The sequence below is a fragment of the Lactuca serriola genome, chromosome 4, assembly GCF_051521515.1.
Source record: "Lactuca serriola cultivar US96UC23 chromosome 4, Lser_US96UC23_V15, whole genome shotgun sequence".
Classification (NCBI taxonomy): Eukaryota; Viridiplantae; Streptophyta; class Magnoliopsida; order Asterales; family Asteraceae; genus Lactuca; species Lactuca serriola.
The window spans coordinates 238,133,355-238,205,443 of NC_136411.1; the positions used below are offsets into that span (position 1 = coordinate 238,133,355).

General features: G+C 38.7%; 2 protein-coding genes across 2 annotated transcripts; one reads left to right on the plus strand and one right to left on the minus strand.

Annotated features, from left to right (window-relative positions):
* Positions 1-11,615: 11,615 nt before the first annotated feature.
* Positions 11,616-17,759, minus strand: LOC145099249 (uncharacterized). The gene is made up of 4 exons (XM_079036839.1): positions 17,687-17,759; positions 15,441-16,626; positions 13,521-15,376; positions 11,616-11,699 (listed from the first exon to the last, which is right to left on the minus strand). The coding sequence occupies exons 2-4, from the start codon at positions 16,615-16,617 to the stop codon at positions 11,616-11,618; spliced, it is 3,117 nt and encodes a 1,038-aa protein (XP_078892965.1). The 5' UTR covers positions 16,618-16,626; positions 17,687-17,759.
* A 10,133-nt stretch (positions 17,760-27,892) lies between these two features.
* On the plus strand, positions 27,893-34,634 carry LOC145096859 (nucleobase-ascorbate transporter 3-like). Its single transcript, XM_079034219.1, has 14 exons — positions 27,893-28,291; positions 28,882-28,979; positions 29,091-29,267; positions 29,605-29,705; positions 29,809-29,884; positions 30,326-30,385; positions 30,725-30,909; positions 31,727-31,823; positions 32,124-32,210; positions 32,312-32,370; positions 32,852-32,943; positions 33,028-33,105; positions 33,194-33,357; positions 34,289-34,634. The coding sequence occupies exons 1-14, from the start codon at positions 28,141-28,143 to the stop codon at positions 34,505-34,507; spliced, it is 1,644 nt and encodes a 547-aa protein (XP_078890345.1). The 5' UTR covers positions 27,893-28,140; the 3' UTR covers positions 34,508-34,634.
* Positions 34,635-72,089: the final 37,455 nt, after the last annotated feature.

Here is a 72,089-nt window from a genome sequence, read left to right on the forward strand (position 1 = left end):
TTGTTATGAATATGTAAATAAAGATTTATCAGTAATTTCAGTCATAATACTGACTAATCTACTTATGGTAGAGGTGTCTAGAATGGTCATGTTTGGTTGGTTATTGGATTTTAGAAAAAGCTATATGCCGAAATGATCATGCCTCCCAACTGCCCTGCCTGGCTGATCCTTATTTGATAGAGCTATCGATATTTATTGGTATTAATGATAGGTTTCACCTGGATTACTAGATTTCCCCTAGGGACTAATAAAATCTAATATCATATGTCCATACTTGTTAGGCGCAAACTCGCAAGTTGGATTTCCCAGTTAGCTATTAATCATATGAGAACTGTCAAGGTAAGTTCACTCACTTTATTTTATACTCTAGTATGTATCATCTATATGTTAGGATATAGTTACCATATAGTGTTCGCTTAGGTAATTAGACTAGGATAGTTGCATGTTATGTGGACTGTTGTTATATGGATGTTGATATATATGGAGTTGAGGGCAGACCAACCTTGTGATGAAACCCAATAGACTTGGGCGGACTAGCTTTATGTTAAAGGCCAAGGACAAGTGGACTAGCCATGTGTTGAAGGCTATGTAGGGCGCACCAGCTATATGTTGAAGGCCAAGGTGCGGACCAACTGTAAGCTAAAGGTTATTATGTGTATGCAATGTATATATGTTGTGGGTATGTGGTATCTTGAAGAAATTCATTAATACTTGGCTTAAACTTGTCGAATAACTACTTTTTAGGTTGTCCATCGGATCGGGGAAAGGCTCATGCATGATGGATTTACATCGGTGACATCAATAAATGTTTTTATGACTTCTGCTTAAAACTCTATTTGATTAATAATGGTTTTTGTAATATAAATGGTTGTATGACTTATGTTTTGGTATAAAATAAAAATGAAAAATTTCCTTAAAAGTCGAGACGTTATAAGAGAGGAGGAGAGAGATAACAAAACTCAAATTTTGAGAATGCTAGGAGAAAGGAACAAAAATTATGAAGGCTTAAAGGGTCTATTAATAGCTAAAAAACATGTAGAGAAAGCATAATAAAATTAATTAAATAATTAGATTTAATCATAATTCAAATTCATGCCTTATCAGTAGCTACGGACGATAATCATTTAAGGATATTCCTTAGATTTGTCCGTCCTCCCTAATGTTCCAGAATATTCTAGTTGCTCAACTATTAAAAAATTAATATTCATGCCTTGTACCTTTAAATAATTTCCTAACTAAATCTAATTAATTCCAGTTAATTCCAAATTAATTCAAATTAATTCTAAATTAATTTAACAATTTTATAATTAATTTATCAAGCTATGATAAATTAATAAACTATTTATTCCACTCTCTTGAATCTTTTTCTAGCTATTTTAGCTCTTAAGGGCAACACAAAAAGGAATTTGTTATTATTTCAAATTTATATCAATTAGTTATGACATTAGACACCCATTTCCAACAATTGTCTTAACTCATGTGTTGATCAACTATTAGATGATCTAACCATATTTAAGTTTTTTTTCAACAAATCCAAGTCTTCTAGGATTATTTAAACCATTCACATTATGTGAGCTGAGTTAAGTAGTTATGTGTCTATGTGATATCATGTGTATGATCAACGGGGTTCAAATGCAAGAAACTATAAAAATGTCATTAACCTAATCATTCTTTTTTGCTCCCTCAACTAATCAAAATTACACCAGTTCTCTTTGTCCTTTTATAAATCCAACACATGAGATACATAAAGCATAAGAATGAAATAATGGAAGTGAATTAAAGGACTTACATACTACCATCCTCCCTCCCAAGAGCTTTAACATGAGTTCTAGATCAAGGAGACATGGAAGAAGAAACAGACAACTCGTCGGGGTCCATGATTCTTACCCGGTCACCACAACCCGTTTCGCCTCTAAACACCCAAAAGATTATCCTAGCACCGTAATCAAACATGCCCATTTCTTCATCAGAGCTCTGAATATCTTCCTTCCCTCTAAAAAAACATTTCCTTCCATTTTCTATACAAAATGTGTCACACCCCAAAACCAAGAACGACGGAAACGTTTTGGGGCGGAGGACGTCATGTACAGTATCACAACAATGAAAAGTAGTAAACAAGCAACAACATCATCCATTGCATTAATAATATAATTATTATACAAGTGTTCTGTCAAACTTTGATAAACACTAAAGCATAAATCAAAATGAAAGATGAGTCTTGAACAAGCTCCATCTTCCTTTCTCCTTGCATCGGTACCTGTCTATGATAACCTGAGGATACAAGTAATTTTGAAAGCGAGTATCAGCTTTGAAGCTGGTGAGATCATAAGTATTTTAGTGTCTTAATTTGTATGTAAGTATTTGTATGTATATGAATTGTAAGTATTGAGAATGTATATGAACTGTAAGTATAAAAATGTATATGAACTGTAAGTATAAAAATGTTTTGTATGATCCTAGGAAGCCCTATGTTTCCTACTAATCGTATCCTTCTACCAAGGCATCTAGTGTCTGCGTGTATGGCTCATGTAAGAGAGTGTATTTTCCCAAATTTCACTATCATTAATCAAAATATAGTTTCTACATTACCGTGCGTCGTGTGATAATTCACGAAGTGAATGTAATGGGAAAAGAAATAGTACTATGGTGTAGTGTCGAACTACAACCGTACCTATTACCTTAAATCTAGGGTAATACTTCCAGCTACTGTAGTATTTGATATAAATAACTACATCGGTACTCAACTGCCTTATTTGAGGGATAAGGTGTAATGTGATGTCTAGATCCCAGACTATACGCTCCCCTATCAAAGGGATTTTGGGACCTACCCACGACCACTGCATGTATGCAAGCCGTGAGCATCCACATTACAATGATCATGTATACTTGATATAACTATCACAATTGCGTTGTGATTCATCAGTATAGTTAGATCCTGAACTGGCTCCGTGCTATAGCACCTAGTGACGTCTGTTCTATGTATATGTAAGTGTACTCATGTAAGTGTGATCATGTAATTGTACTTATGTAAGTGTGATCATGTAATAGTATAGTAGTGTACTGTAATGTTCTACATGTGCTAGCTGTAATGTGTGTTCTCCCTCTATCTAGCATGTATAGTAATGTACTATAATGTTCTAGCTGTAATGTATGCTCTCTCTATCTAGCAAGTATAGTAATGTACAGTAATGATCTAGAAAGTATTAACTCATGAATGAACTGACTCATTGTATGATATTGCGTTCTAGTAATAGTTCTAGTATCTTCCTAAACTACTCATATGGTAGTTTACTAGTAATCTAACTTGTACGTATGGACAGGGATGTATACCCTTGCTACCCAAGGGCATGGGATGAACTGGAAGGACCTTTTATGACTATATATGTACATATGTTATATAACTAATATTTAAACGACCTTCGGACGAGTACCCGATATCCCACCAGATCACATCTCAAGCGCGAAAAGGAAATAGGGTGGATAGCCTTCCTAAGTCTTTTAAACATTTCTTATGTAACTATACATATAGAGGCATGCAATTTATAATATAAACGCATAAATAAGTTTTATAAAACATTTGAACATAATTATTATCTTCCGAAAAGATCGACTTGATGTCAACCTATAAAACAGTTTGAAGGCACAGGTTTGATAAAACAATTTAAGTATAAGGAAACATTTGTTTGAAACACAATTGTAAATAAGTTTGAAATGTGATATACAGAGTAAAATGTACAGTGTAATAAGGAGTTTAAAACATATAAAATGTTTATAAAAATCATTTGAAGGAAACTGTTTGGTAAAACGGCTAATGTGTAGTAAATCATTTGAATGCTGCATATTAATCACATGTGATTGAAATAATAACTAGCATAATTCTACTTATTAATCACATGTGATTGATATAATAACTAGAATAATTCTACTTGTATCCCCCCCCCATAAAACATTTAAAAATAGTTTAAAACATTATTTAAGGGGTATGAACTCACCTACAGTAAGTGACTGGAATTGAACGGACTGTTATCGTAAGGAAGGATCGGGCAAGTGCTTGGTGTCAAGTGAAGACTTTAGACACACACAATGATCCTAATTACATATGAAGACATATGTATATAAATAATTAGTGATTAAAACACTAATTATACAAGTATAAACATTTAAACGCGAGGAAAACACTTTTGGTCAAGTGCTAGGAGGCTAATGGGTTGCGAAGGAGTGCAATGCCCCTAATGGGAGTTTATGGTCTAATGGCCATATGTTTTGGAGTTTACGGCCCAGGGGAGTAAACTCCTGGCCGTAAACTCTCAACCAAGTCTCTAAATGAAGCTTAGAATTATTACAACTCTAGTAGTGAATTGTTTCAAGGCTAAATCAAGTGTTTGGGCTTCCTATTAACTCCTTTGAGGAGTTTACGTCCCTGGGGCCATGTTCCCTTGGAGTTTACGGCCGTAAACTCCCTTGGGAGGGTGGTTATGGTGTTTTCAAGTCTCAAACATTTCAAGGTAATGATCTATGTTGGGTTCTAGGCATAAGGAAGGAGTTAGGGTGTCATTTGACCCCTTTATAGGTGTTTACGGCCCAAGAACTTGTCTTTGCCGTAAACTCCTTAATACATGTGATTCCTTATGTTTTCTAGGCGATAAACACTTTAGAGTACTTGTCCTAATTTAAGCCTAAGCCTTAGGAAGTGTTTCAAAGCATTTTGGCACCTAAACATGGAGTTCACGGCCCAAGAAGCTCCTTGGCCGTGAACTCACTTTCATCATTGTTTCTAATTGATTTTGGTGTCCTAAATATGAAATGAAGGCTTCTATTTCGAGTTCTAAAGCTTTGAGGGTCATTGGAAACCTTTAGGACCTTAAAATGGAGTTTACTCCCCAAGAACGTTCTTGGGCGGTAAACTCCCGAGTCTAGTTGTTTTGTTATGAAATTGATGTTTCTAAACACAATCTAAGCTATATAACATAACTAGATCGAAGTACTCACAATTTGGGATAAAAACCCAAAGATCCGTGAGAGAGAATTTTGACTTTTCTCTAATTGGAATTCAACTAATGAACTATCTGGTTCAGTTTTCTATATATAGTCCTGAGATTTTTGGCAGAAAATATTTCTATTCCTGGAACGAACTCTAATGTCCTAGAGTATTGGAATAACAGTGTTGCACAAAACCCTAGTGCACCCACTCTCCTAATATCTCCTTAAGTGTAATATCCTGAAAACTGCCAATCTTATACTCGAAATCTGAGTTTTCACTGTAACTATTCTACATCTATTGGCTTGATATGGTTTGTTCAGAATAGAAATTTCGGGTTGTCATATCATCCCCCTGTTGAAGGGAATTTCGTCCCGAAATTAGAATTTAGGCAAGGAAGTATGCACGAATGATCGAGTCGTGAGGAGGAAACTTCCTAATCGATTGGTTCTAGCGCACCTAAGTGAAATCGGGTTCTCGGTTGGCATTCCAACGAACCTTCACTAACTGGCGACGGCGTTGCTTCGTCTGCTTGCCCTCTCGGTCGAGGGTCACTACGGTTCTAATACGAAGGCGAGGATCTCGACGAGTGGACTTACAAGAGTCCTGACGGAAAGGTATGGTTTCACGATCGAGACGCGAAGAGTAGGATGTACGTTACTGAGTTCGCGGAGTAGGTCTTGTTTGTGCGAGGCACAGGACCGATTCTGATAAGAAGCTCGGAGGTCCTGTCTATCTTGGATTTAGCTTTCCACGCTCTACGAGGCGTATTAAGCCGTTCCGAGTGAGACTTCCTAAAGAATTTGGTCACTCACTGGGAATCTCCAAGGTTTCTTTTTCTTGTTTAACTTCCCAGACAAAGGCCACCCCTTGCTGGGTCAAAGTCGTACGGGTTTCTGTAGTTTGCGAGGAGTTCTGAATGAACTATGATAGTAGGTCGGTAAGACCTAGAATTTGGCGAAAGACTGTCGGCGTCTCTAGTATCGACAAATGCTCAACAGTTTTGACAAATTGAAAAAGTACTTAAAACTTCCCACATTACTAACAGTGTGTCATAGAAATTCGACTCTTCAATTTCAAAACTCATGCCTAGAGAACTTCGCTAAAAGTTCCTCTGTAGGGAATGTTTCCATGGGTTTTCTTCTTACTACGAGGGTAGATAAGTAAGTCATTACATGGAGAAATGACGAACTGATCCAAGTAAGAAAGATGTACCCTACTCGTTTAGCTCATGAAAGCTATGGGCGTATTGGTCCTATCCGAAGGGTATCACTACGGACTCGAAGTGTCCACATCAAGTTCAAGAGATAGTCTTCCGTACATCTCTCCCTAACACTCGAACTGGTGATATTCAGATCTCAGATCCATTTCTGAAAGTAATTCTTTCCTTGCGTTTGCTCAACCATTTCATCTATACGAGTCAGAGGTAACGATTTCTAATGAAAAATCTTGACGGAGTCCTCGATATTCGAGGTACATACGATGCAATCTGTCGATCTCTGGAAGAATAAGACCGGAGTTCTCCAGGGTGAGAAACCTAGTCTTCTAATTCTATTTTTGTGTAGTTCGTTAAGTTGTCCGGGTTGTTCTTGTATCTACGTAGGTGTTTAGACTATAGGGCGATCTGTTTACAAGGGTCGTACTGGGTTCTAAGTTTGTTCACATGACGATGCGATTACTCGTAGGCTTAGGCAGTTCTTCGTCCTGAAGTTCATATTAGGATTCATACCTGGTTTCACAATCACAATTTCGTGTATACGAGTCGTATATAATTAAGATTGAAAAGGTAGTCGAATAACTGATTCTTCTTTAAGCTCACATCCCATCGGGGAAAAAGAAGTTAAAGTGGAATCATCAATTCTAAACCTGTAGAACCTTGATTATATATCACTCTTGTGCATACATTCCTCAGTGGTAGATCAATCGTATGAATCCTTGGATTGAACTTGACGTACTGCACGAGTGGTACTTCGGGGGTTTCTTCGGAAAAGAAAAGAACTATGAGGTACTCCATGCGTGAGTACTTCGACGTTCTGATATTACGGCTTCGCTGGAAAAGCGATCTAGAAGAAAGAGATGTACGTATGAAGCTGTTTTTGTGAGGATCAAATTGAATCAAGTCTCATGATAATGACGGAATCATACTGAAACATAAAGACATTAGATTTGAACATAAGACGTTTTACAGACAAAACACAACCGTGCAACCATCAACAGAGTTCCTACAAGACTATTGCTGCTAAAAAGGTATACTATAAAAGACAAGTATATGCAGCACGAGCATCCCTAAACCTACGGAATCTCACAAAAGATAGGACTCTAGTTGCACTAGTTCGGGATAGTTTATAAGTCTGTTACACCGAAACGCCTAAATTACATTAACGTGGTTCCGGAGCAGGCTCTCCTGCAGCTGTGATCCTGAGAATTTTCCCGTCTTCGCCAGAGTTCTGCGTTATCGGGCAATCCTTCTTGAGGCATCCAATTTCACCGCATTGGTGACATATCTGGACAGCACCCACATCAGTGGAGGAAGTGAAGTGTCGAGTAGGAGTTATGGGGACACGGTTGCTTTCGTTGATCTTCCCTCCTGGGCAATTTCTGTAATAGTGCCCTGCCTCACCACAACTATAGCAAACTAGGCTTGCTCCAGTGGTGGAGGTAGTTCTACAGAAACGAGCAATGTGTCCCATCTTGTTTCAATTATTGCATTGCCAGGCTCGGCAAATTCCCTTGTGGTGGTGGTTGCACCGGTTACACTTCGGGAGTGTTCCTTTATATGGTCTGCTTGGTACTGGGATGGCAGAGGTTTCTACTTGTGGTTGTTGCCTGGCAATTCTCTGAAATCGTTTGCGTTCCACTTTGGCTTGACGTTTTCTTTTCTTTAACTCTGAGTTGTTGTTTTAGGTGGTGGCGACTGTTACTATTTGTTGATTCCTCAGATCATTAACGCGATCGGGATTGTCAACTCCTTTTTCACCCTTGTTTGCGTTGGCAGTGCTGCGATTTGCCAAGACTGCTGTCACGGCAGCCATCACGGCAGCTGTAACGGTGGCTTGAAAAGTAGCGGCGTCCATAGGAAAAGTAGAGGTCTCGTTGCTGGGCTGGTTGTTTCCGGATGACGACATGATCCCGTTACACGAAAGATAAGGATTTTGTGAGCGATTCTGGTTGAACCTAGATCTACTTAGATTGTTCAAGTAAGGAGTAAGAGTATGTTCTCGAAAGGTTGACCTACATCCCTACGATGCAGTCCTAGTACATAATGGAAGTGAGTTTGTAGAATGGTCTCAAGACGTTTGTCGTTCAAGCCGAGGGATCGATGGTTGGTGAATAACAGGATCCGACCACTGACAGAGACTTGGAATGTCTCCGGAGTTAAAATTACTATAGTCCAATGACTTGACTAAAGCAGGTTTCAGATAGACTCCAATGAAAGTATGATAAGAGTACTTGAATAAAGAATGACACAGAATCTAGCCGGCTGTCAATATCTTTGATATTCACGACGTAAAGATTCGGGAAAATGACCTTGTAAAGGTCTTACATAATATCCACAGAAGATAGTTCCTGACAGCATAAGGACCTAACTAAAATTACTTACAGTACAAGATAATTTCATAGAAAATGCCACATCAGGCAAAGACAGAAAACGATTACTTTCTAACAAGGGAAGCAAAGTAAAGAGTCTACTACTGACGACGGTCACCCCTCTGGTGAACTCTCAGTTCAGCCAGTTGACGTTCCATGTCAAGTAGGTGTCTTTCGTACACCCTTTGGCGTACTCGGAGCTCTATGACTTCGGCTCGAGTTTCAGCTAGTGTTTGCAGCAGGGTTTCATGGTTTCTCTCTGATCTCTCATGAGCATCTTCTAGACGAATGGTGCGGAGGGTATGCATTCTCGCATCGGCGACAACTTCGTTAATCTGATGTAGGGCTGTCCTGCCTTGAATCTCATTTTGGGCCACTCTGCGGACCAAGATTGGCAAGATTTTATCTGCTGAGCCCCCATTGCTCAGGTCGTAAAAGCTTCGGTCGCCATTAAATGGCATGGCTGATCTTGTCCTTGGCTCCATGTTTCCAAGCATTCCACTCACTCAGGGGGTCGGGCCATGAAAAGCCGAACGAGGGTTAGGAATTGGAAAAGGAGCTGCTCGGGGTAGGTTCTCAACCTCTGGTTCGGAGTTAGCATCATACGAAAGGTCTTCATCATGGTGATTATTCAAGGGGATAGGATGATCATTCTCTTGTTCTTCTCCAAACCAACCAACTATGACTTCATTCGGAAGATACTGGTTGCCGTGGGGATGGAGTCCAGCTATGTTTTCTATGCGAGAATTTAGGGTAAGAGAATAATTATTAGACGAACTATCTAGATAATTATTTAGAAAACCTTCATTAGTTACATCGCTTTTTGTGAAGTGCATACCAGCTATGTGTAATCTAAACAGGATAGACCTTCGAATAAGTGACCTTAACTTCGTATTCACACAGAATAGGGGTGAAGTAAAATTTCCACAGATTCTAAGTCTATAACATCCTAATTACATATAGCCTTAGTGTATCCACTTAGCAACTATCAACTTAGTAATGAAGATCCCGTTTTAGTTCTCAAGTATAAAGTACTTATAGTAACACCAAATACTCCTATAGTATTTTAATTTTAATGTTATGTTCTATTGTTCTCATTGTGGTAGGGTTGGTAAGATTTTAGCATTGTTGCAACCACATAATTAAACTTAGGCACATGCTAGTCAACCCTCGGATAATATAGGTGACCAGGCTATATCTTCCCAGTTTTGACCATATGTCTCTAAGCCCACCTGTGTTGCCCAACAATCGTAATTCTTTTGTACTGTCCTAATGACACTGATTTTAGTATGAATGCAGGCACATATACTTACTTAAATATTTTATTATTTAAAGTATAAACTCTTGGTCAAAGTATTTTTAATCCCTTATGTATTTATAGTTAGTATATCTTTTACGGGTTGATATACTTACTTCACTATAAACAATGCTCTGATACCAATCTGTCACACCCCAAAACCAAGAACGGCGGAAACGTTCTGGGGCGGAGGACGTCATGTACAGTATCACAACAATGAAAAGTAGTAAACAAGCAACAACATCATCCATTGCATTAATAATATAATTATTATACAAGTGTTCTGTCAAATTTTGATAAACACTAAAGCATAAATCAAAATGAAAGATGAGTCTTGAACAAGCTCCATCTTCCTTTCTCCTTGCATCGGTACCTGTCTATGATGACCTGAGGATACAAGTAATTTTGAAAGCGAGTATCAGCTTTGAAGCTGGTGAGATCATAAGTATTTTAGTGTGTAACACCGAAAATTTTAAAAAATTTATTTTTCACAATTCATAAAAACATTTCTCTTTTAATTTAATAAAACATCAATTTCAAATTCCAATATGTATCATACAAATCCCAAGATCACATAATTATATCAAATTCCTCCACGTGTGTACAGATCAAGCCGGCGCCTTCCCACGGTCATCGCCAGTACCTGAAACAACAACACTAACACTGTAAGCACGAAGCTTAGTGAGTTCCCCAAATTACCACACATAAAACACATATTAGCCACTCGAGGCCATAACTCTATGGGTCCGTGCACCCAACTCTGTGAACCCTCAGGTTCTAACTCTATGAACCTTCCGGTTCCAACTCTATAAACATGCACAGCATAGATCACATAGAAATAATGCAGTACAACACATAACAAGCACATAGCATACATACACTAACACATAACTCTGATTACCGACTCAAGGTAAAGTATAGTGAGAAGACTCACCTCGTGTGTCTCGGTATCTCACAATCCCTGGAAATCCCTCGTGCTCGATCCTCCGAGCTCAAATCCTCCTATAACATCACAAGGCTCTAATTAACACTTTTATCTATAAGGTTGACTACCCCTAAAAAGTCAACACAGGTCAACGGTCAACTTTGACCGGACTCGGCGAGTGCATACGGCAACTCGGCGAGTCTAGACGTTCTCACCAATTCTCTAGGATTCCCTTTCTACACGTCGAGTACTCCCCCCTGACTCGACGAGTTACACCTGGAAGAATCGCGGGGCCACCCCGACTCAACTCGCCGAGTCTCAAGAACGACTCGGCGAGTCCCAGCTCGACTCAGACCTCATGACAATCCTTTCTAACTCGCCCTGACTCACTGGGTCAACTCCTGACTCGTCTGGACCACTCACTGGCCGGTCCAAGGCAATCTTCAAACTACTCGCCGAGTCTGCTCATCGGACTCGGCGAGTCCATTCCATGCAATCACTCAAACTTGCTTCTAAGGTCAGATCTACTCCAACAATTCATAGATCTGGCCCTCCTAGACTGATTCATCACGTAAAGTCCCAGTCTTGATGCATGAACAACCTTTATATGACTAATTATGAAGAATCTTCAACAAATCTCACTATACAAGGTCATGACCTCCATTGCTCTCTAAAAAGCTTGAAGGATGAGGCTCTCTGGACCTCTATGGATCCAGATCCGAAGTCTCATCACAAGCATGGGACTATTTGGCCATCAAATCAACTCAACAAAGCCACAAGAAACCCTAAAATCGATTATACTTCACAAAACAGGAGATGGGTCGAAATTATACCTTTAGATTGAAGGGTCGAGCTTCCAATCCACCAAATAGCAGTCCCCTTTGCCTCTTCTTGGCTAGAGCCTCTTTCTCCTTTGCTAAACAACACACAAATGTCAAGAAATGCCTCCTTTCACTCTCAAATCGCTAAAGCACTTTTAGGGTATCTCTCTATGAAATGATGGATGCAAAAGACGGCCATAAGGCCCTTTAAATAGGTCCCAAACCCGAAAAATTAGGGTTTCATTAAACAGCGTGGACTCGCCGAGTCCATATCCTGGACTCGCCGAGTCCGAACGAATCCCGCGTCCAGAATCGCGACCCTACTCGGCGAGTCTGAGCTCCGACTCGCCGAGTCCCTTCTCAAAACTCAAAATTTTAAAACAATAAAGTACCTGGAGATCCGGGCTGTTACAATTCTCCCCCACTAGGATTAGACTTCGCCCTCGAAGTCTCGCTCTAAAATAACTCCGGATGCTGAGCCCGCATCTCGCGCTCCGGCTCCCAGGTCATCTCTGATCCCTTCCGGTGTTGCCACTGAACCAACACCAAAGGTACCTCCTTGTTCCTCAGAACCTTGATCTTCCGATCTCTGATGGCTACTGGTCTCTCGGCATAATTCAGGCTCGCATCCACCTGAATATCCCCCAATGGAACTACTGCCGACTCATCGGCAATACATTTCCTCAACTGCGACACATGAAAAGTGTCGTGGATTTGTCCCAACTCCGCTGGCAACTCCAAACGATAGGCCACCCGGCCTACCCTCGCAATCACGCGAAATGGCCCAATATACCGGCGCCCCAACTTGCCCCTCTTCCTGAATCGTATCACTCCTTTCCAAGGAGAGACCTTCAGGAGAACGAAGTCGCCGACCTGAAACTTAAGCTCGGACCGGCGTCTGTCTGCATAACTCTTCTGTCGACTCTGGGCGGTCAATAACCTCTGTCTGACCTGCTGAATCTGCTCTGTCGTACGAAGCACAATCTCGGTACTGCCCATCACTCTCTGCCCAACTTCTCCCCAGCAAATGGGGGTCCGACACCTCCTACCATACAACAGCTCAAAGGGAGGCATACCAATGCTCGAATGATGGCTGTTGTTGTAGGAAAACTCTGCCAAGGGTAGATACGCATCCCAGCTACCCCCAAAATCCAACACACATGCTCGAAGCATGTCCTCAAGCGTCTGAATCGTCCGCTCACTCTGGCCGTCTGTCTGGGGATGATATGCGGTACTAAAATGCAATCTAGTACCCAACTCCTCATGAAATTTCTTCCAGAATCTGGAAGTAAAGCGCACATCACGGTCTGAAACAATCGAGATCGGCACCCCATGCCGAGATACCACTTCTCTCACATATAACTCTGCCAACTTCTCTGCTGAAGAACTCTCACTGATGGCAAGGAAGTGAGCGCTCTTCGTCAGCCTATCCACAATCACCCAAATTGCATCGACTCCTCTGGCAGTTCTCGGCAATTTGGTGATGAAATCCATAGTGATCTGTTCCCATTTCCATTCGGGAACCTCCAATGGCTGCAACTTGCCATGCGGTCTCTGGTGCTCGGCCTTAACCCTACGGCAGGTCAAGCACCTCTCAACAAACCATGCGACGTCCCTCTTCATACAGGGCCACCAATACTCTCTCCTCAAATCCAAATACATCTTCGTAGCCCCCGGATGGATCGAAAATTTCGACCGATGTGCCTCCTCCATCAAGGAAGTGCGCGAACCACCCACAAACGGTACCCAAATCCGACCCTGAAAAGTCATAAGCCCTCGCCCATCCGTAACGAATCTCGAAACCAAACCAACGACCCGTTCTCTCTTCTGCATCTCCGGCTGCACAGCCTCGGCCTGTGCCCCACGGATGGCATCCAATACCGGAGCTACCAGGGTCAACCTCAAACATACATCTCGTAATGGAGTGCTCTCCGCCCTGCGGCTCAACGCATCGGCCACCACGTTGGCCTTGCCCGGGTGGTACAGGATCTCACAATCATAATCCTTGACCACATCTAACCACCTCCTTTGACGCATGTTTAGATTGTGCTGATCCATCAAGTACTTCAGGCTCTTATGGTCCGTGTATATCGTACACCGAACCCCATATAAGTAGTGGCGCCAAATCTTGAGGGCGAACACTACTGCCCCCAACTCTAGATCATGCGTGGGATATCTTGTCTCATGAGGCTTCAGCTGCCTCGATGCATATGCTATCACATGACCCCTCTGCATCAACACCGCACCCAACCCTAAAATCGATGCATCACAATATGCTACAAAATCCTCCATCCCTTCCGGGAGAGCTAATACTGGGGCTTCGCACAACCTCTGGCGAAGTGTCTCAAAGGAGGTCTGCTGCTCGGGACCCCAAGAGAATGCAACACCCTTCCGGGTCAACCTGGTGAGTGGCACTGCGATCTTGGAGAAATCCTTGATAAATCTCCGATAATACCCTGCTAATCCAAGGAAGCTCCTGATCTCAGAGGGTGATTTTGGCACCTCCCAACCCATCACCGCCTCAACCTTGGCCGGGTCGACCAGAATCCCTTCCTGGTTAACGAGATGTCCTAGGAACTGGACCTCCCGTAACCAGAAATCACACTTGGAGAACTTTGCATAAAGCTCCTCCGATCTCAGTACCCCAAGGACCTCCCTCAAATGTTCCTCATGCTGCTCCCTAGATCTCGAATACACCAGAATATCATCGATAAATACAATCACCGACCGATCCAACATCGGCCTACATACCCTGTTCATGAGATCCATGAACACTGCCGGGGCATTGGTGAGCCCAAAAGGCATCACCACAAACTCATAATGCCCATAACGCGTCCTGAACGCTGTCTTCTGAACGTCCTCATCTCGCACCCTCACCTGATGATATCCCGACCTCAAATCGATCTTGGAAAACCAAGATGCTCCCTGCAACTGATCAAATAAATCGTCGATCCTCGGCAACGGGTAACGGTTCTTGACCGTCAGCTTGTTCAACTCCCGGTAATCAATACACATCCGGTGTGAACCATCCTTCTTCTTGACAAACAGAATAGGCGCCCCCCACGGCGAGCTGCTTGGCCGAATAAATCCCTTCCCCAGCAACTCCTGAAGCTGCGAGGATAACTCTTGCATCTCTGGAGGTGCAAGACGATAAGGCACCTTAGCTATAGGCGCAGCCCCCGGAACTAAATCAATACCAAACTCTACCTGCCTCACAGGAGGTAATCCCGGCAGCTCCTCGGGAAAGACATCTGGAAACTCACATACCACCGGTACTTCCCCAACTGAACTCGGTCTCTCGGAAGTCGCTCGCGTATCCATCACATACGCCACAAAACCCTTACAGCCCTGCTGAAGACACTGTCTCGCCCTGGCGGCCGAACAAAAGGCTGATCCCGAACGGGTACCCTCACCGTACACCGAAAGAACTCCCCCACAAGGGTCTCGTATAGTCACCAGCTGACGCTCACAGTCGATAATCGCGCCGAATCGGCTCAACCAGTCCATGCCCACAATGACACAAACATCGCCCATCGCAATAGGAATCAGATCAATCGGAAACTCAACCCCGAAAATCTCTAGCACACATCCCCGGAAAACCTCTGTGGCACAAATCACTCTATCATCAGCTATGGAGACTCTCAGAGGCCGACTCAGTGCCTCACGACTAGCACTGATATACTGGCTAAAGGCCAAAGATACAAAAGACCGACTCGCACCCGAGTCAAATAACACTAAAGCAGGTACGGAATTCACAAGAAAAGTACCTACACATAACATAATATAAGCATAACATCATATATCAAAATAAATACACGAAAGGAAACATACCAGCCACAACATCGGGCGCGGCGCGGACCTCCTCCGCAGTCAACTGGAAAGCTCTCCCTCGAGCTCTCGGCGTCTCGGCCTTCACAGGCCGACTCTCTGTAACTCTGGTGGCGGCAGGAGCAGACCCCTGAGATGCTCCGCGCAACTGCGGACACTCGGCCTTCCGGTGTCCAGTCTGGTTGCAGTGAAAGCACACTGCAAACCCCTTGGGGCAGTCCTTGGCCATGTGCCCCTCCTTGCCACATTTGTAGCAAGACCCAGCTCGGCAGACTCCGTCATGACCCTTGCCGCACTTTCCGCAAGTGCGACCCTTCAGGCTCCCTGGTCGGGGATCAGCAGGCTTGGCCCGCTTGGCGGCCGGCTGCGACAATGCCGGTCGCCGATCCCTCCCCTGAGACTCCGCCTCCTCCCTGGCCTGAGTCTCAAGCTCAATCTCCCTCTTCCGGGCATTTGCCTGAAGCTCGGCAAATGTTCGGTACGAGGAGTTCGCAGCGAACTCCCGAATATCCCTCCTCAAGATGCTCAAGTAGCGGCTCATACGTGCCTGCTCAGTGGACACGTGCTCAGGGCAGAACATCGCCCTCTCGTGGAACATCCTCGTGATCGCTGTAACAGACTCAGTACCCTGCTTGAGGGTCAGAAACTCCTGTGCTAAACGCTCCCTCTCCACCTGGGGAACGTACTCATCACGAAACATAGTGGTGAACCTCTCCCAGGTCACCGCAGAAAGCTCAGCAGGCGAATAATGCGCTGTCACAAACTTCCACCAGTCCTTCGCTCCCAAGCGAAGCTGGTTCAGCGCGAACCGTACCTTCAAATGCTCAGGAGACGAGCAAGTGAAGAAACACCCCTCAATATCAGATATCCACCTCATAGCTGCCACCGGATCCTGTGTACCATCGAACTCCGGTGGTTTCGTGTTGCTGAACTCACGGAACAGCAACGCATCCCCACCCTGCGGCCTCGCAGCAGCAATCGCTGCGGTAGCCGCTGCAGCAGCGGCCTCAGAAAGAGCGGCATAGCGCTCATCAAACGTCTCAATCAAGGTGGTCTTTATAGACCCAAACATCTCTGGTATCTCTGCCCTGATGGCCGCAGCCACCTCCTCCTGAATGATCCGGCGGATCTCCTCCTCACTGGTACCACTGCTCTCGGGCATCAAACGTGTCCTCACCATGATCTACCTCTGAAATGCAACATACGATAAATTAGAATCCACACGGGTATGCTCTCACTCGACAACTCTTTCTCCTTGATTCTTGGCATTCCAAAGATTCTGACTTGGGCTGCACACCGCTCCGGTGCTTCCAGTAGTACGGGCCCAATACTACTGTTCGCACCGCACCAGAATACACTCCAAGTCCTTCTCTTCGGATCCCAGGTCTCAAGTACCTTTTCATGCATAGACTACTCTCTAATAGATCTCTCATAAGTCCCTTGCTGCTACCTACTCACTCTCAAGCATCTCATAGCAGCTCACCTCTCCCTAGGCTAAGGCATCACACATCAGGCCACTCTAGTCCTATTAGCAATACCTAGCCTACTCTAGCATGCGGATACATCATATCAATATGAATATCACATAATACAAAAAGGTATTTTGGGAAATCACCGTTCGGGCGCTGACTGATCGTACACACATCTCTTGCTCTGCGTTTTTCGAAAATCTTTTACTCTTTTTGGAAAATACATCTCAAATCCTCAGTTTGAGTTCAAATACGCCCGAAAGTGTACTCGAATCCCTCAAACCAAGGCTCTGATACCAACTTGTAACACCGAAAATTTTAAAAAATTTATTTTTCACAATTCATAAAAACATTTCTCTTTTAATTTAATAAAACATCAATTTCAAATTCCAATATGTATCATACAAATCCCAAGATCACATAATTATATCAAATTCCTCCACGTGTGTACAGATCAAGCCGGCGCCTTCCCACGGTCATCGCCAGTACCTGAAACAACAACACTAACACTGTAAGCACGAAGCTTAGTGAGTTCCCCAAATTACCACACATAAAACACATATTAGCCACTCGAGGCCATAACTCTATGGGTCCGTGCACCCAACTCTGTGAACCCTCAGGTTCTAACTCTATGAACCTTCCGGTTCCAACTCTATAAACATGCACAGCATAGATCACATAGAAATAATGCAGTACAACACATAACAAGCACATAGCATACATACACTAACACATAACTCTGATTACCGACTCAAGGTAAAGTATAGTGAGAAGACTCACCTCGTGTGTCTCGGTATCTCACAATCCCTGGAAATCCCTCGTGCTCGATCCTCCGAGCTCAAATCCTCCTATAACATCACAAGGCTCTAATTAACACTTTTATCTATAAGGTTGACTACCCCTAAAAAGTCAACACAGGTCAACGGTCAACTTTGACCGGACTCGGCGAGTGCATACGGCAACTCGGCGAGTCTAGACGTTCTCACCAATTCTCTAGGATTCCCTTTCTACACGTCGAGTACTCCCCCCTGACTCGACGAGTTACACCTGGAAGAATCGCGGGGCCACCCCGACTCAACTCGCCGAGTCTCAAGAACGACTCGGCGAGTCCCAGCTCGACTCAGACCTCATGACAATCCTTTCTAACTCGCCCTGACTCACTGGGTCAACTCCTGACTCGTCTGGACCACTCACTGGCCGGTCCAAGGCAATCTTCAAACTACTCGCCGAGTCTGCTCATCGGACTCGGCGAGTCCATTCCATGCAATCACTCAAACTTGCTTCTAAGGTCAGATCTACTCCAACAATTCATAGATCTGGCCCTCCTAGACTGATTCATCACGTAAAGTCCCAGTCTTGATGCATGAACAACCTTTATATGACTAATTATGAAGAATCTTCAACAAATCTCACTATACAAGGTCATGACCTCCATTGCTCTCTAAAAAGCTTGAAGGATGAGGCTCTCTGGACCTCTATGGATCCAGATCCGAAGTCTCATCACAAGCATGGGACTATTTGGCCATCAAATCAACTCAACAAAGCCACAAGAAACCCTAAAATCGATTATACTTCACAAAACAGGAGATGGGTCGAAATTATACCTTTAGATTGAAGGGTCGAGCTTCCAATCCACCAAATAGCAGTCCCCTTTGCCTCTTCTTGGCTAGAGCCTCTTTCTCCTTTGCTAAACAACACACAAATGTCAAGAAATGCCTCCTTTCACTCTCAAATCGCTAAAGCACTTTTAGGGTATCTCTCTATGAAATGATGGATGCAAAAGACGGCCATAAGGCCCTTTAAATAGGTCCCAAACCCGAAAAATTAGGGTTTCATTAAACAGCGTGGACTCGCCGAGTCCATATCCTGGACTCGCCGAGTCCGAACGAATCCCGCGTCCAGAATCGCGACCCTACTCGGCGAGTCTGAGCTCCGACTCGCCGAGTCCCTTCTCAAAACTCAAAATTTTAAAACAATAAAGTACCTGGAGATCCGGGCTGTTACATAGTGTCTTAATTTGTATGTAAGTATTTGTATGTATATGAATTGTAAGTATTGAGAATGTATATGAACTGTAAGTATAAAAATGTATATGAACTGTAAGTATAAAAATGTTTTGTATGATCCTAGGAAGCCCTATGTTTCCTACTAATCGTATCCTTCTACCAAGGCATCTAGTGTCTGCGTGTATGGCTCACGTAAGAGAGTGTATTTTCCCAAATCTGACTATCATTAATCAAAATATAGTTTCTACATTACCGTGCGTCGTGTGATCATTCACGAAGTGAATGTAATGGGAAAAGAAATAGTACTATGGTGTAGTGTCGAACTACAACCGTACCTATTACCTTAAATCTAGGGTAATACTTCCAGGTACTGTAGTATTTGATATAAATAACTACATCGGTACTCAACTGCCTTATTTGAGGGATAAGGTATAATGTGATGTCTAGATCCCAGACTATACGCTCCCCTATCAAAGGGATTTTGGGACCTACCCACGACCACTGGATGTATGCAAGCCGTGAGCATCCACATTACTATGATCATGTATACTTGATATAACTATCACAATTGCGTTGTGATTCATCAGTATAGTTAGATCCTGAACTGGCTCCGTGCTATAGCACCTAGTGACGTCTGTTCTATGTATATGTAAGTGTACTCATGTAAGTGTGATCATGTAATTATACTTATGTAAGTGTGATCATGTAATAGTATAGTAGTGTACTGTAATGTTCTACGTGTGCTAGCTGTAATGTGTGTTCTCCCTCTATCTAGCATGTATAGTAATGTACTATAATGTTTTAGCTGTAATGTATGCTCTCTCTATCTAGCAAGTATAGTAATATACAGTAATGATCTAGAAAGTATTGACTCATGAATGAACTGACTCATTGTATGATATTGCGTTCTAGTAATAGTTCTAGTATCTTCCTAAACTACTCATATGGTAGTTTACTAGTAATCTAACTTGTACGTATGGACAGGGATGTATACCCTTGCTACCCAAGGGCATGGGATGAACTGGAAGGACCTTTTATGACTATATATGTACATATGTTATATAACTAATATTTAAACGACCTTCGGACGAGTACCCGATATCCCACCAGATCACATCTCAAGCGCGAAAAGGAAATAGGGTGGATAGCCTTCCTAAGTCTTTTAAACATTTCTTACGTAACTATACATATAGAGGCATGCAATTTATAATATAAACGCATAAATAAGCTTTATAAAACATTTGAACATAATTATTATCTTCAGAAAAGATCGACTTGATGTCAACCTATAAAACAGTTTGAAGGCACAGGTTTGATAAAACAATTTAATTATAAGGAAACATTTGTTTGAAACACAATTGTAAATAAGTTTGAAATGTGATATACAGAGTAAAATGTACAGTGTAATAAGGAGTTTAAAACATATAAAATGTTTATAAAAATCATTTGAAGGAAACTGTTTGGTAAAACGGCTAATGTGTTGTAAATCATTTGAATGCTGCATATTAATCACATATGATTGATATAATAACTAGCATAATTCTACTTATTAATAACATGTGATTGATATAATAACTAGCATAATTCTACTTGTATCCCCCCCCCCATAAAACATTTAAAAATAGTTTAAAACATTATTTAAGGGGTATGAACGCACCTACAGTAAGTGACTGGAATTGAACGGATTGTTATCGTAAGGAAGGATCGGGCAAGTGCTTGGTGTCAAGTGAAGACTTTAGACACACACAATGATCCTAATTACATATGAAGACATATGTATATAAATAATTAGTGGTTAAAACACTAATTATACAAGTATAAACATTTAAACGCGAGGAAAACACTTTTGGTCAAGTGCTAGGAGGCTAATGGGTTGCGAAAAAGGAGTGCAATGCCCCTAATGGGAGTTTATGGTCTAATGGCTATATGTTTTGGAGTTTACGGCCCAGGGGAGTAAACTCCTGGCCGTAAACTCTCAACCAAGTCTCTAAATGAAGCTTAGAATTATTACAACTCTAGTGGTGAATTGTTTCAAGGCTAAATCAAGTGTTTGGGCTTCCTATTAACTCCTTTGAGGAGTTTACGGCCCTGGGACCATATTCCCTTGGAGTTTACGGCCGTAAACTCCCTTGGGAGGGTGGTTATGGTATTTTCAAGTCTCAAACATTTCAAGGTAATGATCTATGTTGGGTTCTAGGCATAAGGAAGGAGTTAGGGTGTCATTTGACCCCTTTATAGGTGTTTATGGCCCAAGAACTTGTCTTTGCCGTAAACTCCTTAATACATGTGATTCCTTATGTTTTCTAGGCGATAAACACTTTAGAGTACTTGTCCTAATTTAAGCCTAAGCCTTAGGAAGTGTTTCAAAGCATTTTGGCACCTAAACATGGAGTTCACGGCCCAAGAAGCTCCTTGGCTGTGAACTCACTTTCATCATTGTTTCTAATTGATTTTGGTGTCCTAAATATGAAATGAAGGCTTCTAGTTCGAGTTGTAAAGCTTTGAGGGTCATTGGAAACCTTTAGGACCTTAAAATGGAGTTTACTCCCCAAGAACGTTCTTGGGCGGTAAACTCCCGAGTCTAGTTGTTTTGTTATGAAATTGATGTTTCTAAACACAATATAAGCTATATAACATAACTAGATCGAAGTACTCACAATTTGGGATAAAAACCCGAAGATTCGTGAGAGAGAATTTTGGCTTTTCTCTAATTGGAATTCAACTAATGAACTATTTGGTTCAGTTTTCTATATATAGTCCTGAGATTTTTGGCAGAAAATATTTCTATTCCTGGAACGAACTCTAATGTCCTAGAGTATTGGAATAACAGTGTTGCACAAAACCCTAGTGCACCCACTCTCCTAATATCTCCTTAAGTGTAATATCCTGAAAACTGCCAAACTTATACTCGAAATCTGAGTTTTCATTGTAACTGTTCTACATCTATTAGCTTGATATGGTTTGTTTAGAATAGAAATTTTGGGTTGTCACAAAATGTGTGTATTTAGTGTCATTTTTAAACTCTCCAACTGAATGTGAACCTAATACAAATTACTTAGTCACTTCCATACAAATAAAACAACGAGAATATTAAAGTTTAACTTCCAAATAATATGAGATAAAAATGTTGATATGAAAAAAGGATCCAAAGACGGATATATTTAGAAGATTCATGGATGGGATATGTTTTAGAGTTAGGGATTTCATTCAAATTAGGGAAATTTTCAGAGGTTTTTTTTTTTTTTCAAAAAAGAAATCGTAGTAGATCAACAGAAGTGTGATTCAATTTCTCTTTTTGAAAGTTGCGGTGTACATGTGTCCTCTGTTTGTATGGAGGTAGGATGAAGACTCGTCCGTGTTGACTTGCTGATTCCACTAATCAACTAAGAAGACAAGTTCTCTGATGGTTCTTTCTTTATCATATGAACTTCCATTGCAAACTTTTACTGATCTTATCTTATGGTAACTGGTAAAACCGGATAAAAATATACATTATTGGTATAATTAATAGGTCACATAAATTTTTAGTGACATAGACTACCAAAAAAGTTCATTAAGGACTTTTTAAACCAAATCTCGAAAGTTAGTTGGGTTACAGGGACATTAACCCTTGATCAAACAAGCATATTTTATTTAATAACTTCAAAATATCCATATAACAATAACCAATAAATTCATCAATTCATCTAATCTAAAAACAAAGTAAAAGGGTTTTTAATCCCTAAATCAGAAAACTAATACACAAAGAAAAACAATTCGAAATACTAAACATGATCAGAACAACAAACTAAATGATTTCCTTGACAAATTGGCTTATAATCCTTTAGATCTTCGCTCTTTTCAACTTAATGGACTTCCGGATACCCTCTAGACTCTCAATACTATGGGTTTTAGGTTTCTTGTCGACCAAGGTAGTATAGAAAATCATAATATCTCTTTAGGTTAAAGATATGGGTTTATTTATAGGATTTTATGTCGGCTTGACATCTTAGCATGTCAAAACTAAGTTAGTTGTGTGACTTTTTAATTTCATCTTAATCTTGGAATTGAAGAATTAGATGGGTAGCAACACGACATCCTATAAAGCACGGCGCGACATGTGATTTTCAGCACTCTTCTAGAATTTTCCCGATTTAACTTTGTTTTTCAGCCTTTTTTCTTCCTTTTGCTCCAGCAACATATAAAACCTACAATATCAAAATATGAATCAGTTTAAGCATCTTTTGGTCAAAATGTTATCAAAACATAACATAAAATACCAAAATAACTCCAAAAATATATACATAAAATAGGCGTTATCAAATACCCAAAATATTATTTAGGTTATTACTTCTACATTCCCAGCGAGAATAATATCTATATTTCTCAAAAAGCTAAATTCTTAGAAAAAAAGTTTATAATGGATCGATGAAGCTAGTGGGAGGCACGTGAAACTTAAAGAAGGTCAAGAACCATAACCTAATGCACCATTAGTTAGAACTAGTTCTCAAGAAGAAATTATTAAACCTGAACAAATAGCTAGTCAGGAACTTGATACACCACAAAGTGTTTGCAGATCTGATAGAGTTCATCATGAACATGAGAGATGTGTATTTATCGTGTCTAATGATGGATGTTTTTTGGTGGATTCTGATGAACCCATCAATTACAAGAATGTTGTGTTAGATTTTGAATTTGAAAAATGGCTGGAAGCCATGAACACTAAGCTGCAATCCATGTATGATAATCAAGTATGATACTTGGTTGACCTTCCTCCCCATAGTATGACTATAGGGAGTAACTGGGTTTTCATTAAGAAAACTGACATGTATGGTAATCTACACACATTTAAAGCAAGAGTTATTACAAAAAGTTACTCTCGAACTCATGGTATTGATTATGACCAAACCTTTTTGCACATCGTTATGATTAAATCAACTAGGATACTATTTTCCATAGCTGCATGTTATGACTATGAGATAATGCAAATGGATGTCATAACATTTTTCGTTAATAGGAATTTACTTGACGATGGCTATATGGTTCAACTTGAAGATTTTGTTGATCCAAATCAATCAAATAAAGTGTGTAAGCTTAATAGATCACTTTAGGGATTAAATCAAACATATTGAAGTTGGAACCTTTGTTTTGTTGACGAAGTCACAAAGTATGGTTTCATTAAAAACAAAGATGGCTCTTGTGTTTACAAGAAAACCAGGGAGTATAGTAACATTCCTAGTCTTGTATGTAGATGACATACTACTAATGGAATGACATTCTGACTTTGAAAGTTTTTAACTTGGCTCGAAAAATATTCCTCAATGAAAAATCTAAGAAAGGCTGCATATATTCTTGGAATAAAGATATATAGAGATAGATCAAAGCGATTAATAGGTTTAAGTCAAAGTGCATACACTGATAAGATCTTGAAGAGGATAAAGATGGACAACTCTAAAAGAGGATTCTTTTCAATGACACAAGACACTACTTTGAGTTCATCCCAAAGTCCTAGCATGAAGGTTGAACTAGAGAATATGAATAATATTCCATATGCCTCATACATTCGATATATCATGTATGTCATGTTATGTACTAGACCTGATGTATCGTGTGCTTTGATTATGACAAGAGGATACGAACAAAACCTGGAGACAGTCGTTAGATGGCTGTAAAAAAAGTGCTAAAGTACTTAGGGAAAAATAAATATATGTTTCTTGTTTATGGAGGTTTGGAGAAGATATTAATGTAAAGTGTTACACATATGCTAACTTCCAAACATATCGATATGATTGTAATATAGAATTAGGATATGTCTTCATCATTAATTGAGGCGCGGTTTCATGGTAGAGTTCCAAGTAGAGCGTGGTTACACAGTCCACGACAGAATCAAAATATATTGCTACTCCGAAAGCTGCAAAAGAAGCTGTTTGGATCTAGGGTTTGTTCCTTCCATTCAGGATTCTCTAGAGATCCTTTATTAGAATTAAGGTGTCATTGCGTTAGCCAAGGAACCTAAGTCACATCAAGGGACAATGCATATTTACCGAAGATTCAACTACATTTAGGATGAAGTTGGAAGAGGTGATATTTGTATTCGCAAAGTTCACATAAATTAAAACTTGGCGGGCCAATTCACGAAGCCCCTTCCATAAGCTAAGCATGAGGGCCATGCTAGAGCTATATGATTTTGTTAATGTAGTGATTGGAATTGATCTTATTTTAGTATTAAATGTTGCAACGTTGTAAGCAACTTTTATTATACTAATTGTGATATATGGAATATGACTTTTTTTATTAGATACTTGTTGTGTTATGTAATAGCATGTTTAATCCTTAAATAATCTAGTTATTCTAAATATCCATAGTAGATCATTGTTGCGGGAACAACAATGAAGTAAGACTAATATGATTTGGATTGATTGACAAAGCATTGTAACTAAGTTCATAGGTACTTGTTATAAAGCATGTATTGGATATGACATATTTTCAAGATTATTTCATGGATTTTTATCATGAGTAATACTTGATAAATGTATTATCTTTCTATCCTTAGACATGAGATACATATTTGGGACTTAAATATGAGGAGTGTTATAGTTTGATATGGTTGGACATTGTTCTTTGACTAGACAATTATAAGACCATTATTAGGTATAATATAAACTACATAAGAGGCATATGTAGTCAAGAATGGATTTTTCCTCTTATGTGTTAAGAGTTAGACATCTAAGGCAACTTACTAAATTTTGAACACTAAATGAGATTGTTTGCGATCCATATCTTATGTTCAACATGGTGTCTGTGACAAAAGGATAACTGATAACTTACCTTATACATCAATTGGAACGTTAACCTTCCTGACAGTTAGATGTTTTTGAATGACACATCTTCGTGTATTATTGGGGGTAGTGAAATATTGCTAGACATTCACCATTATGTATATAAATCTATAACGAATCTTGTGCAAGTGGGATATTGAAAGATCTGTATGCTCAAGAATCATTTTAGAATGATGATAATAATAATATATGATCCTATAGGGTCACACTAACTAGTTGACACAAATAGATCATTTATAAGAATTTGATTCTTGATAAATAATATCATTTTTGCAATTAATTGAAAATTATTTACTTTATGAAAATATTAATTTTCAATATCAAAATATATCATAATGTATGGTATATAAAGTCATGTACATCTTTTTGGATTAAAAGAGTTTTGTCTTTTATATAAATATACATTAGGTTTATATCTTATAAAGAATGAAATACTTTTAATAAATCTTTTGTTTTTTCTTCTCTTTTGTTGTGCATTAGGAAAGAGGAGACAAAAGATGGAATTTTCTTATTTTAATTAAGAAGACATGCTTTAGAAGCATGTCTTGACATAATTATAAAGCATAGGTTGCTAGAGGTATGAAACCTCTTAAAGTGTTAAGACATAATAAATACAAGATTACAGGTTTTCATCTTTGTCTTTCATTACACACTTTAAACTATGATCTTTCCCTCTCTCCTTCTCTTTTCTCTCTTAATTGTTTAAGACAAAGTAAAGGGAAGTTGATAATTAGATTGTCTCTTTTAAGAAAAAAATTGTCTTTTGTCTTAAAGACTTAAGAGTCTCTTTTGTTGTAAGAAGAACTAGTATTTGGTCATTATCGGTGGATATCAGTAGAACAACTATCTTTGTGCTCTTGCCATCTTCTTCGACAATCAACCTCCCAAGAGGAACCAAAAGCTACAAAGGTTGTTAATTATTTTCTTCTAATGGTTGTGCTAATCTTTCATCTTTATGCAAAATGATCATTTGGTGAGAATAAAATAGTTTTCTCTTATTCAAAATTTAAATACTTTCGTTGTCATATTTGTGTTTTTTGAAACAGACTTTTAAATAAAGCCCAACACCCTTTATCTTCTAATGTTGATCTCTAGATGCCCACATATGTACTCAACTAGGGGTGCAAACGAGCCGAGCCAAGCCCGAACTAGGCTTGGCTCGGGATCATTTAAGTTATATGAGGCTTGAGCTCGAGCTCGACTCGATTTGAGCTTTCTTGCTCGTAAAGAATTATACAAGCTCGATCGGCGCTCGGGATAGACTCGTTTTTTATCTGACGTGCCTAAATAAGCCTAAGCTCAACTCGAGTTCGTTAAGAAACTCGTTTATTAATACCCGAAATCCATAATTCCCCAAATATGTTTTTAGTTTAATAATAATAATAATAATAATAATAATAATAATAATAATAATAATAATAATAAATTATATTATATAAAGGTTCGTTTAGGCTTGCGAGCCTAATTGAGCTTAATGACATAGGCTCAAACTTGAGCTCTTTTAATAAACGAGCTTTAATATTAAGCTCGAGCTCGACTCAGACTCGTTTAAAACGGTTTTGAGTCGAACTTTTAACGATCTGATCCCGAATAGCTTGACTTGTTTGCACCCCTATACTCAACTCACTCCGCCACCAATAGCCCACGAGCACTTCCTCTTGAATCTCGTGAAACATCTCACGCAATATCAAGGAAAATATATAGGGATTGAGAACTAAACTCTGATGTAGGCCAACATTAACAAAAAACGACTCCACATCACCTATAAGGTTAAAACGCTAGTCGTAGACTGACAATACACATCTCGAATCTCGAATAGCCAAGACATAACTCATGGGATATGCTATCATTCTGTTTGATTTAAATCCATCCTACCATAACTCAAAACGTAAATTAAATTTATAATTTGGTTTGGTCTAAAACCAAAGTTAAAAATTGATTTTATCTGAATTCAATTTCGATTCAATTAGATTATCCATTTCTTCCCATTCAAACCAAATTAAAAGCTCTATCACATAACCATGCCAATATTTAAAATTCAATCATTTAAAGGTATCCATAACCCATTGATATATCCTATTAATATATCGACCCGAAAGTGGGTCCATGGCAAAATGCCCATGCGTTTACGTCTAGAGACACTCCCCCAGGGTCTTCTCTCTATCAGTATCAGGACACATTATTTTATAACCTGTTTGAACGTGTTAAGGATCTGGTTTTCCTCTCCGCCCTTTTCTCCGAAATTCTTTTTTAATTTACTTCCAACTTACTCCTATCTTCTTTCCAAGAAAACTCCAAACACTTCCAACCTATCTCATACATTTCCAATTACTCCATTCTCCTCTTTTCGAGATTCATTTACTTGGTGTTCTTTAGATTCCAATCGGAAGTAGACAGTAGAGTTTTGATAATGGTGGAGAACGGACACCAACAGCCACCAGCTCCAGCGCCTCCGCCGCCCACCGTCCAGCAACCGCTAGGTGCCGCCAGAGGTCCTGCTTTCCCACCCGCCGAACAGCTTCTCCAGCTTAACTACTGCATCCATTCCAATCCTTCATGGGGTTTGTCTTACCCTCTTTCACTAATTTTATCTCTTTATCTTTAAATCTTTAAATCTTTAAATCTTGAATCTTTACTTTTTTCTTTAAGACAAATTTTGTATGAGAACTATTTAGAAAATGATTTGAACCTTTAGAAAGTTGAATATCCCTAAAAAAAGTTCATTAAAGTTTTAATTTTTATAGTTTGAAAGGTACGATTCTTTTCCCCTTTCACCATCCGATTATTGTCACCCTTTTGGATGTTTAAGAAACCTTTTTTTTTTTTTTTTTTTGTAAAATAAAAAAGTTTTAATTTTTTTTTCAGTTACTTCAAGTTTAAACGATTCTTTACCTAACTCTCTATAATTTTGCACATCAAAATTACCCATGTCCTTTGATTGGAGAAGCTTTAGTAAAATTCACAGATTGTTCTTGCTTCTTTTCTGAAAAGAAAAAAGGGCAAACAAGATACAGTTTGATGTTGACCTATTTGTCTCTTCGGTCAAATCACATGAACTTTTTACACCTTTTTGGAGAATCTTATTTAATTTTAAAAGGTCCACATATCAAATTAATTTCAAATTCTAATTTCTTCGATTAAAATTACGCAGCCCAAACTGCAATTCTGGCATTCCAACACTACATCGTTATGCTTGGCAGTATCGTCATGATCGCATCCATTCTCGTTCCTCAAATGGGTGGTAGTCATGTGAGTCTTTCACTTTATTTAATATTATTATTCGAACTCATAAAAAAATAAAAAAAAGTTGGCTAAATTTCAAAATATTTACCCTAATTTTGTTTCTTTTGTGGTGTATAGGGCGATAAAGCGCGTGTAATTCAAGTTTTGCTGTTTATGTCGGGAATAAATACCCTTTTACAAGCATTATGTGGTACTCGGCTTCCTACAGTCATGGGCCCATCTTTTGCTTATATGTTAGCTGTGTTATCAATTATAAATGATTTCAGAGATGAAGATTTCCCATCCGAACATGAGGTTTATATTCAACTCAAACTTTTAATTTCTTCTCACATGACATTACAGAACAGGTTGTACTGTGTTTGACATGACATGACATTACAGAACAGGTTGTACTGTGTTTTGACTGTTTTGACGGACATTGAACAGAGACAAACATTGAACAGAGACTAAGACTAAGACTGATGTCAATTGGACAAAGATTGCAATGTTTTCTCTCACCCGAAAAGATGGGATCTCTGGTCTATGCAAAAAGACATATTTGCCCTCCACATGTAACAAACACACCAACTATGGTGGTGTCTTGTTTATTTTTTTTAATGGATGGTGGTTTTTTTTATGGTTTAAATAATAGAGATTTCTGCACACTATGAGAGCGATTCAAGGATCATTGATCATTTCATCGTTCATTAATATGCTTCTTGGATTTAGCAGAGCATGGGGAGAATTCACAAAGTAATATAACTATCTCTATTCTCTAATCGAACTTTCTTTTTTGTACTTTTTATTTTTTTTTGTGTTAAAGTTTTACTATTTATTTTGTTTTTGTTGTTTGCAGGCTACTTAGCCCTCTTATTGTTGTTCCATATGTTTGTGTGGTTGGACTTGGATTATTTGGAAGGGGTTTTCCACAGGTTCATTTTTGTTCTCAAAATAATTTCTACCCATGATTCGTTTTGTATGAAAGAGATAAATACAAGAAATAGCAACGTATTTCATTTATTTATGTATTAGCGTATTCTAATTTCATTTCTTTATATTACATCATCATGCTTTCAAGATTCTCTTATTATGACATTGTAATTTGAAAAATCCACCTTATTATAGCATTGCACTTTCATTTTTTTTTTTTCTTATTTTGAGATTTTACTTTGAAAGATTGACCCAATTATAAAAGTTGAAATTTCTTTTTATATGAATGTCATTTCTATAAATGGGTTGATTTTTCAAAGTAGAATAATGAAAGTATAAATGTATAATGATATAATAACAAATCAACATAAATACATTGCTATTTCTTGCATGTAATCCTTTTTGAAAACTCAAACTCATAATCTACATTGTCTCATTTACAGCTTGCAACGTGCGTTGAGCTTGGGCTTCCTATGCTTGTGTTTTTGGTTGTCTTTCAACAGGTATTGCATCTAACTATCTAAGAATTAAAAGAAACTCCAATTGGTCCACTATCTATCGATGTTTGACTTTTGTAGTCAATTTGAGTCACTTTGTTTTTTTCTAAAATTTAAGCACAATATAGTGAAAAAATTAGACAAAATAAGTGTAGAATATTATATTATAGTTTCTAAATCCAATAATGTAGCGTTTGATCTTCAAAATGAAAAACAAACCTTGTCAATTCTAATAAGTTTGACTTCCAAGAGTCAAACTATACATAGATACATGGGTAAGATTAAAATCCTTTCTAGATCCATTTTTGTAAAATAAAATGGTTAATTTAAGATTTTATATTACAGTACATGAAACACCTCCATCCGTCTGCACACCCGGTTCTTGAGAGATTTGCTTTGTTGTTCTGCATTGGGCTCGTGTGGGCTTTTGCCGCCATCTTAACCGCCGCCGGTGCGTATAACAATGTCCGTGAAATAACCAAGCAGAGTTGTCGTACGGATCGTTCCTTCCTTATTTCATCTGCTCCATGGTAATCATTATGCTTTTTGAGAATCTTATACGCAACGTCTGTTATGCATGACATGACACATGATAGGACATGACATGACAACAGATGACATGACATGACATGACATGACAGAACAGAATAGAGCAGTCTTGTACTATGTTTGGCATACATTGAATTGGGACCAGGACAGATGTCAATAGGACAAAAGTTGCAACTTTTTGTCCCACCGAAAAAGTGGGACAAGGACTCGCACTTGATCTGTCGGCTTTGCAAAAGACATGAATGCCCTCATTGCAAATAAACAATTGTTGTAAAACGGGTTAAATGCAAGAAATAGCAATATACTTTGATTTGTTTATTATAGCATCATACTTTTGTTTCATTCTATTACAACGTTATATGTTAAAAATTATACCCAATTATATAGACTTTTAGCAAAACCATGCCATCTAAATACAAAGCATTTTTCTTTTCTATAATAAGAAAAAAGGAGAGCTTACTATGCTATAATTGGGTAGATTTTACAACATACAATGCCTTAGTAAGAATTTTTTTTTTTCAATGTACAATGGTGAAATAGAAAGAAACGAAAGTAGGTTGCTATAATAGACAAATAAATTAAACCACGTTGCTATTTCTTTCTTTTAGCCTTTGTAAAAGTGCCAAAATAACACTATAGTTTGCAGAATCAAACAATATGGACAAATGTTTGGTATTTTGCATGCAAATTTCCAACAAAAAGCCAAGTATAATGTAGTTCTAGAAAAATCTATTCATTGAACCTTGGATTAAACACCTTTTTTCTGACTCCTTTACATTTATGCTAACAATTATATAGGATTAAGATCCCGTATCCATTTCAATGGGGTACACCTATATTCAGAGCTAGCCATGTTTTTGGAATGATGGGAGCTGCTCTTGTTACAACTGTAGAGGTTTTGCTAAATCTTTTCTTGTACTTTCATTGATTTGTTTATTATATATTTATAGCATATTATCATCCTACTTTTGTTTCTTCCTATTTCAACATTATACTTTGGAAATCTATCAAATTATAGCAATATCATTCACAAAGCAATTTTAATGCTGTAATCGGTAGGTTCTTCAAATTATAATGATAAGAAACTGAAGGTAGGATGTTATAAACTTACAATACACAAATTAAGAAATATAACACAAACATTTCTCGTTTCTTTGATCCATATATATTTATTATTGTTGTTTTTTTGTTAAAGTCAACTGGAACGTTTATTGCTGCTTCACGTTTTGCGGGTGCGACACCACCTCCAGCACATGTTCTGAGTCGAAGCATTGGTCTACAGGTTCACTTACACCCATTAATCATTCAATTTCTTCCATTGTTACCCTTTTTGTCTCTTGAATATACAAGAAATATATAGCTTGTGGTTGTATAATGTTATAGGGTGTTGGTCAACTGCTTGATGGGATATTTGGTTCAATTGTTGGCACTAATGCATCCGTGTAAGAACTTTTGTGATTCAAAAACAAATTTTGTTACATATGACATGACATAACATGACATGACATGACAGATAAGACAACCTTGTATTGTGTTTGACATCACTGACATCAGTAATAAGACAAAAATGTAACTTTTTGTCCCATCAATAAAGGTGGGATAGTGACAGTTGTCAATAGGACAAAAATTGCACTCATTATTGTCTCATCCGAAAAAAATGGGACAGAGACTAAAAAATTGCAATTTTATGTCTCATCCAAAAAAAAAAGGAGAAAGACTTGCTCTTGGTCCTTTTGTTTGTGCAAAAGACGTAAATGTCCTCTACATCCTCAGTGTCCTATCCAAAAAAATTGGGAGAAAGACTTGCTCGTGGTCCCTTTTGTCTGTACAAAAGACGTAAATGCCCTCTGCATCCTGATTGTTAAAAACACATCTCAAAGATGCTTCACTTCGACTTACTAATTTATTTTCATCGAACTATAGTGAAAATGTTGGACTTCTTGCTCTAACACACGTTGGGAGTCGAAGAGTGGTTCAAATATCCACCGTGTTCATGTTCTTCTTTGCCATATTTGGTTTTCATCTTTTCCAAAATAACTTTTTATTTAACATTTATTTTCATTTTCATTTCATGATTAAATCTCATTGTTCTTCCTTAGGAAAATTCGGAGCCTTCTTCGCATCAATTCCTCTCCCAATATTCGCAGCCATTTACTGTGTCCTCTATGGCCTTGTAGGTGAGTTCTTAACTTCTTCCCTTTTCATTTTGCATTTCTTTTAAGAAATAAAAAAGTTCTAACAAATTTGTTTCTTTTTTTTGAATAGCTGCGGTTGGAGTTACGTTTATTCAATTTACAAATAATAATTCAATGAGGAATATATACATAATGGGATTGGCATTGTTTTTGGGGATATCAATTCCCCAATACTTTGTGATGAACACTAATGGTGGAAGTGGCCATGGACCCGTGCACACTGGTGGTGGATGGGTAAGGAATTTCAAAGGGCAAGAAATAGTAACACTGTACTTTTTAAAATGACTTATTAACTTATTGGCTTTTCAAAAAGCCAACAAGTTAAAAAAGTGTTTGGTAAAGACTAACTTTTTAGGCAAAAAAATGACTTTTAAAAAGTCAGGAATTCTTAGCTTTTCCAAAAAGCCAATAAGGAGTTTCAAAAACACTCCCTAAATGCTAAAAATAGCAACAAAGTTTCATGATTTGTTCCTATTAAAGTGTCGTACTTTAGAAAATTTGCCAAATATTACAATTGTCATCAAAATATAAACTGAAGAGTAAATTACACGAATGGTCCCTATGGTTTAAGGTAATTTGCGCGTTTGGTCCCAAACTTATTTTTTTAACTTGGAAAGTCCCTACTGTTTGTTTTTGTTACGCGCTTGGTCCCTGTCTTACCTAAAAAGCTATTTTACCCTTGATTTTATAATTTATTTAAATAAACACACCTCCAATCCCGCCCCCATCACCTTACGTTACTTATCCCATCATTTTTACCTATTTAAATAATAGTCTTTTTAGGTAAAATAGGGACCAAACGCGTAACAAAAACAAACAGTAGGGACCTTCCAAGTTAAAAAAATAAGTTAGGGACCAAACAGACAAATTACCCCAAACCATAGGGACCATTCTTGTAATTTACTCTAAACTGAAATAATTTGTACAATTTTTTGAAGTATAAGACATGTAATAAGAAAAGAGAAGTCGAATGCACAATGCTATAAATCGGTACATTTTTCAAAGTACAATGCCTCAATAAAAATTTTTTTTTTAACTACAACGCCACAATAGAAAAAAAAATTTATAAGTAGGATGCTATTATACATAAATAAATGAAAGTACATCCTTTTCAACTTCAACATTTATGTTTATTCTTTAACATTTAAAATGGTTTTGTATGCAGTTTAATGATATATTGAACACCATATTTGCTTCGGGTCCAATGGTGGCATTGATAATTGGGACTTTGCTAGACAATACACTAGATGCCCATAATACACATGATGAGAGAGGGGTACCATGGTGGGCCCCATTCCAACACAAGAAAGGTGATAGTAGAAATGATGAGTTTTATAGTTTTCCCATTAGGATTAGTGATCGTATTCCTACGAGGTTTCTTTAGAGAGATTACTTTTGTTAAATATAAGTGATTGTTGAAATTCAAGATCCATGAACCAAAGGGTGACTTTTGTATGTTTTTATTGGTTTTTTCATCATTTAGTATAGTAGAGTTCTTTTTGGTTGTTTAATCATCTCTTTTAAGCTTTTGTTGACATATGAAAAGTTTTAGATGGAAATGATATGTCAATATAGTTTAATCAAATGTTTTTAGATGGAAGTAATTTGATACTTGGATGTGAGTTTAATCTAAGAATTTTTATAAAAATTAAATTTCACCTGCGTTAGTAAGTCGGTAATGTTACAAAATGCTAGATAAGCATGGAAATGAAGAAATGATAGTCTTTTTCACAAGTTCATTGTTTGTATATTTTAAGACGTTTGATCACTATGACAGATTAGGATATGACGTTTTTTTTGGTTGTGGCTTACTAAAGGAGCAAAAGAAGTCATTGTAGAATAGTGAAAGCCGAAATGAAAGTGTTTAAAAGTTGTGGAAAGCTCTTTCATAATGATTTTAAAAATTGTGAAAAGAAAATTTTCTGAAAATAATTGACTCATTGGCATTTACAAAGTGAGAGTTTAAGGCATACTTTCATTTTTATAAATGTGGACTATGATCGTATTAGACAAATGCGGCTGAAGCTTTTAAAACATACTATAAAATTACATAAAAATGTAAAATTGTTTATCTAAAACATACCGTTGATTTAAAAAAAGGTAACTAAGTATCTAAAACATACCCTTGATTTAAAAAAAGGTAACTAAGTTGATTTGCATAATTTTAAAAAGTTTTTTTTTTTTTTTTTTTCGTTAAACACTGTTTGAAGTAGTTCTTTCTTTGATTTGAAGTGTTTTGTTTTAGCTAAAAACTAAAAGCTCTATGGTCAAACTATGTTTTTTTTTTATTTTTTTTTTTTTATCTTGAAAGCTAAAAAATGAAAGCTTCTAAAAGTTGTATGTAAAACACGCCTTATATGTACATTTTTTATATCGACAAATTCAAACTCATATGGGCGAGGGGCACCTAATGCCCAACACACCTGGATCGACCACAAGTCATTCATATGCGACTCATTTGATATAAACCGTGAAAGGTCATCGAAAAAACATTTTATGCTATGTTCTCATATAAGAAGGATAAATCATTAACATGTGATCAGTGATCACATGGACATTCATCTGTGGAGTATAATACTCCAAGTATCATATATAGTTAGACATTGACATACGAATGATTAACATACTTCTTATATTATTTTATTATGGATTGTATGCATTGTTCTCATTTACTCATTATATGTCAAAAGCCTATGTTTCATTTTTATGGATCATCGGTTTGTAATTTCATGGTCATTCTCTTATGTTGGTTACTCCAACATCATTTTTATTTACCATTCACATGTGAATGAATATCATTAATTCATCATTCACATTATCACATATGAATCTTTTTGTTTCACTTAAGTAAGATGGTCCAAAAATCATATATAGTTGATAATTCTAATGTGAATGATAATCTTTTATTAATCTTCATAACATATGGTTATTTCGATCTTCCACTTGTGTATTTTATTATACCCTTGTAATGTAGTCCGTCATTCACATGTGAATGATCCACCTTTTGATACTTTATTGCTTTTTATTCGAACATAATGATACAACCATTCAACAATATATATTTATTGTTGAGTTACAGAGCATGATCTTCCTTTCGAACTCATTGCCATTATGTAGACTAAGCACGAGGAGTAAGTATGAAGAGCAGGCTGCAGAGTAAGTATGCATGGTAGTTGCACAGTGGGTCTATTGGGTAGCTATGAAGACTTTAGGGTAGTTGTGGAGTAAGATGCAAGGTTGTGTTAGAATTTCAGAGTAATAAAGGCATTTGGATATTCTGAGAATTGTGATTTCACTATCAAATCAAAGTATTGGGTGGTACTTCCTAATCTTTGATTGGATAAGACTCAGAAATGAGAGCAAGAACAGAGAATATGGGTGTTATGAATTTCGTGTGTACCATCAAATAAAGACCAAAAATTAGTTAAGTAACATTTCCATCAAAAAACTGTCACATAGTTGTATGTCTGAAAACTGTCACAAAAAACAGTTTGATGTCTAAAACCTGTCACTAATCCGGGATATTTATATAAGGGTCAAAACAAAGTAAAAAACCAGGTTTATTTCCAAAAATTTAGATTTTTGATGCATTTTTAATATAACAATATAACCCAAATAAAAAAATTTCGTGCTCGACCCCAGCTTTGCCCCTTGGACCCCGCCAGGGGATGCCGCCCCTTGGACCCCGCTCCCAGGGTCGCTGCCCCCGGACCCCCGTTCGTTTAGGGGCTTCACCCCTAAATAATAGTCTACTTTAAATCTTGAATGAACTTAAACAAGTGTGCACTCCGCACCTTCCTTACTTGCTTAATATTCAACAAGATTGATTTTTGGTCAACAAGTCAATCCATTACACTTAAATACACATTGATAATACAAAATCACCAACAATTTGTTGCGAAGTAGGATGTATAGTAAGTATTCGGGGTAGATATAGATTAAGATGTAGTGCCCAAACCAAGTTATGCGCTACTCGACACATAAATTATGGTGTTCGATGAGATAGCTGTGGTCCAAGGGTCAGAAATCCTAATCCAATAATAGCATTTTTTTGGGCATGGCACACAAGCAGATTTTAGGTCAACTCGTCATTATAAATAGATATCCTCGATACAAATGTAACACTAATACATAAAGTGTGTGCCTCGACAACTATTAATAAAATATCTCTCTAGTTCATCTATGGACACAACTTGTTTCTATGATTGAGTGGAACATGTTAATTCCTTGTGTTCATTATGTTCTTTGCATTTTTAATTGTCGTGTTTGTATCTTTTTTTTTTAATAGAATCTTAATCCCTAACAACCAAAACAAGAGTTATGGCTGCAGACAAGAAGATTAAGGTCGATTGAAGTTCATGATATTTGATTTTGTAAGTTGAAGATTGAAGATTACCTCTATTATAGAAAGTTACATGAACCCTTCAATGAAAGAAAACCTGAAGCACGATGATTGGAACACGATAGATCGACATGCTGTTAGCGTAATCCGATTTTCATTGGCGAAGAACAATGCTTAAAATATTGTGATCAACAAGAAGACAACATTTGGACCGTTCAAGGCGTTATCTAACATGTACGAAAAACCTTTGACTGTGAACAAGGTATTCTTAATTAGACAATTGGCTTAATAAAAGCTTAGGGATGAATGATATCAACGAATTTAATTCAATAATAGCTAGGTTGATATGTTTTGAGATTAAATTCAAAGATGAAATCTAGGTGTTGTTACTATCATATATTGGCTGGAGGTCTGACAAGATTATAGTAGTTAGTAGTTTATCAGAAACTACTAAGCTTATGTTGAGTTTTATAGAAAACAAAATTGTACAATGCGGATGCAACGTCCCAAAATTCAAGACAAGAAATTTCATTTTCATAGTTATAAAACCACCAACCAAACATGTTCATAAAAACATAAAGTAAAAGTCGGAGTAAGTCAATCAATCATCTCAATACATCAGAGTCATATAAAGCGGAAATCATGGTGTGTTTGCGATGCAATCACCCGGGCCCTTCCCTTTCGATCTGGAAGTACCTGAAACATAAATTGAAAACCGTAAGCATGAAGCTTAGTGAGTTCCCCAAAATACCTCAAACCATACATATCAAACATACAATGTGCCACGCCCTATAACCATCGGGCTCTGCCCAACATCAGGCCCTATCGAAAACAGATATGTCAGTAACATGCGATGGGCCCCACCCAACACACTCATCCGACCCCGCCTGGTATACATACAAACACATACAAGACATGCAAGAGTCACAAAGACGATTACCATACTATAACATTATCCATTGGGCTGGCATTGGTGCCTTCGAACCGCAAGTACAGTGATAGCTATCATACAACAACACTCATCAGGCTCCGCCCGGTAGACATATAATACATGCAAGGTCATACAAACAGCTAGCAAACCAATAACCACAAATCATGGGATGACATTAGTTCCTTCGACCCGCTAATCACTAGGAGGAGACTCACCTCAAACTGATGAAACAACTATATAAATGATCGGATAGCTGATCCGGGAAACCTTTGTACTAAATATCACCAAATAATACCGTAATTAATAATTAGGTCATAAACCATAGCCACGACCCCACCCAATGTCACCCAAAGGCCCAATATGGCCTAAATTCCTAAATGATGCCCAAAGCCCATTATAGGCCCAAATCAAAGAAGGCCCAAAGCCTAACAACGACCCATAGTCAGAAAGACTAGTGGCCCAACAAGGCCTAACTCCCTAGTAGTCCAAATATGGCCTAAATCTTAAAAGTCAAAAAAAGTCAATGGCTGCTGAGTACGCCTGACATACTCAAACTTATGCCATACGTACGAGCTAGGTATGCCTAGCTTACTCCACAACCAACCTAACTCACCATTAAGTGCTTAATCAGTTATGCCACTAAGTCAAATTCTTAGATTTGATCCTAAATGATGTCTTAACACGTAAAGTTGGCAACTTTACTCATTTATATGTCTTAATGGGACCCAATACTCAATAAAACCCATACTAAGAACATTAACTCATGCATGGTCCAATATAACACACCAAAATTGCACTTTTATGAACATGGGACCTCAAAAATGCTAAGATCTACCATCCTTAGCTTCTGGAGTAGCTCATACTCCCCTACATGACTTAAAGGACGATAAAAAGCACAAAACAAGCCCTAACTAGATCTATCAAAATGAATAATCAAGTTAAAAGCTTTATAACTCAAAAAGCTTTCCAAGTTGGTGATGGTTCTGGATCCACAAGCTCTAGCGCACCAATTCAACTTCCAAGAGTTCTTCTTCCTTCAAGATCACCAAAAACACCTTAAAAGTTCACTTCCAAGCTCAAAACACTCAAAAGGCAATTAGGGTTTTATTCTTAGGGTTTGGAGAGCTAGAGGCTGGTCATAAGAAAGTCTAGGAGCAACTTAAGGTGTTTAAATAGGGTAAAAACCCTAAAAAATTAGGGTTTCCCCAGCCGACCGTACATCCTGGGTACTTCCACGTACACCACATGTATGTGGGGTGCCTCCGCGACGAAGCCATTGAGCTAGTACGCCCTGTGTACTCCTATAGCACACCCAACGTACTCGACTAAGGACCAAATTGTAAAGATTTTTAAATGAAGGGATAAAAGGAAAAATACCTGAAATGCAATTGTTACAATTCTCCCCCACCTGAATCAAACTTCTTCCTGAAAGTCCACCATTGTGAACAACTCTAGATAATGCTCCCTCATCTCGTCCTCAGGCTCCCACATCCATTCTGAACCCTTACGGTGCTACCATTGCACCTTTACCAAATCCACCGACTTGTTCCGCAGAGCCTTAGTCTTCCTGTCAAGGATGGTAATCGGTCTCTTGATATAATTTAGGCGATCATCCACTTGAATATCCTCCAATGAAATCACCGCAGAATCATCAACCAAAGATTTCAGCAACTGAGAGATGTGAAACATGCTATGGATCTGACTAAGCTCCTCGGGAAGATCCAAGTGATAAGTAACCTTTCCCACCCTGGCCAAAACCATGAAAGGACCAATATATATGGGGCTCAATTTACCCATCTTCCTGAATCGGATGACACCTTTCCAAGGCGACACCTACAGGAGAACCACATCCCCAGCCTGGAACTCTAGATCTGATCGGTGCTTGTCGACATAGCTCTTCTGTTGACTCTGAGCTGTCTGGAGTTTACCCTAAACATGCTCAATCATTTCAGTAGTCTTGAGCACCACCCCCAATGCTCCCCTTGAATTGCTGACCGACCTCACCCCAACATATCAGAGTCTTGCACTTTTCCCATAGAGCATCTCAAAAGGAGGTTGATCAATGCTTGGATAATAATTATTGCTATATGAAAACTATGATAAAGGGAGATACGTATCCCAACTCCTAACAAAATCCAATACAGACGCCCAGAGAATATCCTCCAAGGTCTGTATAGTCTGCTCAGTCTGTCCATCAGTTTGCAGGTGGAAAGCCGTGCTAAAATGCAAACGAGTACCCAGCTCCTCGTGCAACCTCTTCTAAAACTTGGAAGTAAACTAGACATCCCTATCTGAAACCACTAAAATTGGCACCCCATGCCGTGCCACAACCTCATTGATGTAAATTTCATCCAATTTCTTTGCAGATATAGTCTCCTAAATCAGAATGAAATGCATGCTCTTAGTCAATCAATCCACGAGACCTATATCGAATCCATTCTGCACGCTGTCCATGGCAACTTCTGTTAGGTTTTGAGCATTCTAACACTCCTAATGTGTACATACAACCCTAAATACCTTGGATCTATGTTTTTCTCTATTATACATGCAAACTTGAACTTTCCAAGGTATTACCCTAACTAGCATACAAAACTGTATACTTGGGTAATAAAACAAGTTAGATGACATACATTTTGTTGTAGTTGGAAGCCTTGGACCTTTAAGAACTTAGTGCCCCAAGTGTTGCACCTCAAATGGAGTCACACAACACCACCAACAAATGGAATAACTTGAGAAAAGAATACTTGCTTCACAAATCGGCTAACCCTCACTTCTTATCACTTAAGGTGCCATTTCATGAGATACGAGGCTTCTTATATAGTGTGCACATTAGGGTTACACCATGTAACTGATGACTTTCCACATTCCTCATGATCCTTGGGTTTTAACCTCCATGGATTATCCATGGGTCACCACATGGGTTTAGCCCAACATGAAGAACTATGGATCACAAGCCCATTTTATAAGAATGAATGATTTACCAAATCAATCCCCATTTATTTAATTAGTCTCTTTTGATCACAAAAGTAATTCCAAACTAATTCTTGATCAATACTAAGTAAATAATGTGATTTCATATTAATATATTAGCACTTATAATATAATAATAAATTATAAATATCCTATTCTCACAAAAGTCTATCCAAATTGTTCCGATGCGATGCAACCCAAATGGACCATGCTACTCTTGGGTCAAGTACATACGAATAATAGTTATGGGCTTAGACACCTAATCCAACAACTTCATGATGAAATCCATTATCATATCTTCCCATTTCCAAACGGGAATGTCTAATGGCTACAACTTTCTGTGAGGTCGTTGATGCTCGACCTTGACTTTCTGACAAGTCAAACACCTCTATGATGGAAAACGCAGGTTACAAAATTCTATGCTCTAAGAAGAAAAACATTTAATAATTAAATGATTAGGGCACATGCAACTCATAACGGATCTATGTCTTTCACATAAAGGGAACATACTATGAACTATCAAAGTACAAAGTTTCTTATCAAAAATCTAAATTCAGAAGATAGAATACATACCTTTTTGATTGTTGAAGTAAACAATCAAGAGTCCCTTTTGTTCATCTTTTGGAAGAAAGCACCACAAGCGTCGTGCCTCTAGTGGTTCACACCTAACATACGCAAGAAGGATATTGAGGAGAGAGGGGGAAGAGATCAGAATTCGGCCTAAACTCTCTAAGGTATGAGTGGCCGAAAATCATAGCCCTAGGGGCCTTTATATAGTGGAGCAAGGAAACCCTAGATAAACCCAAATCCAATATAATAATATTATCTTTGATTTGGTAATTATCTAGCTTCTTAATTATCCACATGGATAATTATAGAAACCCTAGAGCCTCCATAAAAGCATTCAAGGCCTAAAGGAGGTTTTAGAATGCCTCTTGTTCAACTATTGAACAATTGCACTACAGTCCCTGCACTTTCAATTAATTCTTTTAATCCCAAAATTAATTCCAATTAATTTCTGATTAAATATTACTATTTCTAATTAATATATTATTTTCACAATACATTAACGAATTATTTATTTCAATTTATTAATCAATCTCTCTCCCCAAAATATCCTGTCCAATTGCTAGTTTTGAGAAAACCCAAAAGGATTGTGCTACTATCAATTCAAGTTCATACCATTTATATTTATGGGCTTAGACACCTAATCCAATAGTCTCCCACTTGGATAAGTCCATAACTATAATTGCCAATATAACTTCTAAACTGATCAACAAATTTTAGCTTCCAAAAGCCACTATTGAACTTTGACCCAGTCGGTTACATGTCTTAAGATAAGCAGTCACATAATCCTCTATTATGCAAGATATCATTAGGATATGAGACATGGAATAGAATCAATCTCATTGTCCAATGCTTCGTTTCCTGATTTCTGATTTGTAATGAAATAGAACTTTTAATCGAACGCATCAAGTTAGTCATGGTCGGGCCCAACACTATAAGTCAACACTAAATCACCTAGGAGCCCAAAGATATTGCGTTTCTCTTTAAGGAAAAAGGAACAAATAAAATTTAACTTATATGCTTTCACCATTTACTCATCAGATCATGCACAACAATACGTTTTATAACATCAAGTTGCTGATGTGTTTACGTATCATCAATGCACAACTGACTTGTAAACTACAACTCATAAATCTCCGTTTTAAGATTATAAGATAGTATCGTCTCAGAATTACTCGTGATAAATTACATGAATCAATTCTCTGAGTGTGGGTTAATCCAATACTTAAATCTCCATTTCAAAGTACTCATGAACATTGCAACAATACCATTGCTATGTCTAAAACTCTTTAGACAATCTACAATCTAATTCATGACAATCTTAATTCCGTACTTACTTCCAAAAGTACATCGAATGTGGAATTTTGAATAATCGAATTATTCGAGAAGTAAAACATGCAAAAATGAAACACAATAATAAACAATTGACAAAAGGTAGTAAACAAACTCATAAATAATTCTCTATTATTTAATCACCAAAAGTCAATTACATTTACTTGTTACAAGTTTCAAACTAACTATCTAACTACTAAAACTAATATCATCTATTAGACCAATGCTCCTAGCATGTTGAATGTGTTTGATCCTACTCAGACCCTTTGTGAGAGGATCTGTAGAATTTTCTTATGATGATACCCACTTCACTACGAGGTAACCTTCTGCTACTTATCTCTGATGAAATGGTATTTTCTATCGATATGTCTTGATCTGCCATGATCTCTTGGTTCCTTTGTCACAACAACCACTCCTTCATTATCACATAAAATTTCCATTAACTCCTTGATGGATGGAACAACTCCAAGGTCTTCGATGAAGTTCTTCAACCAAATTTCCTCCTTTGATGCTTCGCTCTCCGCTATGTACTCTGATTCACAGGTAGAATCAGTCACAATCTCTTGTTTGAAACTTTTCTTGGTTACTGCTCCTCCATTTAAGGTAAACACCCAACCAGATTGAGAATGGAAGTTATCTCTATCTGTTTGAAAGTTGACATCATTATACCCAGTTACTATTAATGTATCACTGCCACCAAGTCCTTAGTCATTCATAGATATTTAAGAATATTCTTAACTGCTATCCAATGAGCTCTACCAGGATTTCCTTGATAGCGACTGGCCATGCTCAAATCAAAGCCCACATTGAGGTGAGTACATGTCCTATCATACATGATAGATCCAATGGCGAAAGCATATGGAACTTTATTGTTACACCCCAAAACCGGAACAACGAAAACGTTCTGGGGCGGAGGACGTCATGTACAGTATCACAAAAATGCATAATAGTACACAAGCAACAATGTCATCCATTGCACTAATAGTATAATTCAATACAAGTGTTCTGTGTATAGTTTATAAGACACCAAAAATGAATAATCAGAAATAAAGACGAGTCTGAAAGTGCTCCGTCTTCTCGAAACCTACCATCGGTACCTGTCTACTGATGACCTGAGAATACAAGTTATTTTGAAAGAGTTTATTAGCATTAAAGCTGGTGACTTCATAAGTATTTTAGTGTCATTTGTTTGTATATGTTTGAAGAAAGTGTTTCTAACAGTGTAATGTAAATGTTTGTACTTCCTAGAAAATCCTATATTTTCTACTGAAATGTAGTCTTCTACCAAGACCCGACTATTCTGTATGTTTGTTTTTTTTTTGTAAAAGTATGAGTTTTTCCCAGCTATAACTATCATTATCAAAATATAGTTTACATTATCGTTTATGTAGAAGATCACAAAGTGAATGAAATGGGAAAAATGATGTAGTACTGTAGTATTGTATATAGTAACTACTGTTGTACTAACTACCTTAAATCAATTGTTAATTAAGGTAAAATGTGATATGTTGTAACCATACTTGATTGACTAGTGGAAACACGACGCTGAAATATGTCGAAACATTATGACATTCCTCACCCGTAGACCTACAGGTCCCACTGTAGCTAGCATCAAGGTGTAGGATGGTCAGTCCAGTATAGATCTGTACATAAATTCATGCTCTCCCTCCAGGAGACTCTGGTTACAAAACTCGACACATCAGTGATACCATGCCCCCCAAAGTAGGGGCTCACATTTATGTTATAGTATTCTTGTATATGTACAATATGCTCTGTCTATATAATTTATAATATGTTCTCTTTGTATAGTGTATAATATGTTCTCTTAGTTTTTCATCATAGTATGTTCTTTCTTTTTCTCATAATAGTAAGTATGTATTGACTCATGAATGAACTGACTCATGTATGTTTCATTGTACTAGAAATAGTGAATAGTATACCTCTAAACTATACCTATTATAGTTTACTAATAATGTTGTTTGAATGAATGAGTATGTTTATACACCTTTGCTACCCAAAGGTGTTGGAAATGAGGTAAAAGCTTTTATATCTATACATATATACATAATATATAACTAAGGATCAAACGACATTCGAACAAACAACTGGGTACTCTAAGTCCACAACAAAACAAGGAACATGAAATAAAGTGAGTTATCAGTCCTAAGTCCTTCTAACCTTATTTATATAACTATATCTATATAGACATGGTTTTAACAATATATAAGTTTTAAAGAGTTTAAAGGAAAGGTTTAGCATATAAAAGAGTTTGATAAAGAGTTTTAGCACAAAAGAGTTTGATAAAGATGTTTTGAAATGGATGTTTGATAACACAGTTTTAATGTATAAGAAATCTATCTGTTTGTTCTAGTTATTAATCACATGTGATTGATAATAACTACAATGTTTCAACTTGTATCCCCCCATAAAAGAATTTAAAATTATTTAAAAGGTAGATTAAGGGGTATGAACTCACCTGTAGTGAGTGGTTTGGATGAACGAGTGGTATAGGATGCTAAGTGTCAAGTAAAGACTTGAGCACACACACAGATTCTATTTAGCATATAACGACACATATATATGTATATAATTAGTGTTTATACAACTAATCATGAAAGGAAAAGACCTTAGGACTTAGGAAACACCTATATTGAAGTGTTAAAAGTGCCCAGGGTTGCATATAATGGGTGTACGGCCACACAAGTGTGTGTACGGCCACCAGGTGTACAGCTACTTGGGTGTACGGCCTGGTGTGTATGGACAGGGAGTGTACGGACGTACAATCCATGAAGAAATGGTCAAAAATTGTGTTTCAAGGCTATATCTTGCATCCTCTAAGTGTTCTTGATCATGTGCAAGCATAGAACGTGAGTTTGAGGCCAATAAGCACTATAGAAAGGGGTGTACGACCACATGAGGTGTGTATGGCCGTACACTCCTTGATGATCTTGTTCTGGATGATTTCTAAGGAGCATATCTAGTAAGTAACAAGCACTGGAAGTAGTACTTACGATATAGAAGCTTTTAGGGGTGTTTGAGGTCCAAGAACTTAGTAGGTGTTCTTGGTGAAACTGAAGAACACTTGAAGATCTACCAAAATGAAGTGATTTCATGGATGAAATCAACGATCCATACAAGATAGTGAAAGAAATCAACATTTCATGGAAATAAATACTTACAATCTTGAAGAACTTGATGAAAAATCGGATGGTAGTTGAGAGAAAACGAGTTCTTGTCTTAGGATTGTGAAAAGGATTGAATGAAGGCTAAGTCCCACATATATAGCTCAGAGTGTACGACCAGAGGGGGGTGTACGGCCGTACACTCTTCATGTTGGAGTGTTTGGCCATTTTGTGAAGTGGTGAACTTGTGGAACTCATTTCTAAACCCTAACTTTGAAGGTACTAGGCTTAGAACACTCTAATTGACTCTATATAATGCTAGAAGATAACAAAACAAGTCTGAACTTGATTGATTTGAATAACTGAACAAGATAGAAATTTTGGGTTGTCACATTTACTCATTTCTGCTATCTCAACATTAGTACTCAGGATCTGATTCTTACTTAGTTTGGTATTACTCTATATAGACAGTTCCCCTTTCTTGGAGTTTTCCATACTAAAACGTTTTAGCACCTTTTCCAAGTATGTACTTTGACTAAGTACAATTAGTCTTTTATTCCTGTATCTCAAAATTCTTATCCCTAGAATATAAGTAGCCCCTCCTAGATCCTTCATAGTGAAACAGTTTCCAAGACAAGACTTAACCTCTTGTAAAGTTTGAATGTCATTTCCTATAAGAATTATGTCATTAACATACAATACCAGGAACGTAACTATAATCCCACTAGCTTTGATATATACACATGACTCATCTTCACTTTTGGAGAAGCCAAACTCCTTGACTTTCTCGTCAAAACAAAGATTCCATCTGCAAGAAGCTTGTTTTAATCTATAGATTGATTTCTCAAGCTTACACACGCTATTGTGAAACTTTGCATCAACAAAACCCTCTAGCTGACACATATAAACATCCTCAGCCAACTTCCCATTAGGGAAAGCGGTTTTGACTTCCATCTGCAAAATTTCATATTCAAGAAATGCAGCTATGGAGAGCATTATCCTAATAGATTTTATCTTAGCCACTGGTGAGAAGGTCTCATCATAGTCAACCCTTAGGGTTTGAGTAAAACCCTTCATAACCAGTCGATCCATGAAAGTGTGTACATTTCCATCTATGCCGATCTTCTTCTTGAAGATCCATTTACACCCAACTGTCTTACGACTTAGTACATTATCAACCAAATTCCAAACTTGCTTTTCATATATGGACTTGATCTCGCTGTCTATTGCCTCTTGCTATTTGGTTGCCTCAGGGCATGCTATTGCTTCCTTCTAGTTAGCTGGTTCATCCAAATTTACTAGTGTACTGTGAGAACCGTCAATTTCCGGTCAAGTCAAAGTCAAACTAAAGTCAACAAGTCAAACCGGTCGACTCAATTAACCCGTGGGTAGTAGGGCTTATGTTAGGTAACTACTATACAACTCGCTATGCTAATGAGAAATCATCAATTGAAAAGTTCATATATCTAGATTTCATTAACCTAAAGCTGCGTTAAGTAATGAACCCAAGCGATAAAACACTATTACACACTCATCGGGAGTGTGTAGGACGCTAAAACATGACTTAACGGGGTTACCGACCTTATGTTGCAAAGCCGGACACTCAAAAATGCCACAAACGAAACCTCTCTCGATCACTTTTACGCTATCTCTCTCTATTACAAATCTCTCTCATATCTCTCTCAAAAGTTCTCATGACTTTTTGTAATCATTTGAGTCATCCCGACCCTTAACCGGGTCAAAAATGGCTTGAAACGGGGTAAAAACGAGAAAAATAGGCTCAAGGATCCGAATCACGAAGCCTCAGATCCGAATCCGAAGCCTGAGCCTCATACCCGAAGATCCGAAGCACGAAGCCTCAGATCCGAATCCGAAGCCTAAGCCCCAAACATGAAGATCCGAAGCACGAAGCCTCAGATCCGAATCCGAAGCCTAAGCCCCAAACCTGAAGATCCGAAGCACGAAGCCTCAGATCCAAATCCGAAGCCTAAGCCCCAGAATCGAAACCCAAAGCCTCAGCCTCAGATCCGAAGCCCGAAGCCTCAGGACCCGAAGTCCGAAGCCTCTAGGGCCAAATCCGAAGGGATTCGCAGGAAAACCCATTTTTTTCCGGTTTTCGACTACGACTTCATTTTAAGCCCGTTTTTCATCATTTTAACACGGGATTTTCACCCAAAAATTTAACATATAAGGCCCTATATTTATTAATTAATAATGTTTTGGGGATAAAACTTATCCAAGAAGAGTGGGGGAAGTGCAAGAGGTGGAGTGTTGACTTTTCTTTAGTTTATGACACAAGCAACCTCCCATACCAACTCCATGACTAACCCACACACCTCCCCACCATACCATGTCACTTACTTGTACCTTCCCACTCAATTTTCAGCCTCTACCACATCCTAAGAGCTGGAACAACTCATCCTCTCTCCTCATTCTCACTCACTTGGTCTCATTTCACCAAAGATCAAACTCAACTTTTCTCTCAAACTTTCTCCCTCAATTTCGGGTTTTCAAGGCTGATCATCAAGATTCCTTACACTCTTGGTAAGTATAATTCATCCTCCTTCTGGTAACTACACTTCATTCTACTCCAATCATAGATTGCTTACACGAATTCCATCACTTTGGTGTTAGATCTTCGAACCTTCAAGATATCTTCTTAGTGTTCTGGAGTGGAACACTACCTTTCTCCATCATCCATCTACTGAAATCATATAAGGTGAGTTCATACCCCTATCTTTTCATGTTTTCATAAGTTTTAAGGGGGGGGGGGAGTACAAGTTAAAACACCAAGAACACAACTAAACTTTTCCAACAACTTTCATCAAGAAAGTTTAACTCCATTCACGGACTGTTTTGGTCAACTTAAACATTTTAGTTTTCAAAACTGTATTAGATGAAAATAGTTCAGGTTTATACCTTTAAAATTACTACATGCACATCTTCATACGATTTCCTACAATTTATGGTGATTTTTACAAAACTGCCTATCACTGTAGCTACGAATTCGAACCAGTCTGTGAATATGAACGTTTTCACACCAGTTCTAGAGTTCTAAAAATCATGATAAAAATTGTGAACAAACTAGACAAAATTTCTAAACTCTCAGAATTTACAGAATCAATTTTCAACTACGTATGAAAATTCTATAATTATTCCAAGAACAGGAGCAGAAAGGATAAAACTAGCAAATTGTTATTAACTCATTTACACCTTGTAACTTGCTGAGCATGGTGTGTATTATCATATATAAATACATGTTGGTTATATTACAAGTCATTTTTACCTTGGAAATAGGTACTACACAGAAAACAAAAGGATTTATGTCACACCCCGAAACCCAAGGCGGAAACGTTCCGGGGCGGAGGTGAACCCTTTGTTGAGCAACTCATTCAGTTGGCTGGATAACTCCTTCATTTCTGCTGGAGCTAAGGGATACAGAGATTTGGCTACGGGGGTAGCTCCAGGAATTAGGTCAATGCGAAACTCGACTTGACGTTCGGGAGGAATTCCTGGAAGCTCTTCGGGAAAGACATCAGGAAAGTTACAGACTTCGGGGATGCTCTCGAGGCCTTGAACTTCCTGTTTCTCGTTGATTACATGGGCTAGGAATGCATAGCACTCCTTACGCAAGAGATTTTGAGCTTTGATGTAGGAAATGATGCGAAGATTGGAGCTAAGCTTATCGCCATAGATCATGAGAGTTTGACCCGCGGGAAGATTGAGAAGGATGGCTTTTTCATAACAAAGTATGTCAGCATGATTGGGACTCAACCAATCCATGCCAATGATAACATCAAAGCTCTTTATGGAGACTGGCATTCGATCGATGGGAAATGAATGATCATGTAGGGTAAGGGTACAACCTACGAATACATCACTAGCGCTTTCTTTCTGACCGTTAGCTATCTCGAAGGTAAACGTTTCGGTTAATGGTTGGGGATTATGTTTGAATGAATGGCTAACAAAACTTATTTCAGCACCTGAATCGAAAAGGATACTAGCGTAAGAGTTGTCGAGAAGGAACGTACCCGAAACAACGGTGGGATCGGCGACTGCCTCCTCCCGTCCCATAGCTAGGACTCTTCCAGTGTTATCAGCCGTCGCCTTCTTGGGGCAGTTTCTCTTGAAATGCCCGACTTCTCCATAATTGTAGCAGGCCGACCAACACCTTCTCCGGAAGATTGATTGGCTGATTGGGCTGGTGCTTTGCAGAATCGAATCGTGTGCCCCTTTTTACCACAATTGGCGCATGACAGTTCACGACAAGGGCCGGGGTTATGGTGGTATTTACACTTGTCGCATTGGGGAAGGTTACCAACATATCTACTAGTAAGAGTTTGAGCTGTGGATCCCACGGCAGAAGCAGCAGCAGCAACAGGGATAGTAGCAGCATGGACTGCTACAGTCTGCTGTTTCTTTGAGGATCCTTGAGAAGGATGACTCTTCTTTTTCTTCCAAAACTTTCTTTTCTCACCACTCCTCTTGGTCGGTTCAGGAGTGGTGGTTGCTTCCTCATGGTCATCACTGTGATCAATCAGAGTCCGGGCTAAGCTTTTGACGCTGTCATATGTATCCGACATCGCAGCTAAGACATTTCCTTTGGTAGGTTGGGTCAGCCCCCAGATGAATCTATTGATCTTTTTACTCTCCGGGGTAACCAATCCCGGACAGAGTAGCGCCAGGTCATCGAATCAGGAAGTGTAAGCGGCGATATCGGAACCCTTCATCTTTTGGTTCCAGAGTTCATGCTCTTGCTTTTGTATTTCGCCCCGAGGGCAGTACTCAGCTAGAAGAAGTTCCTTCATGGCCTCCCAACCCATAGCATTGGCCATAGGTAGGGTTAGGGATTTGACTTGGCCATTCCACCAAGTCAGGGCTTTATCGATGAAGGTGCAGACGGCGAACTTCACCTTGTCAGAATCAGAGCCGGCACAGATTTCAAAGATAGATTCGATTTTCTCGAACCATCGGGTGAGGGAAATGACACCTCCAGTGACATCAAAGGACGCGGGTTTTGCGTTCATGAAATCTTTATAGGAACACTCCTTTCGTTGTCCCTGGCTACCTTCTTGGTTTTGAGTTTGGGTACCACTTCCTGAACCACCGGAACCACCGGAGTTCATTTGAGACATAGCAGCTGCTACCGCGGCAGTAACAGCTGCATGGAACATCACAGGGTCAAATTCAGGAGGAGGTGGTGGCGGAGGGTTGTTGATCTTTGAGCTGGGTCTCTTTCTTGGAGGCATCTTGATCTAAAAAGATCAGGAAAGAGAGGATGGTAAGTCCTCTGAATTGAATCAAGAGATATGACAGATATATATATTCCTATTAAGCGATAAAGCAGAAAAAGAGTTATCAAAGAAAATAAATTATCGCTAAAGGAATGATCAATGAGCAACGCTTGAATGAGGGTTTCTACAACAGATCGACTCGAGAAATACTCCCATAGTATTTCATGCTTCGCTGCGACGATGGCTCGTTGTTTGGGGTATTGGGTAAGTTTTAGGCATGCTGAACACCACAGTCACTCCCAAGCACATGTTGGCCGTGTCTCGAATGAATATGGTTGATCAGGCTATATTGACCCTAGACACGACTACATAATTTCCCAGGTTTAATTGTAGTGTACAACACCCATTTACTTATGTTTTGTTCTACTTATAGTTACGAATCTCGACGGTTAGGTATACTTGTATACTTTTGAAAATACTTATATTTTGAAGTATACTTTTAGTTCAGAGCACTTAAGCCCCTTAGTGTTTATAGTCTTATACCATGTAAGGTTTGGTATACTTAGTTCACTATAAACAAGGGCTCTGATAGCAATCTATCACACCCCGAAACCCAAGGCGGAAACGTTCCGGGGCGGAGGTGACTTCATGTTGAGTATCACAACCAATGTACGTAGTAAGAAAAGTAAACAACCATTACATTACATATGAAAATTTACAATTGTTTGAAAACAAAGTGTTACAAGTGTTATACATATGTATATATGAACAAAAGTAAAGATGTGTCTTCTACGTACTCCGTCTTCGCCAAAAGGATCGTTGGGTACCTGTCTAATGCGGACCTGAGAGTACAAGCAGTTTGAAAATCAGCATAAAGCTGGTGAGTTCATAAGTGGTTTTGTTTTATGAAAATGAACGAGTTTCCTTTCGGTTTCTGAAAAAGTTACGAACCCAAGAAAATCCCATATATTCTTATATGTAAAGTTTGGTTATCTGTTTTGTTACACAATTCTGGTTATGAACAACTGTTATCCCAGGAAAATCCCATATTTTCCTAAAAGTTGGTTACCAATCCGAAATGTAATGTAAAAGATGTATTCTGAAAACCTGGTTATCCTTGTGAAATGTATTAGTTTTAACACGTTTATAAAACTAATAAGTATAAAGTAAACTAGTTACTAAATTCATTATTACTAACAAGTAAATCTCTGTTATCCTAATTGCGAGTTCCATAACCATACGATAGACTAGATATGGTAATAAGTAGTCCAAATCATTTTATGATTTTCGTCACCCTTGAACCTTTCGGTTCGGCTGTAGCTAGCAGCCAGGTGCGGGGTAGTCAGCCCCGTATAGATCTATACACTCAAGTCACGCTCCCTATCTAAGAGATTCTGGTTACAGAAGTGGTCCTCCACTCGCGTATCTCTGTGGAGTGTTTCCGAGGACGTGTCTCCAATTTATAGGAATAACAAATTTACTAGTAATAATATAGAAAGATCCTGTTACAAACGGTGATCCTCCACTCACGTAACTCTGTGAAGTGTTACCGAGGACATTTCAAGTTCTAAGTTTCAAGTTCAAAGTTCTAAGGTCAATGCTTTTAACTGTTATAATGTGGAAAACCATTTGTGAAATATAAAACATAACATTTTATAACATTTTTCACAAATTATATGATAACAAGTTCGGCAAGTTCAAACGGTTGTCTGTTACGATTTCCAGTGTTAAAAGAATACGAAATATGAAACATAATACATAAAATAAGTTTTGAGTACAAGAATTTCCTTGTACTTTGCTTGTATTCCCCCTGAAAACATTGAAAAACACTAAAAAAGAGTAGGGGTATGAACTCACCAGACGTGAAAACGTATCAGTTTGGATGCTAAGTGTCGGTTCGGGGCTTGATAACGCGCAAGGTTCCTATGTAATATGAAATGATATACAAATGTATCTAATTAGACTTTAAATCACTAATTAGATATGATTTTACACTCCAAGACGCGAAAACACTTCAAATCAAGTGTTTGGAGTGACCTGGGTGACATCTACGGGCGTATAGGGCTTAGATAATGTGTTTGTTCTTCAAGAGTAAACTCCTTATGGAGTTTTCGGCCCTAAGACCATGTCCACATGAGTTCACGGCCGTGAACTCATGGATGATGGGTTTTAAGGTGCTCAAGGGTCAAATATCACTTGGGGAATGTTGCTATGATTTAATCTAAGGCACAGGAAGGAATTAAACCACCAAAGGAACCATCAAAGGGAGTTTACAGTTGTAAACTAGGAGTTTACGGCCGTAAGATTCTAAGTACCCTTTCTTTATATGTTTTGGTGGCCTTAGATCAATCACATGTGATTCAAACTATCTTTACAAGCCTTAGAATGGATTTAGGGCATCATTTGGCTAATGTATAAGAGTTTACGGCCCAGGAACCTATCCTTGGGGGGTTTACGGTTGTAAGATCCTATGGGGGTGGTTTTCATCATGTTTAAGGCCCCTAAATCGATTGTGGTTGCTTCTAGACTTTAATCCAAGGCTTAGGAGGTGTTTAAATGGCATTTTAACACCTTAAAAGGAGTTTACTACCCATGATATGGAGTTTACGGCCCAAGCATGTTCTTGGGTAGTAAAATCATGTTTACTCCCTAAATGTTGAGTTCAAGGTGTTCCAAGTCCATTCCATTAAGTCCTTAAGTCATTTCTAAACTCCATGAGTGATTTGGGAGGGTTTTTGGGCTCCAAAACTCAATTTACATGTGTTCACGGCCCATGAGTGTTCCAGGGCCGTAAACACATGTTTACGGTCCTAAATCACACATTGAACACGGATTTGGAAGCTGAAAAGGTTATACTACGAGTTAGGATTGTTACCTTGATGATTTGAAGCTTGAATTTGATGATTTTGGACCAAGATTTGAGTTAGAGAGAGAGAGAGAGAGAGAGTAGTGAGAGAGGGTGAAAAAGCTTCAAATGAAGTCTTTTGAGCTTTAAATATGAGTCAAGTTTGGGACACGGTGGAATTCGACCCGATACCGACGTTAGACAAGGCTTTTGGTCGCACTCGATTAAGTTGTCGTAACCCGATATGGTCGAAACTAAAAATTTTCCAATTATTAATTTGGGGCGTTATCATGAGTTTTTAATGTGTTTGGACACCCATTAAGTCATAATAGAAGTCTCAAAATTAATGACTTAATTTAATAATGTAAACGGAAATAATTCGAAAACGACGAATTTTATTAACGGAACGAACTTCGGTTTGTCACATTATCCCCCCGTTAGAGGGAATTTCTTCCCGAAATTCAGAATTAAGATACAAATCATGGATTTGAAAAGAGATGCGGATACTTCTGTTTCGTCGAGTCTTCACGATCCCAAGTGAATTCCGGTCCCCACTTGGCATTCTAGTGAACCTTCACTATCGGGATGCGTCTTTGCTTCGTACGTTTGATCTCTCGATCCATGATTTCGATCGGTTCCTCCATGAAGTTCAAGTTTTCATTGATCTCGATATCGTCTAGGGGAATCACGAGGGTTTAATCGGATAAGCACTTCTTAAGGTTAGAGACGAGGAATACAGGATGGATGTTGCTAAGCTCTTGGGGTAGTTGAAGTTTATAGGCTACAGGACCGATCTTGGCGAGGATCTCAAAAGGTCCAATGTACCTTGGGTTAAGTTTCCCACGCTTTCCAAAGCGTACCATGCCTTTCCAGGGCGAGACCTTCAACAGGACACAGTCTCCAACCTGGAACTCTAGAGGTTTCCGTTGTATATCGGCGTAACTCTTCTATCTATCTCGTGAAGCTTTCAATCGTTCCCTGATTTGGATGATCTTTTCGGTGGTTTCACGAATGATTTCAGGACCAGTGAGAGCACTATCGGGGTCTCGAGTCTTGGCTAACTCTGTGTCCCATACCTTGGCCCAGCACAGAGGGGATCTGCACTTGCGACCGTAGATGGCTTCAAACGGAGCAACCTTGATACTGGTGTGGTAACTATTGTTATACGAGAACTCGATCAAAGGTAGATGTGTGTCCCACGACTTTCCGAAATCGATAACACATGCTCTAAGCATGTCTTCAAGGGTTTGGATAGTTCTCTCACTATGTCCATCCGTCTGAGGATGATAGGCCTTGCTCATGTCTAGTTTAGTTCCTAGAGCCTTCTAGAGAGACTGCCAAAATCTGGAGGTAAAACTGCTATCTCGATCAGAGATAATGGACGCAGGTACACCGTGCAGTCGAACTACTTCTTGGATGTAGATTCGCGTGAGTCTTTCGATCTTGAATGATTCTTTGATCGGGATGAAATGAGCGGATTTTGTCAAACGATCGACAATTACCCAAATGGTGTCGTATCCACTCGGACGTTTGGGTAACTTGGTGATGAAATCCATGGTAATCATCTCCCATTTCCAATCGGGTATCTCGGGCTGCTGGAGCAGACCCGAGGTTTTTTGGTACTCGACTTTCACCTTGGCACAAGTCAAGCACTTGCCCACGAATGTAGCGATCTCGACTTTCATTGTAACGCCCCGGGTTTTCTCGGTACGTTTGGTTATTTTAATTTAATTATCCTTGTAACCTTGGGTTAATTTATTTAACCAATGTCTAATTTCTTATGTTATTGGACTCTTTTGATCATCTTGTAAACTCCTTTTATTGAAGTCCATGGGCTATGGGCCTATTTGCAAAGTCCATCTAGTTAATAGTACTTAATGTGTGAATTGAATCATTTGGAACACACACAAGGAAAACACTCTAAACCCTCCCTCTCTCTCAAAAATCGTCCCTCTCTCTCTCTCTCTCTCTCTTTGGGATCAAGAGCAGCCAAGGGGCTGTTTGGAGCTTAATTCTTGTTCATTTCCAGCCTTGATTCGTATTGGTATGAACCTCCTTATCCTTTCTTACAACTTGATTCATAACCTTGTTCTAGTTTTATGATTTCATCTTCATCTCTTCTCCTTCTTATTTTATTTGTAATTGTATGTTATACATCATCTCAAGATCCTATCTTCACCCCATATATGGTGGATGATGGATCTAGGGGATTACATGTGGCAAAAGATCATGGAAACCCTAAAAGGGAGAATGATGATTTTATGTGCTTATGTTTATTTTCATGTTGATTATTATTACATCCTTGTGGCTAAATGAAATCCTAATGATCCCTAACCCTTTTTAGTACCACCATTATCATGGGTACTGAATTGGGATGATGAACACATCTTAAAATGTGTTTCAAAAGGAGAAGGATGGATAAGCCAAAAAGGAATCACGGGTGGCTACGATTCTGTTTTCCATCAGATCTATAGTCATTTTGTAAAAATCATATCTGGATCTCTAGAACTCAAACGGACCCCAAACCAGTTCCAAAAGTTTACAAATTGAGTTGGCTAACTTTCTTAAGAAGGCCAACCTCACTGATAAGGGCTTTATCTATGTGAAAGAATGGCATCTTTGCTGTTAGGTCTGATCCGGGTCTGTTCTGATATGTCATTTTGTTTTCATCATTTATAAGGCTTGGAAAAGGATCCAGAGTGATTCCAAGTTTCTATATGTTCCTTATATTATGAATTTAATATCTGGAGAATATGGGGTGTTATTTCCAATTATAAATTGGTTAGAATGGATCCACACTCCAGGTCAGTGGGCAGTCACCAGCTTTTGCTAGTGCTGTGATTGTCCACAATGTGAATTTTATATCTTGAGTTTGAGAGGTGCTTTTCATTCAATTCTAACTCTGAGACTTTCACTTGTATGTCCTTTACTTCTCTTAATTTTCTTTTGGATGAATTATACTCACAAGTTGGGTAGAATTGGCCAACATCACTTGACTGTATTGTTGGAGACAGAAGTGATACACCATTTTGTAAAATTCATATTTAATTCATCTTTTGGAGTTAGAACGAGTTCTTTATAGTTGTGGAATCCAGAGAAATCATAGTTTCCTATAAAATTTAGTTAAAGCTATGTTTCTGTTTTAGATTTTGGAGTAAATCCGTTTTGAACAGAAGGTCTGTTTCAGAGACCTTGCTGTGATTACTCTTTTCTCAACTCATAGCTTCATTACTTCTCCTTTCTAACCTTTAGTCCTTCTTAGGTGAGGTTTTGAAGTTTGCTCAAGCTTGGTAGAATTATTTGATTGTTATCCATCCTTAATACTCACTCGAGGTGAGTTCTCTCACACCGTTGTATTGATGATTGTGTTTGCTAGTTAGCTCGTGTGTGATTATTTGAATTTATTATAAAAGCATGCTATATAAGTATTGTTTTAATTCGTACATGTGCACTGTATGTAACTAATTATGGATATGGGGACACCACCAAAGGATACGGATTTACCGGTGCGGTGGGTAGGTAAGATCACCAACGTAATACTCTTTGTGAGGTGCGGTGATTAGGGCCAAATGATACGGGATCTTCCCGGTGCGGTTCAAACCTACAAGTCCTTCTCGTAATATAGACATTGATTCGTTCTTTGCCTTTATCATTATAATTGGAAAATGGATTAGGGCTAGTAAATATGAATGTTAGTACAATGTCTGTGTTTGAATTCACTAAGCTTCGTGCTTACGTTTTTCCCTTATAACTTTTCAGGTGTTAAGATTAAAGAGGCTAAGGCTTGACATGGAGCATCGGGACATCGCTACTAGTTATTTTGTTGGGACCTTATTATTATTATTACTTCCGCACTTATTTTATATGATTATTAAGTTGATGGATTATGTTATGACAATTTCAATTGTTTTAATTTAATTTAAGATGGGTTTTAAAAGTTTAAAATTTTTGCAAAAAAAAAAAAGTTGGGTGTCACATTCATGTTTGGCCACCAGTATTGTTTCTTGAGATCCAGGTACATCTTATCCGAACCTGGGTGAACAGAGTATCTGGTTTTGTGTGCTTCCTCCATGACAACCTCCCTGAATCCTCCGAATCTTGGGGTCCAGATTCGGTTCATGAAACAGTAGACTCCGTCAACTCTGATCTCAAGTTTCTTATCCATTCCCCTCAAGGCTTCGTTCGACAAGTTCTCTGGTTTGAGGGCTTCCAACTGGGCTTCTCGGATTTGTGCATATAAATGGGAATGGATGGTCATCGTCAGTGTCTTCACCTTGCGGCTCGAACTTTCCTTTCGGCTAAGGGCATCTGCCACCACATTGGCCTTGCCGGGATGGTAGCGGATTTCGCACTCATAGTCACTGAGTAGCTCTACCCATTGCCGTTGCCTCATGTTTAAGTCTTTCTGATTGAAGATGTGCTGCAGGCTCTTATGATCAGTAAAGATCGTACACTTAGTTCCATAGAGATAATGTCTCTAAATCTTCAGCGCAAAGACTACTACTCCTAACTGCAGGTCATGTGTGGTATAGTTAACTTCGTGTGCCTTCAGATGTCTCGAGGCATAAGCAATAACCTTTCCTCTTTGCATAAGCACACAGCCTAAGCCCTAATTAGACGCATCACAATAGACAACGAAGTCCTCCGTCCCTTCGGGTAGGGACAGAACAGGTGCGCTGCACAAGGCTTGCTTTAATATTTGGAACGTTCTTTCTTTCTTTTCACTCCAACAAAAGGGTACACCTTTCTGCGTCAGAGTGGTTAGAGGTTTGGTCATCCTGGAGAAATTCTAGATGAATCTCCGATAATAGCCAGCGAGACCCAAAAATTGACGAATTTATGTGGGTGTCTTTGGTGCCGACCAATTCTCTATTGCTTTGATCTTGGAAGGATCCACGTGAATACCCTCTTCGCTAACTACATGTCCAAGGAAAGTTACCTTCCGAATCCAGAACTCACACTTGGAAAATTTCGCGTACAGCTTTTCGGGTCTAAGGGTTTCCAACACTAACCTCAAGTGTTGTTTGTGATCTTCTTTGCTTCTGGAGTAGACAAGTATGTCATTAATGAACACAATGACGAACTTGTCTAGAAAAGGGCGACACACCCAGTTCATCAGGTCCATGAACACTGCCGGTGCGTTGGTTAGACCGAAGGGCATTACTACGAACTCGTAGTGTCCATACCGAGACCTAAAAGCTGTTTTGGAAACATCACTCTCATGAACTCGTAGTTGATGGTACCATGACCTAAGGTCTATCTTTGAGAAGTAGTTGGCTCCCTGGAGTTGGTCGAAGAGGTCATCTATTCGTGGAAGAGGATATCGGTTTTTGACGGTCAACTTGTTCAGCTCACGGTATCGATACATATCCGGAAGGATCCATCTTTCTTCTTCACAAACAATACCGGAGCTCCCCAGGGTAAGGAACTTGGTCTGATGAACCCTTTGTTGAGCAACTCATTCAGTTGGCTGGATAACTCCTGCATTTCTACTGGAGCTAAGGGATACAGAGATTTGGCTACGGGGGTAGCTCCAGGAATTAGGTCAATGCGAAACTCGACTTGACGTTCGGGAGGAATTCCTGGAAGCTCTTCGGGAAAGACATCAGGAAAGTTACAGACTTCGGGGATGCTCTCGAGGCCTTTAACTTCCTGTTTCTCGTTGATTACATGGGCTAGGAATGCATAGCACTCCTTACGCAGGAGATTTTGAGCTTTGATGTAGGAAATGATGCGAAGATTGGAGCTAAGCTTATCGCCATAGATCATGAGAGTTTGACCCGCGGGAAGATTGAGAAGGATGGCTTTTTCATAACAAAGTATGTCAGCATGATTGGGACTCAACCAATCCATGCCAATGATAACATCAAAGCTCTTTATGGAGACTGGCATTAGATCGATGGGAAATGAATGATCATGTAGGGTAAGGGTACAACCTACGAATACATCACTAGCGCTTTCTTTCTGACCGTTAGCTATCTCGAAGGTAAATGTTTCGGTTAATGGTTGGGGATTATGTTTAAGATTATGTTTGAATGAATGGCTAACAAAACTTATTTCAGCACCTGAATCGAAAAGGATACTAGCGTAAGAGTTGTCGAGAAGGAACGTACCCGAAACAACGGTGGGATCGGCGACTGCCTCCTCCCGTCCCATAGCTAGGACTCTTCCAGTGTTATCAGCCGTCGCCTTCTTGGGGCAGTTTCTCTTGAAATGCCCGACTTCTCCATAATTGTAGCAGGCCTGACCAACACCTTCTCCGGAAGATTGATTGGCTGATTGGGCTGGTGCTTTGCAGAATCGAATCGTGTGCCCCTTTTTACCACAATTGGCGCATGACAGTTCACGACAAGGGCCGGGGTTATGGTGGTATTTACACTTGTCGCATTAGGGAAGGTTACCAGCATATCTACTAGTAAGAGTTTGAGCTGTGGATCCCACGGCAGAAGCAGCAGTAGCAACAGGGATAGTAGCAGCATGGACTGCTACAGTCTGCTGTTTCTTTGAGGATCCTTGAGAAGGATGACTCTTCTTTTTCTTCCAAAACTTTCTTTTCTCACCACTCCTCTTGGTCGGTTCAGGAGTGGTGGTTGCATCCTCATGGTCATCACTGTGATCAATCAGAGTCCGGGCTAAGCTTTTGACGCTGTCATATGTATCCGACATCGCAGCTAAGACATTTCCTTTGGTAGGTTGGGTCAGCCCCCAGATGAATCTATTGATCTTTTTACTCTCCGGGGTAACCAATCCCGGACAGAGTAGCGCCAGGTCATCGAATCAGGAAGTGTAAGCGGCGATATCGGAACCCTTCATCTTTTGGTTCCAGAGTTCATGCTCTTGCTTTTGTATTTCGCCCCGAGGGCAGTACTCAGCTAGAAGAAGTTCCTTCATGGCCTCCCAACCCATAGCATTGGCCATAGGTAGGGTTAGGGATTTGACTTGGCCATTCCACCAAGTCAGGGCTTTATCGATGAAGGTGCAGACGGCGAACTTCACCTTGTCAGAATCAGAGCCGGCACAGATTTCAAAGATAGATTCGATTTTCTCGAACCATCGGGTGAGGGAAATGACACCTCCAGTGACATCAAAGGACGCGGGTTTTGCGTTCATGAAATCTTTATAGGAACACTCCTTTCGTTGTCCCTGGCTACCTTCTTGGTTTTGAGTTTGGGTACCACTTCCTGAACCACCGGAACCACCGGAGTTCATTTGAGACATAGCAGCTGCTACCGCGGCAGTAACAGCTGCATGGAACATCACAGGGTCAAATTCAGGAGGAGGTGGTGGCGGAGGGTTGTTGATCTTTGAGCTGGGTCTCTTTCTTGGAGGCATCTTGATCTAAAAAGATCAGGAAAGAGAGGATGGTAAGTCCTCTGAATTGAATCAAGAGATATGACAGATATATATATTCCTATTAAGCGATAAAGCAGAAAAAGAGTTATCAAAGAAAATAAATTATCGCTAAAGGAATGATCAATGAGCAACGCTTGAATGAGGGTTTCTACAACAGATCGACTCGAGAAATACTCCCATAGTATTTCATGCTTCGCTGCGACGATGGCTCGTTGTTTGGGGTATTGGGTAAGTTTTAGGCATGCTGAACACCACAGTCACTCCCAAGCACATGTTGGCCGTGTCTCGAATGAATATAGTTGATCAGGCTATATTGACCCTAGACATGACTACATAATTTCCCAGGTTTAATTGTAGTGTACAACACCCATTTACTTATGTTTTGTTCTACTTATAGTTACGAATCTCGACGGTTAGGTATACTTGTATACTTTTGAAAATACTTATATTTTGAAGTATACTTTTAGTTCAGAGCACTTAAGCCCCTTAGTGTTTATAGTCTTATACCATGTAAGGTTTGGTATACTTAGTTCACTATAAACAAGGGCTCTGATAGCAATCTATCACACCCCGAAACCCAAGGCGGAAACGTTCCGGGGCGGAGGTGACTTCATGTTGAGTATCACAACCAATGTACGTAGTAAGAAAAGTAAACAACCATTACATTACATATGAAAATTTACAATTGTTTGAAAACAAAGTGTTACAAGTGTTATACATATGTATATATGAACAAAAGTAAAGACGTGTCTTCTACGTACTCCGTCTTCGCCAAAAGGATCGTTGGGTACCTGTCTAATGCGGACCTGAGAGTACAAGCAATTTGAAAATCAGCATAAAGCTGGTGAGTTCATAAGTGGTTTTGTTTTATGAAAATGAACGAGTTTCCTTTCGGTTTCTGAAAAAGTTACGAACCCAAGAAAATCCCATATTTTCTTATATGTAAAGTTTGGTTATCTGTTTTGTTACACAATTCTGGTTATGAACAACTGTTATCCCAGGAAAATCCCATATTTTCCTAAAAGTTGGTTACCAATCCGAAATGTAATGTAAAAGATGTATTCTGAAAACCTGGTTATCCTTGTGAAATGTATTAGTTTTAACACGTTTATAAAACTAATAAGTATAAAGTAAACTAGTTACTAAATTCATTATTACTAACAAGTAAATCTCTGTTATCCTAATTGCGAGTTCCATAACCATACGGTAGACTAGATATGGTAATAAGTAGTCCAAATCATTTTATGACTTTCGTCACCCTTGAACCTTTTGGTTCGGCTGTAGCTAGCAGCCAGGTGCGGGGTAGTCAGCCCCGTATAGATATATACACTCAAGTCACGCTCCCTATCTAAGAGATTCTGGTTACAGAAGTGGTCCTCCACTCGCGTATCTCTGTGGAGTGTTTCCGAGGACGTGTCTCCAATTTATAGGAATAACAAATTTACTAGTAATAATATAGAAAGATCCTGTTACAAACGGTGATCCTCCACTCGCGTATCTCTGTGAAGTGTTACCGAGGACATTTCAAGTTCTAAGTTTCAAGTTCAAAGTTCTAAGGTTAATGCTTTTAACTGTTATAATGTGGAAAACCATTTGTGAAATATAAAACATAACATTTTATAACATTTTTCACAAATTATATGATAACAAGTTTGGCAAGTTCAAACGGTTGTCTGTTACGATTTCCAGTGTTAAAAGCATACGAAATATGAAACATAATACATAAAATAAGTTTTGAGTACAAGAATTTCCTTGTACTTTGCTTGTATTCCCCCTGAAAACATTGAAAAACACTAAAAAAGAGTAGGGGTATGAACTCACCAGACGTGAAAACGTATCAGTTTGGATGCTAAGTGTCGGTTCAGGGCTTGATAACGCGCGAGGTTCCTATGTAATATGAAATGATATACAAATGTATCTAATTAGACTTTAAATCAACAATTAGATATGATTTTACACTCCAAGACGCGAAAACACTTCAAATCAAGTGTTTGGAGTGACCACTGGAAAATCGTTATTTGAAGTCAATTGACGAACAGATGATGAAAAATCGAACATATGGGTTTTGGTTTTGGATTCGTTAGTTTGGAATTGAAGGTTTGTGTTGATGCGAATGACGACAATTGTGTGGTTAATGGTCAAACAAGATTCGCATATGAGGGAATCAAAATCAAGTTCGCATCTGTGTCTTAAAATGGTTCACATATAAGGATGTGATATGGAGTTCGCATCTGGGTTTCAAAAACAGTTCGCATATAAGGTCAAGAATGTTCGCATTTGGTTAAATTGGGTTAAGATGCGGAGTATTCTCATCCATGGTTCGCATCCATGTTTCAGTCACGTGTAAAGAATTTGATTGAACCTGCGAAGTACTGTGAAACATTCATGGATTGGGGAAGAAAACACACAAGTTTCGAAATTAGTGCCTGATCTTTTCACGAAATTACAGTTTATACCCAACTTCGCAAATGGGTAATATAAGCTGAGAAATTGCAGAATTTTCAGTTATGGTCCCTGCAGTTTGTGCGAATTTACACTTTATGCCCGGGTTCGCAAATGGGCTAGAATTTCGCATATTTGACTGTTTTTGGCGCAATGGGTCCCTGCAAGTTTCAGAAAGTGACAATTTCTACCTGGATTTTGAAAAATCTTGCAACTTTCACTCAAAAAGTCAAAAAATTTCATAAATTGGAATTTTTTTGTGGCTTTTTCGTGATTGTTTTTCCGTTCAAGATTTTTGGTGATTCATTTTTGGTACACATCAAGGGGGAGTATCTTGAAGACTATTCCTCGGGCGCTTCTCATCCTTAGTGGGTTTTATAATCATTTTTTGATTATAAAAAAGGGGAGAATGATGGGTATTCGAAGCTTCTCGGGTTTGCCGAATATTCATTTGCGGATTTGAAGACCGGTGTTACTTCGAGGGGGAGTTTGGTCTTGATCGCGCTAGCTCGTTGGAGATTGTAGCCGGACATCCAATCCTAACTTTGAGGGGGAGAATGTTAGGGTGCAAAGTCACTCTTGGATGTAGTGTTTTAGGCTTTCCTCTTTGTATGTGTAAATGGGTTGAGTCTTTCCTATAAATAGGAAGTGAGTGACTCCCATTATGTAAGTGAATTCATTTGGAGTGTTAGAATAGAGAGAGAAACTTGTACAAACCCATTTATATATCCTTTCTAGATCTAATATGAGCTTACATAGAATTATTTACTCCTTGTGTTCTTGATTTTACATGATGATTCACTAGATCTTTCTAATTCCGCACATGCCATCATAATCAACACCACAACACCGGGTGACATCCACGGACGTATAGGGCTTAGACAATGTTTTCGTTCTTCAAGAGTAAACTCCTTATGGAGTTTTCGGCCCTAAGACCATGTCCACATGAGTTCATGGACGTGAACTCATGGATGATGGGTTTTAAGGTGCTCAAGGGTCAAATATCACTTAGGGAATGTTGCTATGATTTAATCTAAGGCACAGGAAGGAATTAAACCACCAAAGGAACCATCAAAGAGAGTTTACAGCTGTAAACTAGGAGTTTACGGCCGTAAGCTCCTGAGTACCCTTTCTTTATATGTTTTGGTGGCCTTAGATCAATCACATGTGATTCAAACTAATTTTACAAGCCTTAGAATGGATTTAGGGCATCATTTGGCTAATGTATAAGAGTTTACGGCCCAGGAATCTATCCTTGGGGGTTTTACGACCGTAAGCTCCTATGGGGGTGGTTTTCATCATGTTTAAGGCCCCTAAATCAATTGTGGTTGCTTATAGACTTTATTCCAATGCTTAGGACGTGTTTAAATGGCATTTTAACACCTTAAAAGGAGTTTACTACCATGATATGGAGTTTACGGCCCAAGCATGTTCTTGGGCAATAAACTTATGTTTACTCCCTAAATGTTGAGTTCAAGGTGTTCCAATTCCATTCCATTAAGTCCTTAAGTCATTTCTAAACTCCATGAGTGATTTGGGAGGGTTTTTGGGCTCCAAAACTCAATTTATATGTGTTCACGGCCCATGAGTGTTCCAGGGCCGTAAACACATGTTTATGGTCCTAAATCATACATTGAACACGGATTTGGAAGCTGAAAAGGTTATACTACGAGTTAGGATTGTTACCTTGATGATTTGAAGCTTGAATTTGATGATTTTGGACCAAGATTTGAGTTAGAGAGAGAGAGAGAGAGTAGTGAGAGAGGGTGCAAAAGCTTCAAATGAAGTCTTTTGAGCTTTAAATATGAGTCAAGTTTGGGACACGGTGGAATTCTACCCGATACCGACATTAGACGAGGCTTTTGGTCGCACTCGATTAAGTTGCCGTAACCCGATATGGTCGAAACTAAAAATTTACCAATTATTAATTTGGGGCGTTATCATGAGTTTTTAATGTGTTTGGACACCCATTAAGTCATAATAGAAGTCTCAAAATTAATGACTTAATTTAATAACGTAAACGGAAATTATTCGAAAACGAAGAATTTTATTGACGGAACGGGTTACAATAACGGAACAAACTTCGGGTTGTCACAATTTCTAACCTTACAAACATTTGATAAACTGTCATAGGCATAGTTATGTTCACTGCATTACAAAGTTTTTATAAACTATAATAGGTATAGTTTATGATCCATTTACCTTTCGAACTCATTACAAAAGCTTATTCATTAAGTGGGGTACAACTATAAAGTGCCGGGTTATTCATTAAGTGGGGTACAACTATAAATTGCCGGTTTATTCATTAAGTGGGGCACAACTATAAAGTGCCGGTTTATTCATTAAGTGAGACACAACTATAAAGTGCCGGGGTATTCATTAAGTGGGGTACAACTATAAAGTGCCGGGTTATTCATATAAATGGGGTACGGATACAAAGTACCGGGTTTATACAAAAAGGGGTACATTAGTAAGTACCGAGTTTTTCTTTCTATTAAACGAGTTTATGTCGATTTGAAATTGCAAGATTTATTTTAAGCATGGAAAAATACTTGTAAATTTCGGTTTTTGGATTAAAGACTTCATTTTACACTTCAAGGAAAATATTGGATTTTTCTTGGTAACACACAACTCATTATAAAGATTGGTTTCCAAACTCTTCGTCTAAAAAGCTTATGAACTCACCAACTTAATTGTTGACACTTTTTCAAAACTACTTGTATTCTCAGGAAATCAACGAAACCAAGTAACCACAATCTTTTGAGGATGGAATGCTACGGCGTTGAACAACAATTTTTATATCATGCTGTATTCAATCATTGAAATATGTAACACTTGAAACCATGTAATTCTTTTCTGATTATATTTATGATTGGTTGTATTTAATTTGAGCACTATTATACTCGTTGTTGTGATACTATACATGAAGTCCTCCACCCCCGGACGTTTCCGCCATCCTTGGTTTGGGGGTGTGACATTTACTACCACTAATAAACGTATCACTATCTGTAGTTATATGGAAACCATATAACTCAGTTTGCATTCTAATTCTAGTGGAACGCCTAGGAGGTAACGACTTGTCAATTGCTTCAACTGGAATTTCTTCCTCTGGTTGAACCCTAGCATCTTCAGAGGTTCCTTCAATGTTTGATTCTTTAATCTCCTCAAGATCAGTTGTACTCCCACTGTCCTCTGTGCATATGAGTTCTCTCTCTCTCTCTCTCTCTCTCTCTCTCTCTCTCTCTCTTTCTCACACTCTCTCTCAAGACTCTTACTCATGCTACAAAAATCACATTCTCAGTAGGTCTATAGAACAAATATCCAAAGGACTTTTGTTGATAGCCGATGAAAATTCATCTCTCACTTCGAGGTTCAAGTTTGTCATGAGTCCATCGTCTAATGAAATCTTCACAAATCCAAACCTTGATATGTGCTAACGAGGGAACCTTCCTTTTCCATATCTCATGTGTGACAACCCGAAAAACTCCTCACATGCATTCTTCAATTCTTTCCAATATTAGACTTATTTTACTATATAGTAGTACCCTTTAGAGTCTAATGAAGTGTTCTAAATGTGATATAATCAAGGTAGGAGTGTTAAAAAGGGTTAACTCGAAGTGTAGGAATCAAAAATCGGGCCAAACACTCCAACACATGGAGTGTGCGGCTACACACTTGAGTGTGTGGCCACTCACTCTTGTTTGCGGCCTCACACCCTCCCAACCGCACACTCCACCTATATATGCCACACTTAGATCATTCTTGAACCCTTCCTTCACTTCTTCAAGCATAGAACACGAAAATCCTCTCAAGTATCATCCATTCTCCTTGAAGATCTTCATAAAAGGTACCAAGAACACCAAGAACACCAAGATCTTCATCTGGCCGCACACATGGCAGCACACACCACCTGGCAGCACACATGGCCGCACACATGTGCTGCCAGCACACTAGGCCGCACACCTGGCCGCACACACACACATAGTGTGTATTTTGGCCATACACCCTCTTGTATAGCCTTATAAACCCTCATACAATCATATATGATTATAACACTTCATTATAAGTGTTTACTAGTCCCTAAGGTGGTCCCAAAATCATCAATTAGTTGTTCATAACACTAATTAAATCCATATATGTACCAATATATGCTAAATAGGATTCGCGCGTGTACTCAAGTCACCACTTGGCACCTAGCGTCTAATCCAACATTGTCATCAGAACTACTCACTACAGGTGAGTTCATACCCCTTTAATTAACCTTTGAAATACTTTTAAATGTTTTAAATACTTTTATATGGGGGGGGGGGATACAAGCTAAATACTTATAGTTATTACATCAATCACATGTGATTAATAACTAGAAAACCAATGATTTTATCACTGTTCAAACTGTTTATCAAACTGTTTCACTTCAAAATGTTTTACAAACTCTTTTACTTATCAAATACTTTTGTTTAAACTTTATTATACTTCTTATAAATTGCATGCCCATATATGCATAGATATATAACAAATGTTTAAAAGACTTAGGAAGGCCATCCGCCCTATTTCCTTTTCCTCGATTTGGATGTGGTCTGGTGGGATGTCGGGTAGCCGTCCGAGGGTCATTTCAATATTAATTATATATCATATGTGCATATATAGACATAAAAGTACTTCCATATTCATGCGTATCAGTTACATCATCAGTAAGTTACCATCGGGGTAACACAGGATCATACTTCTACAAATTCTAGATCAATGAGTCAGTTCATTCATGAGTCAATACTTATTAACTATGAGAACATATACATTGCATTACTATGAGAACATTTACAATCTATACTAGAAAGGGAACATACACAACTATACTAGTAAGAGAACATATACAACGATACTAGAACAAGTAACATTACATTACCTATACATGAATACGTTTACAATTGTGATCCACTGTATCGGGCATGCCTTAAATGTCATAGCCCGAGTTGTAACCAGAATCTATTGGAGGGAGAGTGTGAGTTTGCGTATAGATCTATACTGGATTGACTATCCTACACCTTGCTGCTAGCTACAGACGGACCTGCAGGTCTGCGGGTGCCAAACGTCATACCTTTTTACGACCTACATTTGTCGTTGTTACTCAGTCTATAGTATGGTACAATTAATCACATAATACCTTAATATAAATCCGGTTTAAGGTAGTTAGTACAGCAATAGTTCCTATAATACAACACTATAGTACTACATTAATTTACCCATTACATACATTTAGTGATTATTTCACTTAAACATTAATGTACAAACTACATTTTGTTAATGATAGTTACACTTGGGAAATTACACACTTTTACAACAAACGAGCATACAAACCAATTAATCCTTGGTAGAAGGCTACTTTAATAAGAAAATATAGGTTTTTCTGAGAGATTCAAACTTTTACAAACACTTACATACATTTTACAAACTTACACTTGAGACATGTTCAAACGTTTTGATAACAAACACCGACACTAAAATACTTATGAACTCACCAGCTTAATGCTGATACTCGCTTTCAAAATAACTTGTATTCTCAGGTCATCAGTAGACAGGTACCAAGACCAGCTTTTGAGAAGATGGAGCGCATCCAAGACTCATCTTATTATTTTGATTTACATTATATTTTTGGTGTCTAAAACTGTACAGAACATGCTTGTATTAAAATTATATATTTAATGCAATGGATGATGTTGTATGCTTGTTTACTACTACTGTGTTGTGATACATTACATGACGTCCTCCGCCCCAGAATGTTTCCGCCTTTCTCGGTTTTGGGGTGTGACAGATTGGTATCAGAGCATTGTTTATAGTGAATTAAGTATATCAACCCATAAAAGATATACTAAACTATAAACCCATTATGGATTAAAGCACTCTGACTAGGAATCTATATATTAAATACTAAAATATTTAATTAAGTATACTAGGCTTCATTCATACTAAAATCAGTGTCCCAACGACAAGAACAAAAGTATTACGATTGTTAAATATCACATGTGTGCTCGGGGATGTATGGTCAGTCTTGGGAATGGCATAGCCTGATCAACTATGCTGGTCCGAGGAGTGATTAGCATATGCCCTAGAATGGTTGTGATATGTTAACAAGTCTAAACACTTACCAACAATACCACAAAAAGATAAGTAGAATCTAAACTTAAGATACTATAGGTGTATTTTGTACTACTGACTACGCATATACTATATTCTCATACTTCTCTTCTCGCATAGATATCATGGCTGGATTTCATCACGGCGACCCGTACTTTCCAGATGAAGGCAATGCAGGGTGGATCGAAGAAGAAGAGCCTGAAGATGAGCATCCAATCCCTTTGGATGATCACCTTGCAGAAGGCTTTTCTGATGGATCCGACTCCGAGTCTGAAGTCAACAACCTACCGCTAGTAGGTCAAGCCCCAAACAACGATCCCCGACCAACATTTCCAGGTCCCACTCCCTTGTGGGTAAACAACTTGAATCGCTGGAGCGACGAACAGGGTCAACCCTTACCTTACTTTGGGGACCGAAGCTTTTACAACGTTAGCGAAGGTAGTTCTGCGGATAGAGCTCTGCCCGTCATGGTCCGTAGAATTGCTCGAAACGTTGAACAAGGTCGAGCAGCCATCGACCGAGTCATGGAAATTGATGCCAACTCAAGCGTTAATACCGTCTGCATTCGACATCTGGAAGAAGCACTCGAAAGGACGAGGAGATCCAATGACGCACTGCGACATCAATTGACCACCGAAATCGCAGAACTTTGAGTTCGCCAAAGAGCTCACGAACGACACCTCTGAGAAGTGGTTCGGCAACTGGCAGATATGAGGATTCGCACTAGGAGTTCCCGTCGTCGTTAGAAGATGTCTAGTACATCTTTGTCTTATGATTAAGGAATAGCCTTTAGTATCCGGGATTTTGGTAACGTTTGTCTGTAAAATATTCCTAACTCTCAGTACGCTAACTAGGAGTCTAGTAACTGTCAAACTTTTCCGTATGGTATGATGTAAGACCTACTGTTATGTCGATTTTTCCCTGAACACATTACATCAATAATACCAGTAATATTGACAGCTAACTAACCTATGAGAAAATCTTTACACTTGCGTTTTCCTACTATTCTTCCCTATTATGACTTCAATTCGTACACTCATTCAACTGTTGGACTATGGCTACTTAGTCCATGTGCCACTCTCAACTTTCTTACAATTGATTCTTACCATTGTATCTGTCTTTATAAACTACAGCTGAAAGATGCCTCCTCGTAAATCTCCCCGGAATAACCCTGCACCTCCTCCTCCTCCGGTCATAGATACTGCGGCTCTGAACGCTGCAGTAGCTGCGGCAGTGGCAACTGCCATGGCCCAATACCACTCAACTAACAATAGACAAGGTGGAACCCCTGTTGAATCCACTCATGCTGAGATCCATGTGCGTACAAAAGAATGCTCCTACAAGGATTTCACCAACTGTAAGCCGAAGTCCTTTTATGGAACCGGCGGAGTCATTGCCCTCTCGCAATGGTTCGAGAAGAGTGAATCGGTCTTCGAAATATGTTCATGCCCTGCTACGTGCAAAGTCAAATATGCCGCATGCACCTTTGAAGGAAAAGCCCTAACGTGGTGGAACGGCCACGTTAAAGCTCTAACTCTCGTTGTAGCCAACGACATGGGCTGGGAAACAATGAAAGACCTCATGATTGAGGAGTACTGCCCGAGGGGCGAAATCCAGAAATTAGAGCAAGAACTATGGGGCCTAACCATGAAGGGCTCAAACATAGTCGCTCATACCGCCAGGTTCAGTGAACTGG

Bases quoted from the DNA above. Each gene is read 5' to 3' on its own strand.
- LOC145099249 (XM_079036839.1), bottom strand. From the start codon at position 16,617: ATGGTGAGGACACGTTTGATGCCCGAGAGCAGTGGTACCAGTGAGGAG. The intron at 15,377-15,440 runs GTATGTTTCCTT...TGTTATGTGTAG, and splicing joins CGCGCCCGATGTTGTGGCTG to GTACTTTTCTTGTGAATTCC. The intron at 11,700-13,520 runs GTATGTTTGAGG...TGTTTAGCAAAG, and splicing joins AGAGCACTCCATTACGAGAT to GAGAAAGAGGCTCTAGCCAA.
- LOC145096859 (XM_079034219.1), top strand. From the start codon at position 28,141: ATGGTGGAGAACGGACACCAACAGCCACCAGCTCCAGCGCCTCCGCCG. The intron at 28,980-29,090 runs GTGAGTCTTTCA...TGTGGTGTATAG, and splicing joins CTCAAATGGGTGGTAGTCAT to GGCGATAAAGCGCGTGTAAT. The intron at 32,211-32,311 runs GTTCACTTACAC...ATAATGTTATAG, and splicing joins GTCGAAGCATTGGTCTACAG to GGTGTTGGTCAACTGCTTGA.